The 72089-nt window shown below is 40.8% G+C and overlaps 1 protein-coding gene and 1 non-coding gene across 6 annotated transcripts; both read left to right on the top strand.

Moving 5' to 3' along the window:
* Positions 1-20234: 20234 nt before the first annotated feature.
* On the top strand, positions 20235-64082 carry LOC131258128 (uncharacterized). 5 transcript variants are annotated; one of them, XM_058259228.1, is made up of 4 exons: positions 20235-22560; positions 62971-63134; positions 63257-63369; positions 63452-63835. In XM_058259228.1, the coding sequence occupies exon 1, from the start codon at positions 20387-20389 to the stop codon at positions 22406-22408; it is 2022 nt and encodes a 673-aa protein (XP_058115211.1). In that variant the 5' UTR covers positions 20235-20386; the 3' UTR covers positions 22409-22560; positions 62971-63134; positions 63257-63369; positions 63452-63835. The 5 variants fall into 5 exon arrangements, with proteins under 5 accessions (XP_058115211.1, XP_058115212.1, XP_058115209.1 ...); XM_058259229.1 differs by having other exon boundaries at positions 63227-63369; XM_058259226.1 differs by lacking the exons at positions 62971-63134; positions 63257-63369 and adding an exon at positions 63837-64082 and having other exon boundaries at positions 63452-63704.
* Positions 64083-69921: 5839 nt separating this feature from the next.
* Positions 69922-69995, top strand: TRNAV-UAC (transfer RNA valine (anticodon UAC)). The gene has a single exon. It is a non-coding gene; the product is annotated as a tRNA-Val (tRNA).
* Positions 69996-72089: the final 2094 nt, after the last annotated feature.

Below are 72089 nucleotides of genomic sequence, written 5' to 3'. Positions count from 1 at the left end.
TCAGTACGACGGAAGCAGAATATGTTGCGGCTACAGAAGCGTGCAAGGAGATGGTATGGATGCAAGGTTTCATGGAAGAGTTGGGTAAGAAGCAAGCAGATTGCAAGCTGTACAGTGACAGTCAGAGTGCAATACACTTGGCTAAGAATTCAACCTTTCATTCAAGGACCAAGCATATTGCCATCAGATATCACTTCATACGTTCGTTACTGGAAGATGGATCGATTGCTCTGGAGAAGATCCATACAAGTGAGAATCCTACGGATATACTGACCAAGGCGGTCACACGGGAGAAGTTGAAGCTCTGTTTAGCTTTTATTAGTCTTCAGGCTTAAAGACGGGGAAGTGGTACACGTTGGATGTAGAAGACAAAGGTTTATGGTGATGTGCCTCCAAGTGGGAGATTGTTGAGATGTGGAGCCACAACAGGGCGCTGCTCGACTAGTCGAGTGCCTTGCCGATCGGTTGAGTGGCCCACTCGACCGATCGTGGGAGCTCGACTCAAAGTCCAGCAAGCATCGGTTTTTGGGTTCGAGATGCTCGGCCGGTCGAGGCCCATGCTCGACGAGTCGAGTGTGGACAAAGGGTTTTCTCTGTACTTCCAAGGGAGAGGTTAGTATATTGCCTTGAAATCTTCATTTTTCTTCATAGTGGAAGTTTGTATCGTGGTTTTTACCCTTGTTGGGGTTTTTCACGTATATCTTGTCTTGTGATTTATTTGGAATGCTTTGTTAGTTCTTTTTTAGTTTATATTTCTTTCTGTTTATTGTTTGTGGGTGAGACCGGAGATTGGATATCGATTCAACTGCGTTGTTGGCGTCTTCTGCGCAAGATCCAACGACGCCGAAACACCAAGTTTAGTGAAGCCCTAGAGAGATTTATTATGCCTCGTGTTTGGACAAGATCGAGACATACTTTTGTGGGTTGAGGCGGAACTTGCTACATGTGATGTCTTTGATTTGCTTTTTTGGATATTCTCTTGTTGTTGTTCTTCTTCTATAAACATAAGTTCCCTTGGATATCACTTTTTGGTATTATTTGGACATTTAATAAGTTTCACATTTTCTAATATCTTTTATCTTTGTAGTGACCAGAGAGAACTTGGCCGTTAAAAATAATCCTTGCAACCCGAGGCGGTTCATGTTATTATTGTAGCCGATGCGGCTCAATCTTCGTAAGAGAAGGCCAATGCCTCAAACTCCGAGAAGACCATGAGTGATGCCCCCTTGTCCGATCTTCAAACTCAAGAGGAGATGGAGACCATGCAGCCGGTAGCATCTCTCCTTACCGATGTCAAAACCAAAGTGTCGAGTCATTGCTCGGATGAGGGTGAAGAGAGCTTCTTGTGGTGACACCATAAGGATCTCGTAAAGTTGTACTTCCCCGCCCGACATTGGGTTCGATCGGTCATGTTGCACCACCATCGAACTATCTAAACAAACAATTATGGCTCGACCGGTAGACATCGGGTACTTATTATGGAATAAGAAGAAGAAACCCCTAGGCTAGTTGAGCAACAACGGTGAAGTCCCAGTGGCCGAGGAAGCGATAATGCTACCATGCCGGTTGATACACCAACAACTTTTTCTTTCAACTCAGGAAATGCTTGTCATTGAAGATTTACTTTTCTCCATCGGTCGAGTCCTAACCAATGATATTTTAGTGACCGAGTCTCCAGACATTTGATGAACTTCAACAATTCCAAGAAGAATTATGCGCACTAATTCATTTCGGGCTTCGAGATCATTTTTAAGTTTGGTCGATAGTGTAACACCCCGAATTTTTGCCAACCTGGAAATAGATGTCCTTAGGCAATGGATCGGTCATAACACCTTATTAACTTTCCAGAACTCAATCCCAAAGCGTAAAGTCCCTTTTTAACCATTTTCCTTCGAGATCTCACCTTTCACCATCCTATCTTTTAAAGTTTTCTAAGCACATTCATAATACACACCAATGCTAGGGTATAAATGATGAAGAACAATACCAAAACTAAAACTTACCATAAATAATAACTGGATAAAATGGGTTTTGACCCTTAACCTTTTGGAATCTAACAAAATAAATAGGTTAGTTGGATAGATTAGTGTCTCCTACCCCAAAATCATATATTACACATCAAATAAACTCATTCCGGTTTGCAAATTGGACCTGAAAACGCCATACACGGACTCGGGGGCCCAAACAATACTATTCGGGAGGACTCGAGGTGGGTCCCGCATGTATCTGGCACCCCCTGGGAGGGAGGGCATCGCCCCTGGGGTGACCCATCGCCCCAGAGTCCAGTGACCGGCGAGGGGCTCCCCGGTTTGGCGAGGCCTCGCCGCCGAGCGAGCCTGGCAAGGCCGCAGCGGGCCGACAACCCGTTTTTGATAGAAAAATTCTGCAATGTACGTCCAACTTTAAAAAATTATATCTCTCTCGTTATAACTCCAATTTAGGTGATTAAAAATCCATATTGAAGCTTGATAAGTATAGTTTCATATAAAAATAATTTAAAAATATAATAAAATACTTAATATAGTTAAATATAGGTCGTTGTGACAACTATCCGAAAATCATTAGTTTGGACAGCTGCTGCTTCTGGAATTTTTACAATTTTTCTACAATAGGAAATTTAATGAAATTTGGTAGGAATGAAGTGAACTTGATGATGAACTATTAAAAAAATAATTAAAATAATATACCAACTAAAAGTGCCAGAAAAGGGCGTAGAACTGGCCTAAGACCTTATTCTATCGTAATTAGGGTACGATTTAGTTAAGTGCTAAACTAAACAATCAATAGAATTAGCTCAAACTACTTTAAATATGAAATACAAGACTCAAAATGTATAGAATCATTAACTCTACATTATCTTGAAACTTGGGATCCATCTCAAAACCCAGTTGCTCTCGGGAGCACCTTGAAACTTCGTATCGGACCTGGACCGAACGTCGAAAGTCCGATTACCCCGAAACTATACGGATAGGACCATATTAATGGACTTGACAACCCCCTTGGAAATCAAGTCTTGATTGTGTCTACAAATGCACAACTTGAGCCTCGAGCAAAGTGCGTGAGAAACGTGAAAATATTTAGAAATAAAATCTGAATTTAAGTAATCTGAGTCATGTCACTTGCGGGCCAAATATAAGGATTCAGACCGTCAGAATCTGACCCAAATATACCCTCGGATCAGGAGAAATGTCCTACACATGTCGGTGTACTTGTGACCCTGATCGAGTGCCCGTGCCCGTTGAACTGAAACTGGTCCGCCACAGTTGATCTGTAAACCCGATCTGAACGAAAACTTAGCCTGACCTAGATCCATGGTCAGGGAGCTTAAGTCCGACCGCACGTGAAAAAGGGGCCACCAGAAGTGCTCCGTTGGACCGAAACAACCCATATTTGGATATAACCTAAGTATACCTTGGCCCTGGATCCATTCCTATCAAACCTGGGCCTATATAAGGACTTTAAACACTCCCTCTCATATGCCATACGAATTTTGCAAACCCTAAGGGAAAGAAGAGAGAAAAGAGAAGAAGAAAGTGAGGAAGAGAGAGAGAGAGAGTGAGAGATAGATGTTGGGATCTTTCCCTAACGCTCCACGTGCTTAGCCACCACTCCTGTGTCGCTATACGGGCGATACCAATCCCGTTCTTAGGTAAGAAAACCTAACCCTAATCTGTTTTAGGGTTTCAGATAGTGTAAGTTATGAAATAGCTAACCTAATTTATGCTATAGGTTGTCAATCTGCCGTAGACAAAGACTTAGCTTTAAAACTGAGTTCGTTACGAGTCTACCGGCGAAAGGTGCGGACTATAAACGTATAGGTTATGGTTTTCAAAGCTTTCAATGTTGGTTAATGATTTATAACTGACGTGGGTGCTATTTTACATGCAAAATGCGTCGTCTGTTTCGTTTTACAAGTATATATGAACTATGTGACATATAGTGTATTCTATGTATATGTTGTGATATTTGAATACGTATGGAATTTGGAATTGTGCCTAACATGATTATTTGTTGTGGATATAAGCTTGTTATATATGCGACAACTCCTTAGCAAAAGGACTTGCCCTAAATCACGCCATGGCTAATATATGTTATATATGTTAAAGTGTGTAGCCCAAGTGTTTGTGAAAATAATTAAATGAATATGGAACCCGGATTCATGCATGCCATGATTATCCGCCGTGGGTATATGCGTGTGGTATACGGGGCAACTCCCTAGTGTAAGGATTTGCCCTAATACGTGCTATCACCAACATACGTCATGTATGTTGGAATATGTAGTCTAAGTGTTTGTAGAAATGTCTGAATGAACAAGTGTGTAATAAATTGTACTTTATATGGGTATTGAGAAGAAATTCTCAACTACCTTAACGATGTGTATGATTTTCTCCATGTAACTTATCTTCTTTATCTGTTTTACTTAGACACTGCTTATGTGTGAATTCATGGTTAAGTTGAAATCCATCAAATGCTCACATGCTTGTATGATTGGAATTGTTGATCCATTCTTGTTTTGATTAGTTTGTATAATTATCTGTTATATTCGAATGTGTTTGGGACTATGGTATAGTCCATGCAATCGGTAATAGGCCCTGTTTTGGTGGCTAAGGTTGTTTCGCCACGCAGGACATGTTCGATGAGTCCGAGCCGTACTTCGGTTGTCGAAGTGGTTTGGCCACACGAAGTGCTTGTGCACTTCATGTCGATCAATTTGAGGTGCGCTCGTACCAATCGAGCTCGTCAAGTAACCTGATTGACCCGATGTATGTTCACCATATATGGACGCTACTGCTTGAATCTAAGGTACCAAACTCACCAGTGGAAACCCCTTTAACCTTTGTACTTCGATCCACTAAGATTCATGAGCCGGGCATGGTGGTATGGGACACCGTAGTCGAGCTGTTGGCCTACGCTGGGATGACGAGCCTTCCCGTAGTGTCCAGTGAGCAACACAGCCTCGTGAGCCGAATACAGTAGTATGAGACACCGTATTCGAGCTGTCGGCCTGCACTGATAAAGTGACGAGCCCTTTGTAGTGACCTTGAGCATGCTCTAAGACCGCGTAAAGGCGACGGGCCTTTACGTAGCAATAAGAGTATATACTAGGCCTGCACTGATAAGGTGACGATCCCTTTGCAGTGACCTAGAACCGCAACATCGTATGAGAATTACTAGGACTGACGACCTTAGAATGAATCACTGTTTGGAAATTGATATAAGGGAGGTACCTTAACTTCCCAATCTTACTGTATGAAAAGGACTGATAAGAACTTGGTAATCACGCTCATGCACCGCATTACGTGTGCATTTGGCATAGCAGGTCAAGCACTGAGGAAGTGTTTTATGCCTGATCGTGAGATGAAGTCGCTAAGGAAGCGCAGGCGAGGGCATGCATCATTATTTCATATCATTCTTGCATTAATAAGAGTATTTATGGATGTCTGATTGTGCTGCTTTATCATTACTGCTTGATTGATTTGATAACATCTTAACCTTTGCTTTATTGTTCCACTAAATTGATCACTTACTCCCACGTTACGGGACGGTATTGTACACACCAACCAGACCTTGTTGTAGGTTCAAATGATGGCGTAGCCTGCAAGGTGAGCCGGACTTTGAGGATGATGAGGAGACATCCTCATATATGCAGTATTCAGGCGGGTTCTATAGACTATTTTGATCGACGGGGCTTATAGAGATGCTGACTAGATATCATTACACTTGTTATGATTGTATTTTAGAGTACACATGTATATTCATTTTATACATTTTAGGAGTATATATGTACATGTTTAACCTAGTAACCTGATCATACGTCGGAGACTTACTACAGTTCATATATCTTATACATCTAATACAGTCTTCCGCTTGCAAAATTCACTTGTCTCTGGAGTATGATATGTTATTTTGGTATAATCCCTACTATGTTTAAGGCACTAATACGGACAATATTTAATCATCATTACGAGTTCTCATTCACTCTGGGGCTTCTAACATCATTTCTTTGGGATCAATCGAGAGACTCGATCTTCTTATATGTTGCTACCAAACTCTCTCTCGGTCTAATGAATCTCTATCGGCGAAGATACATGTATGAATTTTTTAATCTAATTCATGATTACTAGGATATAGTCATGGCAGTCGACAAACTTCAATCCGAGCATACAGCTGTGTCCCTCAAAATGACCAAGGTCACAACCACTATGGAATGACTTTTCACCATCTATGGAAAACTGAAGGAGTCGGATTTGACTCTAACTAACCTGAAGGTTCAAATCTCAACGATGGAGGATAAAAGATACATCATATGCATCACTGTGCAATCAAAAATTAACATTAGTTCATTAATTGTCTTCATTCGTGACAACACATTGTGTGTCGACCAGTGCTAGAAGTGTAACCTCGAAGATTCGAGGCAATTCTCGGTCGATAAGCGATAAAAAGGCAATGATACGGGAGCGGTGAACATCTTTTCTTCCTTTGAATTTGGAATCATCTTCTTGACCTATAATTGATTTGTATTATAGTTGTTCATCTAATGGAATCGGCTGAGTGCCCTTTTCTTCCATTCTTTTTGCCTCAATCACTTCTCGTACTTAACCTTTTTGTGCGTTTGTGTAGAAATAATAATTGCCCCATCTATGTGACAATAGAAATGAAGAGTCACTCACCACTCTTGGCAAGTGCTCGTTTCCTATTCGAGGAAACGCCCACTATTACTAGGCACTCTAATTGTCACAACACATCGGATGTGGCAATGATTTAATGCTTGAGTATCTATATAAATAATATCCGGTTTCCATTTCTTCTTAAATCCAAGCTCTTTGTCTTGATCATTTAACTCCCTTCCCCTTTCACAACCATGTCTTCATCTGCAACTCTTACTCCTGTTTTTCAAGTAAATGAATTTAAAAATAAAAAATAAAAAATCTTGGCCAAACTCGCTTCTTTCGATTAATCGATGCTCTTGTTTGACAGGTTGTTTTTTCTATCAACGAGCAATGTTGCCCAGATGATGAATCCCTAAAAGAATTTTAGAGGTTCGAAGGAATTCCATAGTCTCAAGGAGTCTTTTTCAAGGTAAAGTGAATATCGAACACCAAGCTGCAAACTTAAACAAGTGATCGTTGTCCAATAGGACATAAAGATGCTCTATTCGATTTTGATGTTGCTTGGTTTGAATGACTTATGGACTTGAATTCATCAATTTAATAAGATGATGTTGGATGTGTTTTAAGCCCAATTCAAAGACTTAGAAAGCGACATCAAGGAACTTGAACGAGACTATAGTAGCCCCAACCGTTCACATCCTCAATAACTTTTGATTTTCATTAAGTCCAAAATTGTTATCTTTCAAGATTGGTTGCATGACAACAACGCTAGGAAAAGAGAGGCAAAGTTCAAAGTCAAAGCTCTAGGGCGTTGTATAGATGAAGCTTTGTATGTCCTCAAACGTGCTATGATAGATAGCTTGTCTTAGAAAAATAAGAGATGTCAACATGAAAATATCATGTTGCGTGCAATCAAGAAATTTGAAGAGAAATAATAGTGAAATATTGAGCCACCACACCTGGCCTCTTTTTCTTTTCTTTCTCTTTCTCTTTATCTATATATGTAAATGGCCAAGGGCACGATCTATGCTTCCCTTTATGCTTTATATTTGTTTAAACTTGGCGATTTTGGCCGACTCTTAATAATCTCTCTGAAATTATTACTAGGGTTAACTTCTCAATATCTCCCACATGCTAGGATGATTAAGTCTTTAAGAATTAGCCACTAATAAGATTTTCCCAACTCTTCCTTATATGCGGAGAATATAGGAACCTACTTAGAGAACTTTCACTACTATAAATGGCACATCCCGGTGGGTGACCATTTGTGGAAAATAGAATATTTGGATTTCAAATGTATTTTATTTTCTCCCATATCTCATTCTCCAAAAGTTTTACCTTTTACCCTTTTGTTATAGGCTTGGGTGACTTTAACCTTGTTAGCCATTATGGAATCCAGAGCCCTTAATTGCACCTCATCTAATCCTTCCAGATTGACCAGCATAACTTCTGTAAATTTGGCCGTTGTCAAGCCAGTTTGGCATACAACATTTAAGGATGGCATAATAACCTTTAAAGGTAATACTGCATTATGTCCATAAATGCGTGCAAATGGACTCATCCTAGTACTAGTTCGAGGTGAATTCCTGTAAGCCCAAAGAGCTTTTGACAGTCTAGTATGCCATTTCTCGAGGATTGTTGTTGATTATCTTCCTTAAAATATTTTTGATAACTTTGTTACTAGCCTTAGCCTAGCCATTAGCTTATGCGTGTAAGGTGTTGAATGTAACAACTTGATTTTATATTGCTTGGCCATGTATTTTACTTCCTTGGATGAGAATGTTGCACCTCAGTCTAAGGTAATCGATTTAGGTATTCCAAATCGATGGATAATATATGTTTTAATAAATTCAATTATTTCATTGTGGCCAGTTCCCCTCATGGGTCATGCTTTTATCTACTTAGTGAAATAATCAATGGTCACGATAATAAAACTATCCATTTTTATGTAGGTGGATTAAGTTATCCTATTAGATCAATGGCTCATCCTTAAAAAGGCCAAGGTTCGACAATAGGATGCAACTCAGTTATGGGCACGTGTTGTATCAGCATATATTTTTTACATCTTCGGCCAAAAATATCCATAACACATAAATGTAAGCCTCATTTGTTTCCAACTTGGCATGCTCCACATATTCCTTCATGCACTTCGCGCCATAGCTAACATGGCTTCTTTTTAACTTAGGCACCATAATAATAAACTATCAGCTCCTCTTCGATATAATTCGTTCTCAACCATAACGTAATTTATGGCCGATCTTCTAATATCTCGGCTGGTCTTAACTCAATATTATTTAAGATAGTTTATAATTGGGACCCTCCAGTCATCTTCATCTGTTTCGACATAAGCGATTTTAGAGTCGTTCTCTAAAAGACCGAAGGTAGAGATTTCTTTTGAATACCTATCGTTTTTTCGATCGTTCCCTAGACGATTTGAAGTCTAGCTGCCAATTGTGCCATTTCGTTGGCTTCACATTGTTTTCTTCGGTCACATGCCTTAATTCAACCTCGTCGAAACTATCCATCGGCTGAATTGCTAAGGCATAATACAATAGTAACGCAATACTAGTACATTTAAATTGCGAATCACATGTTACCACTATGTTTCGTATGCCCAATTCTAGTAACATTTCTAAACTGATTATCAACGCTTCATACTCGGCCTAATTATTAGTGCATTCAAATTCAAACTGAAATGCATACTCTTGCCTTTTTCCATCTGGGTTAATTAGCATAATTCATGCACTTGACAATTTGTCGATCCTAGAACTGTCAAAGATCAACTTTTATGGAGTTCAATATATTGTGTACAAATCCATCACTTATAGAGGAAATTGGTTTGCAAGATCGGAGGGATGATCAGCCAAGAAATTTGCTATGGCCTACCCTTTAACCGCTCTCTAAGGTACATACTTGAGATCGAATTTGGATAATGCTAAATCCATTCACCAATTCGGCCAATTCAACATAATTTTTATTAGACCAATAAAATGTCTTAACATAGTTACTGTAAAATACATTGATAAGCACAAATTTTTTTATTGTAAAATATCGTCTTTCATAATCTAGCAGTATCTGATTGAGGTAGTATACTGCACGCTCTTTTCAATCATTATCATCTTGGCCAGTAGGGCTTCAATTGACTCTGCAGAATCTTATAGATTAAGCAGTCGATCTTTGACTGGCGGCATCAATATCGGTGACTTCATCAAGTATTCTTCGATTTTATTGAAAGCCAGCTGATATTCTACTTTTCATCTAAACTCATCTCCTTATTTCAACTTCACCAATGGAGAAAACACATTAGCTATTTCTGCACAATTATAAATGAATATGTGCATAAAGTTAACCAAGAAAATGTTGCAACTCTATTTTGTTCCTTGGTGGTTGAGCATCTATAATCGCTCATATCTTGTTTTGATTTATCTCGATCCATCGCTAATGCATAAGGAATCCTAAGAAATTATTGGCTGAATCCCTAAAGGCACATTTAAAGGACTTCAACTTCAGTTTGTAAATCCTCACTCACTCAAATTACTTTCGCAAATGAGAGAAATGTCTTAAATTTAGTGGCCGATTTGACTACTACATCATCGATGTATACTTCCATGAAATGACTGAGCATATCGTGGAAGATTGCATTCATGGACCTATGATAAGTAGCACATGCATTTTTTAGTTCAAAAGACATCACCACCCAACAGAAAGTCCTTAAAGGTCCAAGACATCTAAAAGTTGTCTTTGGCACATCCTCAAGTGCAATACTTATTTGGTTATATCCTGAATGACCTTCCATAAATGATATCATCTTATGCTCTGCTACTCAGTCAGTTAGTTAATCAGCCATGAGCATTGGGTATTAATCCTTAGGTGTGGCTTGATTTAAATTCCTGAAGTCCATATAGACTTGAGTTTACCATTTTTCTTAATGACTAAAACCATATTGGAAATCCATTCGACTTATTTGATAGGCTTGATGAATCCAACTTTTAATAGCAGTTCGATCTCGTCTTTGAATTTTTGAGTAACTTCGGCCATCATCAGCCTTGGCGGTTGTTTGTAAGTTTAGATGACTCAATCTACGGATGCATGTTACCACTAATGGTCGAGTTTAGGTTAGATCGAAAGTGAATGTCTAGATGAGTCGGCTTTGTTTTTGTACTAAACTTGATTCTCATGGTAACACCCAAGTACTTAAAAGTACGGGATGTTACTCTCTGACCTGAAGCTTTTTTGAACAAAAGGATTTTGAACTTGGGCTCGAGAATCATCTAACTTTTCTGGTACCTGTTTTAAATATTTTAACTCTATACCATCTTTGGCTACCTCATTGGCCAGTATTACAATGTCAACCATATCGACTAGGCATCTATGACCATATTCTTTTAAGATTTCCTTGAGCTTCCTTATTCTTGCTGTGAACTCGGCTGTTCTTCTCTTGACTAATGATCGACTCATCATGGGACTTCTTCTATAGTACAGTGTGGAGCTGCCCGATAAGGCACTATAGCCTTTGATAGATTGTTGTTAAGTTGTAACATAGTAGCAATATCTTGTACTATGCTCTTTGGATTAACTTTGGCATTTATACTAGTTGGACGTCCATATTTATCCCTTTTAATAAAATATATCGGCCCAAGCTTGTCTCCATAAAAATAGGCATCAGCCGCATTGAGGGTAACTAAAATGTCTTATTAGCCGCCAACATCGATTCGAATTCATCTTAATTCAAGAAGATTATAAATTGGGGTAAGGATGACGAGATATATGAGAAATAATGTATCTAATCTCTCCTTAATAAGGCATTATAACTTGATGAAGTATCGACCACAGAAAAGACTACCAACACTTTCTTGGTTTGATTATGATAAGATAGAGATTGAACTTTGGATTGTTGGAGTTTGATCATCTAAGTAATCTACCACCTACGTTCTTGTGCGTAATTATTTTAGAGGTAGTTTGACTATCATTTTAATCTATATCACAGGACACATTCAATTTGTCTTCTGTAAGACTTGCTAGAAGTTTTGATTGTTAGTATGTGAATCATTGATAGATGGTGAGAATCGAGTCAGGAGAATCTTATCCACCTTAAAAGAAGAAAAGAACTAGTTAAAAAATAGGAGATCGAAAAAGAGGTCATGAAAAAGAATGAAAAGAATGCATAGAAGAATTAAGTTGTTCCACATCTCCCTCCATCTTGTTTGACCTAAAAACATAATGGTAGGGCGAGTACCATGTTGCCGTCTAGTATAATTGGTGGCAATCCCAAATTGAATTATTGAATTTGGAAATTGCTTCCTAGGCGTTTCCGAATTCGGTTGTTGTTCATTGTTTTCAGCCACAATATGTCCATGTGAAGTATCATTTATCTGAACATCTAGGTTGGATGAAGTTTCTCCCAACGCATTTGCTTTTTCGATGAGTTCTTCAATTAACAAATTGTCCCCTGAAAAGCATTCGTCACTACGATATTTGGTCGAGCCACTTAACCATATTGTGCGAATCATCTTTCATGGTTAAATCCACCATATTCAGTATTATTTTTTTATTTTCCATCCATGAAATCATTGACATCGATCGTGGTTGTATTGTCATCGTACAAGGTTTCTCATTTATGACTACTAATTAATCCTTTCATCTGGTGGCTCGTTGCCTTTGCCAACAACGTTTTTGGGTACTAGTCATCCCTTCCGGTATAGTTAGGAACTTAGAGTTCTTAAGCTTTCTCCATATTCCTTCCTGAGTCAGGGGAGGTTTAACCGTCTTTTTTTCTAGCATTAAATCTTGTCGACTGTTGTTCATAGGATGCCATTTTTTGGTTGTTGCTGAGAATACTCTTCTTCCTTCACTTGTATCATAAGCTAAGAATACTTTTCTTCCTTCACCTTTACTTCAACCGAAGTAACTACGTGATCAACCGAAGTGGCCTTGCACATTGATCATATAAGTTTGGTGATGCTATTTTTCGGTCTTAATTCCATAGCTGCTTGCCATGTCAGCCTCACACCCCTCGCGTCGTTTTCGTCCTTAGGTTGATTCATCTGAACTTTAAGATCGATCTTTGGTCGTGGCAAAACCAGCTTTTAAAGATTAATGGTGGTCATATTAATCTCTATATTGCACGAAAACGGATCAGTATCGATCAGTATTTCTTCTTTTTATAATTTCAGGGAATTCAGCAATCTTTGATTGATATTATCCTAAATAACATTCCTCAAAATAACACATTTTTTAGTGGAATATGACCGAGTTCCATATCATTTACAGTAATTAATTTTCTTCAATTCTTTGACTGTTGGAATCTTATGACTAACCAAAATTTTAATAAATTTACTAGCTACCATAATATCAAATATTTCATCATTTTGAGAAATACCAAAGGTGTATGATTATTGAACTTTCTGATTAGAGGATGTCATTGTCTCTATTTTAAATAAGGTTAAACATGCGAATGGCTGTTTAACTACTATTTCAGCCACTGCAACATCATAATTAGGGTCATAATAATGTCTCTGCCGATGAATTCTCTTGTCTTATTAACTCTTGAAGTAGGGTCTCATATCGAGACACCTTCTTGCTCAAATCATAAATATTTGTAAATTCCATTCCGATAAACTTCTTTCAAAACTTGATTTCAAATCTATCTTAAGTCAACTGGATAAATTATGCCTTGGTTGTGACTACCTTACATAAACTTTTTACTCTCTTGAATCGGGCAATATAATTTTCGATCGATTCACTAAGAAACTGATTGAATCGCGCAAGATCAGCCATAGAAGTTTTCTTGTCATTGTAGAAGAATTGGACATGGAATTTCTCTTTCATATCTTTCCAGGTTTGGATATAATTTGGCAATAGGTTATAATACCGAGTAAAAGCCATTGCAATTAAGGAATGACTAAATAATTGTAACTTATGATAGTCATTGTTGGCTAATTTGGCACATTGCATGGTAAATCGACCTATATGCCGTCATTGAAAAGTGGTTTGTTTGGAATGCTTTGATTCTTTTTTTAGTTTATATTTTTTTCTGTTTATCGTTTGTGGGCTTCACTAAACATGAGTAGTTGTTCGACCAATAACTTTGCCTGCTATTTCTTAGACCATGTGGAGAATTTGGTCACAGTCGTCTTGATGAGGTTCAAATATGGGAGGTGACTTAAGACCTACCTGGTATGTTCCCCATTGTAAGTTTGGTTTTTAAGGAAACGCGACCCCACAGGTATTCCATGATTCCTAACCTGTGGAATGAAATTCCTATTTTCCCACTCATATCGCTTAACTTCGGCAGGGGAGAAACCATTTGCACTTCCTGAGTAGGAGGCATATGACATCGTGTAATGGGTATTGCAAGTGTTGGTTGTGATGGTGCCAAGTTTTCGATAAAACTTGTCTTGGCAATAAGCAAAGACATTATTTATTAAGGCACAACAGGGTGAGGCATAGTATGTTGAGGGACAACAGGTTGTAGCATAGTTTACTGAGGAACAACGAGCATTCTTTCAATAAGGATAGTCATTATCCTATTCATGCTCTAAGCTTAACTAACCATCCATTTGTTGAAAGTTTCGTCTTAATTTCACGATTGCTCAACCTGACCTCGTAACTAATCTGCAAGGTGTTGAATCCCAATATGCATATCCCACAACATGACTGATATTATCTTAAGAGGATTCATTTAAGATGTAGATGCCTTATTTAGGTTGGAAGAACTACGTGCTGGGTTTAGCAAGAACTCGAGTGTTGGTTGTGCTTACAATTCATCCTCAATCAATGGAGGTTCACGAGTGCTATAAGTATTGTGACCACCTCTTTAACTCATATGTTTACAACACAATGAATATATTCCCGACAACCAAGTAGTTTGGTGTCCCACTGGGCATGCCAAAATCTGTTCGATACTTTTTTGGTTTGGGTTTTTGTGGTCATGTGTGGTGCATCTGGCAATGCCAAAACTGACTGTGCGGATCGATTCTATCTGAACAACTTAACCCTATGTACCATATAGGCAGATACGATGACTGTGACCGTATATATTCGATATCTAAGTAGATTGGCCGCCTATTCAGCTACTTGTAAATTGTTTAAGAGAACGATCATGTGATAGTTGGAGGGTAAAGTTTTTCCTCCGAAAATAGGTTCACTTTTGCCTTCCGTACAAAATGACTTTTCTGATATACGATAGTTGTCAAACAAAAAGGAAATACTTATAATCGATCATGGCACGACTGTAGAAAGCCTTCCTAAATAAAGAAGAACTGTTTATATTGAGAACAGATAAAGCCCAGCATGTGCACATAGACTTGGATTATAACTAGGCTATGATACGGAAATGTAGTGATAGTTTGATTGGTTGGTTGGATTGGTATGAGATAATTTGTTTTGTTAAACTTCTTGCTATTTTATAAATCTTTGTCACAGCTTCTTTTCATATGTTTTTATTCTTTACTTCAATGGTTACGATGACTGAATCGTTGTAACGTCAGCCTTCTAGATTCTTCTGTCTCTTTATATTCCTCCGACTGTTCTCTTCCCTTAACATGGGCTTATAGGCCGCACCTCGTCATCAAATGACGTGTATTGCTAACTCAATGTCAACCGTACTTTCATAAAAAGTGCTTCAAATGTCTTTGAAGATATTTCCGCATGCTATATTTTATGTGTAATAATACATGTAATTATTTGATTGATTATTCCAAAAATAACCATAAATAATGTACGATAATGCATATTTTTTATAACACCATGAATTTTTAATGATGGGGGTTCAATCCCCGATATTTCCTTATATTGTTCACTTGACTTTTAGATCAACCTCATTTCTCAAGTCCTATTATGATTAGACAAAACTGATGGAGGGGTGAATATTTCACAAATATTGTGGTGGGCCCACATAGTCTCTTACTATAGTAGCTTCTTAGGTCGTGTGCCCAGGCAATCTACGTCCATGTGGCTAATAGGTGTCACTCCCCGAAATTTGAGTACAAAGTGTGCACCCTCAGACTCGAGTTTCGAGTTGTAAATCACACACAAAGTGTACTAACTTCATTTTATTATATGATTATTTAGAGTCAAAAGTAATATTCATTTTTACATTCCAACCAGGTCCATTTACGAGCATTCACACAAAATGATTTAAGCATTAACATTTGTCTATTCTCAATATCCATAAACATTCAATCACATAAATTAAGCATCATTCATCAGTCACTAGAACTTATAAATGAATTTTTGCTACAGACATATAACCATTCAATTAAATAAAATCGATCAAAAGTTTAAAATCATACAACTAATCAGATCATCCTAACAAATAAAACTTTAATTAAATAATTAGGAATGATCTAAATGTGGTCTGTTCCTCTTCTGATAAGTACGACCACGTCTCATATGTGTTGTCCACAAGTTCAACTACAACTCCTTGTTCCTGCGCCAACTCATTAGCTAATTGCTCATCTGTACAGTTTTTTCACCAATATAAATGTAAACTGGTCAGGCTTAGTAAGAAAACCCAGCATGATTCAAGCTTATTGAAATTAAAATATAATAGAAAATGAGTATGTACAATGATATAGATGCAATGATGCATCTATGCATCAGATGGGATGATTATACATCTGCTTTGGTTGGAAATCGTCAACCCGCATCCACTCATTGGGCAGGCTTCCACCTTTTGGTAGGCTTGGGCATAGCCCACATTTAGTAACGCTCAACCAGGATCAACATTTCTTCCAGGGAGGGCCCCTATGATCGACCATGTATTTTGCAAAAGCAATGAATGATGAATGATGTATGAATGTATCATTTTCTTAACTGTCATATATATTTGTCTTAATAAGTGAATTCAATGTACAATTATTATAATTTATGTAATTCGGCACAAATTAGCATGTGATTTATCATTATATACATTCACAGTAGTTAAAATCAACAACATTATAACAAAACACTCAAATCAATACATCAATCAATCAAACCATCACAAATAATTTATTTTAATTCCAATGAATCATGAGACATGTTATGTTACTCACTTGAGTCTGGTAGTATAGAATCTACGAGGTAATTATGTCGGTTTTAATTTAGAGATCCTATCAATTATATCAATGATATTGTTATTCATCTAGTTTTATTACGTGGTGGGGCCACCTTTGATTAAAATCTTAGATGGCTAAACCCTAAATAATTAAATAATTAAAATTTCATATATAATATGTTCATTAAATTTATTTATCAAATTTTAGATTTTTTTTTTAAGATCCTGAAATTGAGTGGCAAATGATTGATTGAGATGGCCTAGTGGATGATTGGGTCATCTATATTCTTGAGATCTTGACATATTTTACTTTTACACATGGGATGAATATTGTGAATCTAATCACACATACACCGATGACCCATTTTGACATTCTACGCCAAGTGATACCAATACAAAAATCTGAGCTTTCATTATTTAACATTTTGAAATATGATCAGTGTGGCCCATTTGATGGTCAAATTGATTTGAAAGTTAGGGCCCATGTGTATTTTGGCCTTAGGGATTGTATGATCCATACATATGTAATCTAATTTGACCAGATGTACACTAATCAATATCTACAATGAGAAGCTTCGCATTAATTTTAGACTTTCATCATCTTTATATCAGATATATCCACAGATCAATGCAATGAACGTATGACCGATTCGCACCGTTCATTGCATAAATCAAGTCAAATTATATTAAATACATAAAAAAAGTAATGAAAGAAAATACTATGAATTTACTGGATCTAAGCTCTCTAAAATCATTTTCTTTCTCCATTTCTCAATTGTTGTAGGGTACATTTTTGTTAATATCTGAGTTGGAGTAAAAATCCTCTTACAATACACTCCGTAAAAGGAAAACTTATTTGAGAGATTGTGACTTGAGAGATACTAGGAGGGTTAATGGTATATATAAGGGAGAATAGTTAGGGATATAGATAAGATAATGACAAGATAAAGATAAGATAAAAATAAGATAGAAATAAGATATGAATAAGATCAGATTAAAAAAATCTATTATTATTATTATTATTATTTCATCATTATTAAATTTTAAATTTTCACGAGCACAACAATAGGTGATCCTTAAGTTATGGCCAATCGAGCTGTTCATCCATTATTCCATTCATTTAAGGGTTGAACAAAAAAATGAGATAGTTCTAAATCTCTGATAGACCAGGCTATACAAAAACATGAGTGACTGAATGTACCCCATTAAAAGCCTCTTTTAAGGCCCCTTGTTTTTGACATCCAACCTGATAAAACACATGCATCATGGGGGGGTCTACATTTCGGGACTAGCCACTAGCCCGTTAACTAGTAGTCGGTGCTCTGCTGGCCTCACTGTGAAGTATGTCTTTTATCTATGCTGTTCATCCATTTTTGCCGATCACTTTAGGGCTTGATCGCAAAAATGAGAGGGATATAAATCTCAGGTGGACCACACCATAGGAAATTAATAGTGATTGGATATCCACCATTAAAATCTTCCTAAGGCCCACTGTGCTGTTTATTTGACACCCAATTCTTTGATTAGGCCATATAGATCTAAATGAAGGGAAAAAAAAAAACAAATATCAGCTTGATCCAAAACTTTTATGGCCCCTGAAAAGTTTTTAATAGTCGACATTCAATTAACACTATTTCCTGTAATGTGGTACACTTAAGATTAGGATATATCTCATTTTTTGGCTCATACCATAAAATGATCTAGAAAAATAGACAAACGATGTGGATGAAACACATACATCATAGTGGGGTCCACGGAGCGCCAATCACTAGTCACTGGCCAGTGGGAAGGGGAGTAGCCAATCCGTTCTCCTTGCCATTGGCCAGTGGCATGGTGACTAGCCAATCGAGTTCCACATCAGATGGGCTCGAGACTCTTCGTAATTATAGCAATAATGCGAGGGTAGGTGGGTATAATTGTCACATGACTGGGACGAGACTGGTGGTGCAAATAACTCGGGCGGGGAACGGGTACTGCACCCACCGGCCACCGGGACAGGACTTAGCTAGAAACGGACGGTCTTATTAAGGGTTTTGTGGGGCCCATTGTGATGCATGTGTTATATCCACTCTGTTCATCATTTTGAAAAATTATCTTACGTGATTATCCAAAAAAACAATGCAGATGGAATGTTCAAGTGGACCACTCCAGAAGTAACAATGAAAATTGAATGCCTACCACCAAAACTCTCTATGGGGCCACAGAAGTTCTAGATCGAGCTGATAATTATGTTTCCCTTCATCCATGCCTATGTGACCTTGTGAACAGGTCGGATGGGAAATAAACATCACGGTAGGTCCTAAGATGGTTTCAACACTGAGGGTCATTGTCACCACTTTTTTCAATGATGTGGTCCAAACTAGCCTTATATCTATTTCTTTTTTGCGTTCATACCTTAAAATGATATTTCAAAATGGATGGACGGCTAGGATAAAACAAAAATATCACGATGGCCCGTAGCGCTCCAGATAGGACCGTCCGTCTCCAGCTGTCCTGACGGGGGCATCATCCAATCCGCGCCCATTAACCCAGGAAACGGATTGGCTACTCCCCCTGCCACTAGCCCGGTGGCTGGTAGTAGGTGCTCTGTGGGCCTCACCATGACATATGTGTTTCATCCATGCCGATCATCCATTTTTACAGATCATTTTAGGGCTTTATGTAAAAACTGAGAGGGATGTACGTCTCAGTTGGATCACACAAAAGGAAAACAATAATGATTGGATATCCACCATTAAAATCCTCCCAAGGCCCACTGTGCTTTTTATTTGACATCCATTCTGTTGATTAGGTCATAAATACATAGATGAAGGGAAAAAAAAACAAATATCAGGTTGATCCAAAACTTTTATAGGCCAAAAAGTTTTTAACGGTTGACACTCATTTAACAGCTTTTCCTATAATGTGGTCCAATTGAGATTTTTATATACCTCATTTTTGGTCTCATAAGCTAGAATGATCTAAAAAAAATACATGGACGGCATGGATGAAACACACACTTCATGGTGGAGCCCACGGAGCACCGACCACTAGCCATTGGCTGGTGGCAGTGGAAGTAGGTATTTGTCCTGCACGCTGCAGCGCAGTTTAGATAGACCCGGACGATCTGTGCACCTGTTTTACACAGCGCGTTAAACACCCAACCGCTGTGGGGCTACCACGTTGAATATGTAAAATCTACTCCGTCCATCAGGTTCTACGTCGATTCTTATATCATTTAGAAAAAACCAAATCATCAGATACCCACTAGTGTGGGCCACACCACGGGGAACAGTCGATATGGTATGCCAACCGTAGGTTTTCCGGTAGGTCCGCCATGGTCCGTATCTTTCATCAAAACCCGTCAATGTAGTGTAACTCATCAGGATTCTTATGTGTGGGATCTTTCAAACGTAGGGTTAAAATAAGGTTTCTGACTGGATGGACGGAATGGATTTACATATAAAACATGGTGGGCCCCACAAAGGTAACCCGTTTTAGGCAGCTGCGTAAAGGTGGTGTACGCCAGTACAGGATTCCGGTCCGTTTAGAAATTCCGTCTCCCCTCATCCGAAAAACAAAACAAACGAAGAGATCGTCTTCTCCAGATTTCCAGATTAGGGCTCTCTCTCTCTCTCTCCGGTAAGACTTTCGGACGTCCTCTCTCTATAAAAGCCTTTCCATCAGAGTCCAGACGCCCTTTCTATAAAATCCTCTCATCCACTGTCTCTCCAAACCCTAAAGCAAGTAAAAGGGCATGGAAGACGGGGACGGCAATTTCGACAGCGGAGATCGGAACGATCAGTTCCACCGGAACGAGGCGATCTCAGCCGTTGCTGACGACGGGTTTTTGGGGGAAGAAGAAGAAGACGACTACGAAGATCTCTACAACGATGTGAATGTAGGCGACGGATTCCTCCAGACTTTGAAACGAGAGGATGAGACTGACGAGATCAAGCCGAAGATTGAACCGTCTGCTTCGATCCCAGGCGTTGGCGGTGGCAGCGGCATTGGCAGTGGCAGCGGCATTGGGAAGACTATTAAAAAAGAAGTTATAGAGGAAGAATTGAAAGCTCCTCCGGAGTTGGGTTTCAGAGGCAAGACTATTAAAAAGGAAGTTGTAGAGGAGGAATTGAAGGGGCCGCCGGAGTTGGGTTTCAGAGGGAATGAATTGGGCATGAGAGGTCCCAGAGTGAAAGTTGAAATGGGTGAGCCCTTGGGTAAATTTGGTGAAATCCAAGGGCAATTTGGTAATAGCAATCCTCAACATGGAGTAGGAGTTGGGAATGCTTTTGTTAATGCCAATGTTAATATTGCTAATGTTAATGGTGGAGGTGGACCAGCCGTTGGAGGTGGGGTCACTGTTGGAGCTGGGCCTGCCCCCGCAGCCGGAGGTGTGCCTGGAGCCAGCAACATGGGTGGGACGGTCCTGTATGTTGGGGAACTGCATTGGTGGACGACGGATGCCCAACTCGAGAGTGAACTTTCGAAGTATGGCCCGGTGAAGGAGTTGAAGTTCTATGATGAGAAGGCCAGTGGGAAGTCGAAGGGGTACTGCCAGGTGGAGTTCTACGATGCTGCTGCTGCAGCTGCCTGCAAAGAAGGGATGAACGGCCACATTTTCAACGGGCGTCCATGCGTTGTTGCATTCGCGTCGCCATATAGCGTGCGTAGGATGGGCGAGGCCATGGTGAACAAGAACCAGGCGATGGGGGCTGCACAGACGGGCCCTATTCAGGGGCGGAGAGGGCCGGCTGATGTCGGAGGTAGAGGTGGTGGAATTGGGTCAGGCACTAATTATCAAAATTTTGGGAGGGGCGGGTGGGGAAGGGGTGGGGGAGGGATGGCAAATAGAGGGCCGATTGGGCCGATGAGGAACAGGGTTGGGATGGGGGGGAGGGGTATAATTGGAAACAATGGTAATGGGTTTGGGCAAGGGCTCGCAGCAGCGCCACCGCCATTGTTGCAACCTCAGGCGATGATGGGTCAGGGGTTTGATCCAACGTATGGAGCGACAATGGGGAGAATGGGTGGTGGTTATGGTGGTTTCCCTGCAGCCCCCATGCCCCCTTTCTCGGGGGTATTATCGTCTTTCCCAGCAATGGGTGGTGTGGGTTTGCCTGGTGTGGCTCCACATGTGAATCCAGCATTTTTTGGAAGAGGGATGCCGGCAAATGGAATGGGTATGATGCCTGCAACAGGTGTTGAGAATGTGGGAATGTGGTCGGATCCGAGCATGGGTGGATGGGCAGGTGAAGACCAGGGTGGGAGAGCGGGAGAGTCAAGTTATGGGGAGGATGCTGTGTCGGACCATCAGTATGGAGAGACAGGTGGCCATGAGAAAGGGGGATGGTCAAATGCTACGAGGGAGAAAGATAGGGCCCCAGAGCGGGACTTATCTGGGGGTGCTCCTGATAGACGGTATCGTGACGATAGGGAACCGGGGTGGGATCGGGATGCGCCGAGGGAGAGAGATACTGGTCGTGATCAGGAGTGGTCAGAGAGAAGGCATCGTGACGATAGAGAAGCAGGATGGGACCGTGACCGGGACCGTGACCGGGACCGCGACCGCGACAGGGATCGTTATAGGGAGGATAGAGAGAGATATTCGGATCACCCTAGATACAGGGACCGTGAACCAGAGCATGATGACGAGTGGGATAGGGGACGGTCGTCGAGGTCTCATCACGGCAAGTCACGGCTGCCACATGAAGAAGAGCAGCGCCAAAGGTTGAGGGATGTTGAACACGGGAAGCGGAGGCGGTTACCATCAGAGTAACTGAATCCTTTGAAACTATAGTACTTATATATTTTCTCAGGCTCTTGCTTTTCATGGTCCCTTGTCTTCACCATGGGCTATGATTCGATGCCTCAAAAATCTCTTGTGGAGACTGCTTGCAGGAGTGTCGTGTCATTCACATGATGAAGAATGTAAGTTTGTACATGTTTCTATACATTCAGTTGCATTTACAATTTTGTCCTCCATTATAAGTTCATAACTTTGTACATTATATTCTTATAGGTATACATGTGCTCATATTTGGTCATTTGATTCAATCAAGCTTGGTATTTTATTTTCTTGTAATTTCAAACGCCATGGGATTGTGAGGGTCGTCATGATTCTTGTGTTCAGTATGATCCAAGAAGTAAAAAATGTTGCTTATTTTTTTCTCGGGGGGAACCAAAATTTTATTAGAACACAGAAAATAATTACAAAGAGGATGATTGGGCACCATCCCAGATATAACAAAGGAGAAGAAACCCCCAAAGATTCCCAAAACAAATCTAAAGGCCTGTCAGCAAAGTGTTCTAGCGCAACCAATATCTAGTTATTTAGACTTCAAAAAGACCTGTCCTGTCGAGCCAGACTTATCTTGGAAAATTCTGCTGTTGCGTTCAAGCCAAATAGACCACAGACAAGTAAGAAGAACAAGCTGCCATAATGAATACCTCCTTTTACTCTCCTCGACTCTTTGCCATGCTTGAAAAAAATCCCCTGGCATGACCCAAACCACCCTAAAAGTTGGAAGAAGTTCCACCAAATCTCCAGTGTGAAGGGACAATGCAAGAATAAATGGTCCACTGTTTTTCTTCCCCCATAAAACATGCATCAATTTGGGATGATCATCTTCCTGCTCCTCAGGTCATCAATTGTAAGGCCGTTATGGGCAATTATTTCCATTACAACCACTATAACCTTATAACGTGTAACGGTCGCCACCTTTACCTTTACATAATGGCCTTTAAGATCTCGTAACAGCACCATGTTTGCAACATTTCCACAATGCCTAAAAAGTCAACAATTTCCTCATCTCTCGTGGCTCTACGAGGCTTCTAAACCTCGTTGACACCCACCATCATGGTTTTGAATATTTGTCTCACATTGGCTGATAGGGCTTGTATCGGCTTGTTACGTACGTGATACAGGCAGGGCCATAGGGTTCCACCAAAACAAGGGGCCATATCAACTGATACGGGGTGTATTGGCACCGATAATGTCCGATACAGTGTTTTAAATAGCCGTAGCATGTTGTGTAGCGTTCAACTCGTTGATAAGGTCATACAAACATGGGGCCCACGACAGCTTTTATTTATTTATTTATTTATTTATTTATATATATATATATATATATATATATATATATATATATATATATATATATATATATATATATATGTATGATAAATATTAAATAGCACAATAAAAAACAATGCACACATACACACACCACAGTGGGCCCACCATAGAAAACAATGCAAATCCACCCCTTCACGCACCTTAGTGGGCCCCATGTGGGCGACACCATAGAAAACAATGCACATCCACACATACGCACACCACAGTAGGCCCCACGTGGGCCACAACGTAGAAAACAACCGGCATTTTTAAAAGGAAAAAATAAGAAAAACTCAAAATACCAAGTTATTCTCATTGTACATCGAAAGAAATTCAAAAAAAAAGAGGAGCATGCGTACCTATTTTTGTCTCAAGATGAGATTGAATTAATGAAATATGTGAAAGTTCAAGCTCCATAGCCAATCGCAACCGGAATAGGGGAAATCCGATTTCTCAGTCATTTTTTCTCCATTGTTGATGAAACTGCACCAAATGGAGCTCCTTGTAGTCTCCAACAATCGGCCAAAGAAGCCCCTTCGAAGGACCTTTCGATTGCAAGATTGAAGAGGGGGAGAGGAAGCAGCGTCGGGCGTCCGGTTAGGCCCGGCTGTCAAATACTATTCGAATAGTGTTTTTTTTAATAAAAAACTTAAGTTACTGTTGTGGTGTGAGTTCACCACCATTTACGGCAGTGTAAAAACAAAAAAAAAAAAACCAAAACAAGTAGTGCACGCTACTTGCGGTACACGCTACGCTTCCGTAGCATACACTACGACCCTTGTAGCGTGTGCTACAGGGGATATACGCTATTGTACACGCTACGTAGCATTTTTGGAGCGCTACGCTACTGAAAACACTGGTCCGATATGACCATAAAGGGCCAATTTGAATTTTTCTCCCAAATTTCTCTTGTTTTTCCTCTTCCTTTTTCAAATTTGAATAGATTAAGAAAACTCGGCCATGCACCCCATGTGAACTCCCCAGTGAATGATTAGATGGTCCACCGATTTTGCATTTTGATGACAGAATGTAGACATTGAGATGACCATTTGTTTATTTCTCAAATGATCAATGGTTAGCTTGTTTATCTTTTTGCACCAACCAATCAAAGCGACCCACCCATATGAGCCAAATTCCTATTTGCAGAGCCCTTTCTCCTTGATTGTACTCTTCCCTGATAAAGTAGAGTAAATAGGTTTCACTGAAAACACTCAATCATTCAAATTCCAACAACACTTGTGCCACTCTACAGTCGAAGGTTTCCACCATTGCAGAATGCAGATACTCCACCAGGCTCACTTGGTCTTCAATTTTGTCTTTGCTCAAGTCCCTAGGGAATGTTGGTGACCATTCTACTTCTCCACCATAAGTTAAATGTAGAAATCATCACCTATTTCATGGGCCACCTTAGCCAACCTAGTTTATAATCCGCTAAGAAGCCAATCACCACACATTCATCCTCCCAAAAGTGAGTCGGAAGGTATCAATGATTTCCTTTCTGAAGAGGCTTTCCATTGTAAATACTACTTCCCACACTCCTGATGCTTTGTATTGAGACAACCTCAATGAGCAAGCCATCAGCATTGCCATATTAGGCGTCCAAGGGCTGTTGTCCTCCATGCTAAATTTCCAAAACCATTTCCCCCAATCACACTGTATTTGTTATTTTAAAGATTTGATCCCAACCTCGTCGTTGCGTTTTCGGCATGCCAAGTTCTCTTGCTCTATTGAGTTGAGTTTTTGCTTTTCCTCCCCACTTCTTCATAGGAAATCCCTTTGGGATTTTTTTCTAGCCAATTGAGAACATTAGATGAGCATTGAGATAGAGGCATAACATAGACTAGCATATTTGACATTGCTGCCTTAATCAATGTAATTTGACCACGAAATGAAAGATACATGGTCCAACTAGACGATCTCTTTCCTCAATAGCTTCCCAAAGATGTTTAGATGGCTTCACAATACACAGAGTAAGGCGCAAGTAAGATGGCGGAAGCTTGCTGGCTGCCTTCAAAGATCACTGCAAGATTTGAGATTCCGTTTGTCCATTTTGACACCCCCCCCCAAGCGCACTTTTCAAGAGTTTGATCTTTTGTCTTGAGATCTCTTAGAAACACTATAGAATCTCTCTCAAATTATCAACTTTAGCTTTATTTGTATGACAAAATATGAGAGATTTGGAAGTTCATGGTTTGCACTTTAAAGGCACATATTAAACCTTCCTCCTATCTTCGTCCAACAATTTGCTAAGAGCATTAAAGGCATTTTTTTTTTTTGTTTTGTTTTTTTGTTTTTGTTTTTGAGAAGAAATGATATTTTATTAGGTAAATGCCAGAAGGCGAAGAACAAGCTACAAAGACCTTAACCCAACTCAAGACGGAAAAAAACAATCCATAGAGATTTTTAAGGTGGAAAGCCCAATACGAAATCTTGCACTGATTGTCTCTTTCCCCCAAAGAGCCCAGTGGCTATCCATCATAATACCTTGCTTTCTGATGGCTGCCTCCATGCTATACTAAGAACAAGCTATCAATGGACCCCAGTATCACTCAAATTACCTTGAAGAGGCCAAAGAACCTCTCCCACATTGATCTTGCGAATGGACAGTGGATAAGCTAGTGGTTTACTGACACGGTGTCATGCAAACACATGGAGCACATGTTAGGAATGGCCATCAACCTCTTTTGGAGATTGTCAATAGTGGGCACCTTGTTTCTACCCGCCAACCAAGTAAAGGCTGCTATCTGTAGTGCCACAGGAAAGCCATGAAAATTGGATGTGAATTCGATGATGATTGGGCGAGCAATCCATAGAAGGACCGAACAGAAAACTGGCGCTTTTTTCCCAACCTCCACACCATGGCATCCTTCTCTCCATATGAGGGGCGAAATCCGTGAAGCCAAGTTGAGATCTAAATGAACTCGTCCAGCTCCTTTTGTCAAATTCTTCCTATAAGAGGGGGTTGCCATCCATAGCTATCCTTGTTAACCTTGGGATCTCAGCTTGTAGAGGCCCCTCACCTAGCCACACATCTTCCCAAAAGCGGATTCTCTCTACATCCCCAACTGAGAAGTTAACACCCTCCTTAAACTTGTTAGCTACACATTCTATCACCTTCCAAATCCCAGAAGCCCTACATAAAGATGAATCCCTAACCCACCAACCCTCCTCTTTAATTTCATATTTGGTAGGCCCCATGTTCCTCCACAGGCTCCCTTCATCCATCCTAAGTCTCCATAGCCATTTCTCTAACAAGGCTAGATTCACCATCTCAAACCTCCTAACACCTACACCCCCCTCTCCATAAAGCAGGCCTACCTCTTCCCATCTCAATAGGTGGAGCTTCTGACAATCTGCGGTTCCTTGTCACAAGAAATCATGCCTCAATTTTTCTGACCGGGCCAACACCCAATTTGGGCATCTAAACAGAGACATGAAATAAAATGGCATATTAGACATGTCTGCTTTAGTGAGAGTTAATCCCACTCTTCCATCTGGATAGTTTCCTTTCAACTTTTTCAATGGCCTTGTCCCATGGGTGGTGAGTGGGGCCCAATGTCTACTAGAGTTTTGGGTTTGTAAAGATTTGAAAAATCTATGTTAATTTGAAAAAGACTACCCAACTTCTCCACCTCCTCCCTAGATGTGTGTATTCCCAGTAATTCACTCTTTAAAAATGTTAACTTTCAAGCCCGAAACAACTTCAAAGTATTTATCTTTCTCAAATTATCAACCATACCCTTACCCCAATTCCCCATTCCCCACCTCAAATCCCTTAATGAGCCCTGCAGCTTGCCCTAACTCATCATTTTGCTAAATGCTTTTGTGACTACCACAGACAAAAAATGGGACAATGGGTCCCCATGATGGAAACCCCTCGAGGCCTTAAAGAAACCTTTGGGGGATCCGTTTATTAGGACAAAGAACTTAGCTGACCGAATGTATGCTTGGACCCACCCTCCACCTTTCCCCGCACCCCAACCGACCCGGAATATAATCTGGAAAATCCCAGTCCAATGATAATACACTTTTTTTATGTCTAACTTGCAGACAACACTCTTTTCATCAGCCTTGTGATGCAAATCAATACATTCGTGCACAATAAGTGCATTATCCAAGATCTGTCTCCCCGCAATGTAAGTGCTTTGAACATTAGAGATAACACTCGAGAGAACCGTGTGGAACCTGGACACCAATATTTTAGCTAGGATCTTTTATGGGTTTTCAATAAGACTGATCGGCCTAAAATCCCTCAAGCACTCACCTTCTTCCTTCTTCAAAATAACAACAATGAAGGAATTATCGCCCTTTGATGCTAACCGACTGCGTTCAAAGGGCTCAACTTTAAAATTGGTCACGTCCCCTTGAACCATCCCTCAAAACTTTTGGAAATACAACAAAAGGGAAACCATCCGGGCTTGGAATTTTATCCCTTCCTAGTGCTGCTACTGCAGCTTTAACTTCTCCCTACGAAACCAGCCTTTCTGAGGATTTTGCTTCTGCTATGGTTAAGCAATTAAATGGAAAGTTGTCAAGACATGGCTGCAACCACCCGTAGTTGTTCAGCAAATCTTTATAAAACTTGACTATAACCTCGCAGTTGAATCCATCTTCCCCATTTCACATTAAGTCCGAACCTTAACATGTAATCTATGTAATGTAGGATTCTTTTGCATCCTGCCTGGCTGTCCCTCCCCTGTTTCTGGAATGGATCCAATTCATGAGTGGTAAGGGCCCCATTCAGAATCTGTCTACCAAAGACAAACCTCCCTTGGGATTTGAATATTACACCACCTAAGCATCGCGAAATCTTGTAGCCAAAATCTTCACCAAAATTTTGTGAGGTCCCACTATCAAACTTATAGGTCTAAATCCTCTAAACATTTGACCCCCTCTTTCTTTGGGATCAATGTGATGAATGAAGCTCTGGGTTCTTTTGACAAATTTCCCTGGTCGTAAAACTCTGATATGAAGGCAATAAGACCTCCATTCACATCCTCCCAGAAGAATTGATAGAGTGTGATTATTGATTGGAAGTAGTCCAGATCCAGAGCCTTTTCTCGTTCTAAGTTATTTACTGCTTCACTGCTTCATCTATTGGCCTTTCAACTAATTAGCTTCTTCTTTGCACACTTTCTCGAAAGATAGATTATCGTAGATTTTGCCACCCCCAATCCTTCCTAGTGATAGGTTAGAGTAGAAGTTTACTATTAACTTGCATAATCCTCCTTATCTTCAAATTTTTTTTTTCCCATCAACCATTATGCTTTGGATAATACGATGTCATATCTGCTTTACATTTGCTTGTCCATGGAAAAAAAGTGTGTTTTGGTCCCCTTCTTTTGGTTCTACCACTCTAAATATTCGCCCCCACTTAATCTCCTTTATGTTTGCTTTCTTTCGACTTTCTGTAGCCACTCATTAATTGGTTCTGCTTTTCAAGTGGGGCTTACTAATATTTTATCTTGGTTTGAAGTTACCCTTAAAATTATATGTTTTATAATTTCATTATTACGCGTTGACAGTTGGAGTGTGTTTGTTTCTATATCCAAATCTTTGGTCCCAAACTTTTCAAGTGAAACTGTATTATACCCAAACAAATCTGTGTCTGAGGTTTTGAGGTTTCCATATTTTGTAGTTGAATTTTTAACCATATTTTTCAGTGTCTACACTGAATAATGCTCGAACTTTTGCCGTATCGAATTTTTACCATACACCGAATTGCTAACTATCATTAGCACTTACGAGATCTTGGGAAAAGTTTAAGTTTTGTTTTTAAGAGGTCTATTTACACGTGGCAAACAATGCTGGAGATTTAAGTCATTTGTCAAGTTGGCATGGACTGGCCTTAATTTTAGGTCATACAACTGTAACCGCTGATAATTGGCTAAAAAAGTTGTCACTCCTAATTGAGATCATATTGAAAATGTTTGATCATCGATCTAGATTTCCCATTATGTGTCTCATCTTTGATTGGCCATATCTCTCTAAAAGCACTTTGATCAGATGATTCTAAACCATTTGAAAACTATTGTTAGGAAGATGGATGGTTCATATTGGTTATATTAGAGAAAGTGCAATCATTGATCTAGACTTTCTATCATGTGGGGCTACCTTTGATTGCATATACATCTTCAAAAGCGACTTTAAAAAAAAATGATCATAACCAACCCACCAGTGGCTATGAAAATAAATGGTCTATATTTATTATGCTAGAGGCATGATCATTGATCTAGACAATCCGTCATGGTTGGGCACCTTCGATTGCCCTTCCCTCCCAGGAATTTACTTTAATTGTATTATGCTAACCATTTGATCCACGCTTAGGAAATGGATGATCCAATTTTATACCATGGAAGGTTCGATCATTGTATACCATGGAAGGTATGCCTTCCAAGATTCAATCTCATATGATGATGCTATGTATAAATTGATGGAAATGAAAGGTCCACCCACCTTTGTTGTATTAGAAACGGTCTAATAATTGATCTAGGCCATCCATCATTTGGGTGTCACCTTTGATTGGACAATCCGTACTATTATATACTAAAAAAGGCCTAACCATTGTACACCATGTGGGACCAACCTTTCATCGCTTGTCCCTCCCAAAAATCACGATGATCTAATGATGGAAAATGAAGAATCCAAAATTTATCAAGTACATTAGAAAAGGTCTATTCAATTACTTAGATTCTAGACTGCCTATCATGTGGGTTCTACCTCAAAGGTGAAACTCGACAGGTTGGGTCAGGTTGAGGGTCAACCTAAGCCTGACCAACCTCCCCAACCTGCAACCTGACCCAATCTGAATTCCAACATGAGGTGCCCAACCCGCAACCTGACCCAATCTGAATTCTAACACGAGGTGCCCAACCCGCAACCTGACCTAATTTGAATTCCACCACGAGGTGCCCAACCCGCAACCTGACCTAATCCGAATTCCAACCCGACCCAAATACATGTGATTTTTCCCAACCCGACCTAACTTGACCCAAATTTGCTCAACTTGAACCCCAACCCGATTGCAAATCAGGTTGGTGTTTTTGAACCCAGACCTAACCTGAGGACCTTGACAACCCGACTGAACCCGAACCAAACTTTGGTTGGGTCAATCAGGTTTGGGTTGTTCCAAACCCAAGTTGCATCCCTAGTGCACTTTTGAGCTTGGGGAAGAGAAGAGGATACAATTGTGCTAGAGTGGTGTGAGGGAGGCGTAGAGAGAAGGGGTGCAGAGAGAAGGATGGGGTGCTATTGTTTTATGAAATTTCCTAGTTTTTCCTTGGAAAATTTCCCTAGCTTTTAGTCAGGGAAATAATTCCCAGGAAAAGCTGCAAAAATTGGGCCTTTGGGAAATTAAAAAGCAAGAAAGGACGTTGCCAAACACATTTTCTTTGGAGGGAATTTTGTTTATGAAAAGACAAAAAGAGACCAAGCATGCCCTCAAGTATTAGTATCTCCTTGCGGATCAGTGTAGTAAAATGCACTAGGCATGTCCTAGGTGCAACTGCCCCTTGAATGCTTGAAACGCTTAGGCATGCCTAAGCGTGTGCCTGGAGATTCTAGGCACATTAAATTTATTATTATTATTATTTATGTTACATACCGTTACATATTGATTTTATTTAATAGTTTTAGCTCTAAAACTAATTTTAGCACAATAAAATAAAACTGTCTGTAAAGTTATTATGTATTATAAAGAGAAGATGCTTAGTCACCACTTGCAAAAACTTACACAGACTAAAAGATTCCAATGAATCCACAAAACCCTAGAATTTCAAATTTCCTCAATTTCCCATACCTAGAAAACCCTAGTTTCATAAAATCCTATATTCCTCTTAGCTCAAAATCACATATCCCCATTTTTTCTTAAATTCCCACAATTCTAAATCATAATGTTCTAGTTTTCCTAAATCCTAATCCTAAATTTCCTAATTTCCTCAACTCCCTGAAATTCCCGAATCCAAAATCCTAGTTTTGCTGAAATCCCTACAATTTTTAAATATTAAAATTCCAAAAAACATTTCCAAATCCTCTAATCTAAATCTTCCAATTCCCCTGAAGTCCCAAATTTATCTTCTATCGCTTATATGGCACAAATGGAAACTCCATGGGGTTTTAGAAGTCCAATATAGTGCTTAAAACACTAATAGAAGAAAGAAGTCAAGAAGATCCATGAGTTTATAAAAAATCTAAGAAATTTGGGGCGCGATATTTTTTGTAAATCAAAGCTTCGATCTAAAAGAAATTGGAAAAAAAGTGCTCAAAAGGGGGTTTATATGACGTCTTCCATCCTTACTTTTTAATTTTTCTTATTAAAATGCCCATTGAGAGGTGAGAATGAAATAAAACCTGACTCTACAACTCAAGAAAAAAGGAGAGATTAGCAGACTTTGATGCATTTACATAAGATACCTAACCAAAACAAAAGCCTTTTCTAATAATCTCTTCTACTGTAGACCTTTCATTCTGAAAGCAGCGTCCATTCCAATCCCTCTAAATAGATCAAAAGATTACCATAATAAGAAGTCACCTCATTGCTTTCCTAGATTTACCTACCCCAGCCCCATGCCAAGCCCATGGGAGGCCCTCAACAGACTTCAACATAACAGACTTCAACATCACCCAATTGGTATTGAAAAAGTCAAGGAAGTGTTCCCACGTCTTGGAGCAAAAGGGAAATCTTTTGGTGCACGAATGCAAAGATGACTGATCACCCTTTCATTCCATCCTTAATGGGTTCCAACATTACCAAAAATACTATTTTTTGTGGTATCCGAAGGGTTATATCACAATATTATGTAGATGGCACCTGGGTGCACCTAGGCGTCAGGCACTAGGCGCACGCCTGTGGATAGTGCCTCACCTGGGGCCCATGTAGGTGTCCAAAACACGTAGGCATGGGTCTAGAATGCCTTTGACTACATTGTTGTGAATATGTGGGGCTGAGCTCTAATGCAGGAAGGGGTAACTTTGGGAGGGAATTTATGCTTTAATTATCAGAAATTGTTGACAATCTAGGGAAAAGGGATAACAAGCATAGTTATTTGATACTCTGGCAGAGCTTGATGGTTTGATACAAATGCACTCGTGAATTGTACATGTGGCATAAATTGCTCAAATGAAACCAGATTTGGAGACCAGCTGTAGATATGGCCTTAGCCAAGTCCCTGTTCAGACTAGACTGTTTCACACATGTATGACATTCTCAACTAGCTATGGTTGTGATTTAAACATCTCGTGCTCTGTTTGGTTACAGTGTTGGGAATATGCAGGGCAGGGGTTTAATGTAGGAAGGGTAATTTTGGGAGGGAATTTATGCTTTAATTATTAGAAATTGTTGAAAATTTGGGAAAATATAACAATTGTAGTTATTTGATGTTCTGGCAGTGCTTGATGATTTAGTACGCATGCACTCATGAATTGTAAACATGGCATAAATAGCTCGAACTAAACCAGATTTGTAGAATGTAGACCAGCTGTAGATATGGCCCCATACAAAGTCCTTGTTTGGACTAGACTGATTTGCACTAGTATGACATCCTCAACTAGCAATAGTTGTGATTTAGGCATCTAGTGCACCAAACAATGATGGATGACTCACCAATGATTGAGGCTCATATGCCAGATCGACTTGATATGCCTGTGTGAATCATGCGTGAGGTTCATGTTCTGTCTTGTCAGCCCATGAAAAATTGTTTTCCTATTCTTGTTGTAGATGCATCTGTTGCCCTACTACCAATGGGAAGATGAAGTTGATGGCTCCTATATGCCTGAGGAATGAACTTGTATTACCTTGCAGCACCAACTTATCAAGTCAAGAAAAACAATGAATGTTTCCTTGCATACTGGACTATGCAGACCTCCTTGGGCAGCTACCCTCAGAATGCGTAGAAGGAACCTTCCATTACCCAAAGAAAGAATATTGTTTTTTGTTGTACTCAAACACTTGAAAAATGGGCCTTCCTGTGAACTTCCCTGCTTCATCCTTAGTTGCACAATCCTTCTATCTGGATTGTGCTTTGGATTCACTATCCTGCTCCCTTTTCCTACCCATTTATATATACTTGAAAGCATTTTGAAAGAGGCACTTCCCTGCTCTTGCACAGTTGCACCCCAATCTACTGTTGCTTCGCATTATGCTTCGAGTAACTATAGTCCTTATCCACAGCCATCATGCCTTGTAGGCTGATGGTGAATGGATTTTCACCTCCATAACCATGGTTAGAATGATTGATTGGGTACAGTTCAGGCTGTGTGCCCACATGCCATGAGACCGATATTATATTAAAACTTCATCAGGGTGTCACTATACCAACTATTGTAATCACACTCTCCCTTTTCCCATGCAGACCAAAAGTGGGGCTCATAACCCATCAAACTAATTAGTGGATCCCTGCATCTGTGCGACTAAATAATCCCTACAGTTGGACTAAATTGTCTAAACTGTTGATGGTTTCCACAGTAAGTAGTTTTGTTAGCTTAGTAGCAAATTTCAGTTCAAATTGGAATAATTGGGATTGGCGTTTAGTTTGTTTCTTAATTTTTGTTTTGTTTTTTGAAGATCATTTTCTCATTTTCTACATTAATGACCTGAACCTTCCACCTTGCATAGCCACCCACCACTTGGTAACCGCCACCTCTCAATTCCTTGCTATCTTAAGTCTCTACAGGTACCCACCTCTCTCTATCTTCATCACCCTTAACTGCTCACACATGTGCGTGCACACAGACGCACATATAAATACGGACAATAGAAGTCAGAGAAACAACTCTCTCTCTCTCTCTCTAAGGTGGACATATAGTCAGAAAATCAAAATTGAAATTTGTTGATGCTTGAGATCGCCAATCTCTCTCTCTGTGTTTTGGAAATAGTGACTGTTATAGGTACATGTTATTTGTTACAAGAATTATTAGGTGAGATTATTTGAAGTTATGACTGTTACTTCTTCATTCTTATAGATAATGTTATTTTTTATTTCTCCACTCTATAACCTGTTATGACATTTGTTTGAACCAGTATGGTTATCAAACAATTCATCTGGTGGGTATGCATATGCCACAGCTAGAACAAATTTGAGAATGTATTGGTGGCACTTAATTTCTAGTCCAGGAGTATTTGTGGCAGATGTTCACATTCTATTGGCAAAAGTCAATTTTCTGGTGGTTAGAACACATGATTGATGTGATTTTAATCTGCTTAGGAGATGGTCAGTTCCTATTGATGCTCACAAGCCATTGTTGTTCCTGCCTGTGATAGATTGTCCAGTGGGGCATGCAGCGTGGTTTTAAATATTGTCTGGTATGACTTGGTATCAATTGAATCATGTCGGTCTTGGTCCAACATGAAATATGTTATGATACCAATATGGGGCGAGTCAACCCCCTGGCGAGACGCATTATGAAACCGCTACTCAAATCCATAGCCTGTAGTGATCATACATTGCTCCATAGGGTGGTCCACCCATTAGGTAGCCAATACATGCATGTTTAGTGTATAGTTGTTTAGCCATTTTTCTCTGTCCATATTTCTCTCTCATCTTTTTCCTTCTCTAAGGCATCGGCTGGGACCCCACTTGTTCCAAGTACTTGTAGTTAAACGGTTGTGTTATTAATTCTGTAGCTAGAGCTATACATGAGCAGAATTGAGTCGAGCGTGTCCTGGCTTGGCCAGCAAACTACCCCAGCTCGAATTCAGCTCGGCTTGGTCCTCGAGCCTAGCCAGCTTAGCTCGGCTCGGCTCAGTCAACAGCTCATCTCGGCTTGGCTCCGTCAGCAGCTCAGGCCAGCTCGAGATGAGCTTGAGCTCGATCTTTCGAGCCGAGTTCGAGTTCGAGCCTACGAGCTGAGTTCGAGTTTAGGTTTTAGGGTTTTTAATATAATATAATATATAAATATTTACAAAATATTTATATTAAATGAACTCGATCAGAGTTGAATCGATTCGAACCGAGTCAAGTTCCGAGCTGAATCGAGTCGAGCTCGGACTCGGCTCAAAATTTTTTCGAGCTAAAAAAATTAGCTTAACTCGGCTTGAACTTAGTTTCGAGCCGAGTCGAGTTGAGCGAGTTAATCGAGCTAACTCAGTTTGTGTACAACTCTATCTGTAGCTAATCCCATTGATGGTAGAGGTGAAATTTCAGCTTCTAGATCTTGTTTAAGAGACGGAAGCTAGGTGAATGAATGGGATTAAGCCCTGGGTGACATACGTGCTACAATGGCTGGGACAAAGGGTAGCATGGTTACTAGGATTTCAGTCTCCTTCTTGGACAGGACCCCAAGTACATGTATCTTTACCAATTAACTAACTTCTAGACATTGAGCTTGGAATCCAAATCACAATTTCATTGGAATCAAGGTGATTCTGAATCCTCATTTGTGTTTGGTTGAAATGTACTGGAATGTAAATATTATGTTTGGGAGCTTATATTTGGAGGGCATTGGAATTCTTCAGTATATTCATAGGACTTAGATTAGATTGACTAAATTAGCTTTCATATCCCAAATTAGAATGATTGTAAATGTTATGTATATCCCAAATTAGAATGACTAAATTAGCTTTCGTATCCCAAAATAGAATCTAAATATTATGTATATGTGATATTTGATAGAATGATTGTAATAAGCCCATTAAAATATATGCTTTGGCCAGAAAAGAGGAATTTTTGAGCCTTGGGTGGGCCACAAATGCAAGGATCACAAACAAGCGACTCATTGATGTTTTTAACCATCTATTTAGATGCCCAACATTTGGATGTTTTAGATCATTCTATTGATGTGATTTTAGCATTGCAACTGATAATTGGATTGTTTTGGGGTATCATTAGCGTGCCATGTGTTCAATGGATTAGTAGCCTAGAGACACCTTTGTTATGTGTGCAACTCTCCTGCCCTTAAAAAGAAGACAAAAAAGGCACTTCCTTTGGATTACACTAGAATCTCAACATTTTGCTAAGATTTCAAAACACACCAAAAAGGTAGATTTGAAATACCTCCGATTTCATTTACCTCCAAATCTAAGGCTGCCAAACGCAAAATGCAGCTACTTGGATTTGAAGTACACTCATTTGCTACCAAATCCAAGGTGCCAAACGGGGTATAAAGAGATACAAACTTCCCTAGAGACTCCGGTAGCACAATTGACATGGCTATGGGTTCTCTGCCCCTGTGGGATGGAGCGACATAAGTCTTGAGAATCCTATATAAGGTCACAATGAGATTGTGTTTAACTTTCCTTCTTTTTTTTTTTTTTTTTTGTCCTTTTCTTTTGTAGGCAGCTCTTTCTAAAAGGTGTAAATGCAAATAAAAAACATCTCTTGGAGTTGGATAAGCTTCAAGACCGGGTGGTCTTCTTAATAGAAGAGACATTTGGCGATAAGCTTGTGCTTGATATGGATCAATCTATACTATGTATCTACATATATGCACATGCAAATAGCATTCTTTGAATAACATCTAGTAATATCACTCAAAAGTGTTGTTAAAATACTTCTATGAGTGCTTGCTTATGACAACAAGTACGACTGTGTTTTGCCCTTTTTGATTGAGAATAGTATCTGTGAGGATCGCACCAGAGTGCCTTCTACTTCTAACTGGCCATGAGCTAGATTAGAACCATTCTCAACGAATCCATAAGAAGTGATCCGACTTTTTTCATTGGGTACAAATTTCTACCCGTGCTGCTTTTGGGTACATGAATCCTTTTGTTGAAGGTCATTTGAGCTTTTCCTGGGAGCTTGCTTTAACCGTTAAGAAGGTGGTTCAAATAAGAACACTCTTTTTTAGTTACCTCTCATTTTGTTCTAGGATTCTTTCTATTTGTGGGTCCTCTGTGGCATGCGAGAAGGACCTTGTGTGGCTGCAGCAGGATTTGAAAGAGGAACCACCTATTGTCACTAAGAAACTGAAAGAAAACTTAGAAACGGAAGAAAGGGGGCAGAGTGCGGAAGGGCCTGTAAAGCTCACTAGGATAAGTGGTATTATTGAACTAGGAAAAACAAACATGTGATGAAAACCAAAGACAAAAATGTGAATCCATTGGAAAAAACATAGACGTATGTCTGATGAAATGGTTGTTGCCATCTGCTATGCTTTACGTGATTTCCCCTTATTGACATGACGGTTCTGACTGACTTCACTAAAGCATTCATTCCTCTCATATCATATGTACTTTTTGTTTGGATTTTGCATTCCTCTCATGATGTGGTTAGTATAGTTCCTTTTTAGAAAATAAATAAATAAATTACAACCTTCACTGAAGCCCGTCTTGAACAGGTCTTGAAATGTTTGGGGGTAGCTGATGCTACTGAGGATGCGATGGTGCGTTGAGAGATGACGCTGACTTCGTGGCTTCCCTGTTTCCACTATTTCTATTTTGTTTATTGGGATTAGATGTTGTTCCATCCCTCATCCGAGTGAGTGGAAGCCAAGCCCCCCCAACCCTCCAACAAAACAAACAAACAAGCAAACTTGAGAAAAAAGGAAGAAAAGTTTTAGTTACTAGTAACTTCCAGTTGTTAAGAAAGTCTCACTAGCAGTTAATTGTTTTGTTTACATATGGTTAATTGGAGGTTAGGTGATTCTAAAAGCAAAGGTTTAAGATTTTCCAGTCCTATTTATGTATTTGGCTAAACGTGGATTCTATGGTAAAAATAAAAAATAAAAAAGAAAAAAAATGAAAGTATTATTTTTTAGATAATTGAAACTGTTTTTCTTCTACACCTATCTCCTGCGGTTGGACTTGGAGAGTGTCTCAATTGGTGGGGAGATTCCTCCTTGATGAACTGTTGGGGAGATCCTTGGAGTTCTTCTGACTGAATTATCTTACTATTTATAAATTGATGTGTAATTTCAGTTTCAGATTTTCTACATCGATATGTTCTGATAGGATGCTGAATACTGTTCCACACACATTCAATATCAGATTGCTGAATTTAAAGATTCAATACTAGTTCTGCATTGGTTAGTGAGTTACTATTCGATATGAACTTCATCAGTTTCTGGAAACTCTGCTTCTAATTATCTTGGTAATATGTAATCCTCGTGTTGTGTCAGTTTACTTGGTGTTTTAGTTTTATAGTTGTGTGGTACCATTCTCCACATTTCGAAGACACATCTGTGGCAATTTTTGTTGCTTAGTTCAATATGCATTCTCATGCATCATTTTCTTTATTACACGGGTGGTTGATCCTTGCTTTTCCATCCATTGAATGATGCAAGTGGCTTTTCCCCCCTTGAAAAACCTTTTCTTTCCCAGCAATGTGTAGTTGATTAATCTGTGTAAGTTGGACATTGACGTGTGTCCATGTTGGACATGGTAGGTTTTAGAAGTCAGGTTTCCAACAGGCCGATCAGTTAAAGCTAAATAAAATATTACATTTAACAGGAGTCATTCTCATCATAGCCTGGCAAAAGTTTGTGATGAGATCAAAGCTGCAGTGGACTCTTCAGGTAGGGATAAGGCCCTAGGTCCAGATGGATTTCCGGTGGCTTCTAGGTTTTTTGGGACGTTGTGAAAGGTGATGTGCTTAAATTCTTATTTGATTTCAAGGAGAGGGACAGGATTTTGCTGGATATGGGAGCGTCATTCATAGCTATCATTCTAAAAGTTGAAGGAGCTGAGAGCCTATGAGGTTTTTGGCCAATCAGTCTCATTGGGAGGCCTTATAAAATCCTTCTGAAGATTCTTGTCTCTAGATTTCGGATGGTGCTTAGCAAATATTATCTTTGAAGCTCAAGGTGCATTCATGGTGGTGAGACAAATATTGGATACTGGATAGTGCTTATTGCACACAAATGTGTGTTTGATTGGTGGTTCAAGGGAAAGGAAAAATGCATCGTTTGTAAATTTTGCATCAAAAAAGTGTGTGGCCATGTGAACTGGGACTTCTTGGACTACACATTGGGGAGGTTGGGGTGCAGGCTGAAATGGAGAGAATGGATTTAAGTGTGCATCCATTCAGTGCGGTTTTCTATTCTTGTCAATGGATCTCACAAAGGCTTCTTCCAATCGTCAAGGGGCTTGAGGCAAGGTGATCCATTATCCCCTTTCCTATTCATGGTAGGTGGGAAGGAGGCTAACCTTAACCAAGGTGGCAATGTTCAATCTCTCAATTTATTTCATGTCCTTCTTTAAATGCCCAAGTCGATCATGATTAAATTGGAAAAAAAATTAGGAGGGACTTCCTATGGAGGGGAGTGGAAGAGAAATACTGAGTTCATCTTTTGAAGTGGGTGGATGTGTGTAAGCCGTGGGATCAAGAGGGTGCAGGTTTGAGAAGCTTAGAGGTAGTGAATATGGTGTTGCTAGGAAAATGGGTTAGAGGTTCAAGGTGGAAGAGGGTAACCTATGGAGAGAGGTGGTGGGTAAGAAATATGCAGGAGGATGGTAGGTTCTGTCATCTTCTTTATGTAGATCTTCCTATCTTTATCAATCAATGGCATCAATAAAAGGCGAGGTGTGGGAAGATTAGGTTTTGGGAGGACATTTGGGTGGGGGAGAAGAAATTGTGAGGTTTTTCCTAGCATAGCGAGGCTTTCGACAAAGGCAAGGTGTGGGAAGGGATAGGTTTCTCCTTGGAAATGGTTTGAAGATTAGGTTTTGGGAGGACATCTGGGTGGGGGAGAAGAAATTCTGAGCTTTTTCCTATGCTAGTGAGGCTTTTGACAAAGGCAAATATTTCGGCTGCTAGTTGTTTCAATGTGCAAGGTGGGGAAATTATGTGGGCGTTGCCGTGTAGAAGATATTTAGATGATGCTGAGACCGAGGAGTTGGTTAACCTGCTAAAGTTGCTCTTCGAGGTGTATCCCGTGCTATCAGAGTCTGATTCATTATTGTGGATCCCTGAAATTCTGAGGTTTTTCCTAGGCTAGTGAGGCTTTCGACAAAGGCAAATATTTCTGCTGCTAGTTGTTTCAATGTGCAAGGTGGGGAAATTATGTGGGTGCTACCGTGTAGAAGATATTTAGATGATGCTGAGACTGAGGAGTTGGTTAACCTGCTAAAGTTGCTCTTCGAGGTGTATCTCGTGCTATCAGAGTCTGATTCATTATTGTGGATCCCTGAAAAGTCTAGCATATTTTCATTAAAATCTTTCTTCAAAATGCTCAATGGTGGAGGTTCTAGCAAGGGAGCTTGCTAGACAACTTATGTTTGGAGGTATGGGGCTCCTCCTACAATTGCGGCGCTAGCTTGGTTTGTGGGGTGTAACAAGGTGTTAATGGTTGACAATCTTTGCAAGAGGAAGAATCTTCCTCTTGTTTGTTTAATATGCCATCGGGATGATGAATCGGTAGATCATCTATTTCTCCTTGTTCGTTCATAAGAAGAACGTGGGATTTTTTTTTCTCAATTTGTTCGGAATGGTATGGGTGTGGTCGGGATCCATTGGTCAATTCTTTCTGATGTGGCATGGAGTAGGCTTAGGGAATAAGGAAAAAAAGTATGGTGATAATGCTTAGTAGCGGGGATATGGTTCCTATGGCTAGAGAGGAATAATTGAGTTTCAGGAATCGGGCAGGGCATATATCAGAGGTTTTTAATAGGGCCCAAATGCATGTAATGGAGTGGGCGATTATGTCAAAGGCAATCACTCATTTCTTTGATAGTCGGCTAGAGTCACCCCCCCTCGTTTGGCGTTTTTTTTCTGCCTTCTTTGTAATTCTTTGGTTGCGAACCTTCTGAATAAAATTATATAATGTTCAAAAAATAAAATAAAAATGGTAGTGTTGAGTAAGATGTTGGGAAAAGGCCAATTGATTAGGTTGATTAGTGGATTTGGGGTGATTGTGTGTAAATATGACACTCAGGAAAGAGGATGGTGTTGAAGGATTCAGCGGCCTATAGGGCTTCTAAGATGCGGGAAGCGATATGCAAAGTGAAGAACAACTTCAAGAAAGTGATTTGACTTGCTTGTTGTGATGGGCAGATGATCTGTTTTTGGGGTTGATCTTTGGATTAGGGAGTGGCCTCTCGAGGATGAGTTCTTGAGGCTTGCAAGGTTTGCCTCGGACCGGAACATTAATGTTTATCGTTGTTTTACTGATGGCCCTTTCGATATCTAGTCCCACTCTGGCCCGATTTAGAAACAACCTTGAATTGTAAGCCTCTGCCTGGCCCTCGGGCCTGAAATTCCAGTCCTAGTCTGGCTCGAGGTGGGCCAAGCCCGGAAGCCCGACAGCCAACCTGACCCATTGACATCTATAGGGTCTAGATTGTCATGACTGACCATTTGGACGGGATTCTTAGGTCCTGGTTGGGCCAATTCAATGGTCTGATTGGATTGAAACCCACAAATCCAATCAGATGGCCTTGATTGATGAGATGTTAGACTGTGGGGCCCATTAGTTTGACTATCCAGAATTAGCATTTGTGTATGTATTGACTGTGCCTCATCTTTGGACCGGTACTATCAACATACAAGGAGTTCTAGGTGATTTGAACTCTTTAAGTTTCCTTATTTGATTTTATTTCCTTTTCCTTTCTTTGCCATGCAACGATGTGATTTGATTATTTTAAGAAACCTTAATTGTTGAATATGAAATTAGTAAAGGGATCTTTTAGAGGCTTCTTTCTGGAGAAGTTTCTTGGGAGGGGATGGAAGCTTATAGGTAAGCATATAGGATCATGCACATGAATAATGCTTTCTAATACTTTGGATCTTGATTGAATGGAAGTTGTTTTAGTTTCCTTGGAATTCTAGCCTAGGAGAGTAAATTGGTTGCTTGCAAGAATCCTAGTCTTTAGGTGGTCGAGTCATGCTCATAAAACCTACACTTATGAATCTCCCAACCTATTCTATCTTCCTATTCAATATCCCATCTCAGTAGTGAAAATGCTTAAAAAGATCCGAAGGAGTTTGATTTTAGAAAGTAGGGAGGGGGTGAATTTCATTTAGAGCCTATTTGGTTTTCTAATTTCCGTTGTAATTCAAAGTAAATAAGCCATCGTTATCATTTCAGGGTGTTTATTTAAAAGAGAATTACGACACAAAACACGAGTCAAATACACCTGTAAAGTAAACAGGTAAAGGAAAATTGTAATCATTACATTTTTACAATATAAAATTACCATTTTTATAGGAATTTCCTTCGTAAAACAAACAATGGTAGAATGTGCGTGATGCCGTTGCTGTTGCTAGCGCCATGCTCAGACGCTCGCACGGACTGACACGAGTCTCCAAGGAATGTTGGCAACAACTTCGTCCCCATCGACGCTGAGAGTTCGGCACTTCACAACACTCATGTCTCTTTCGAACCATGGCATCATGTCGTGGGTAGGAAAGGTGAAGGGAAGGAATCGTTTCGTAAACCCAGGTCAAACGCGAGTTGGCCTCCTTTCTATGGCTAGTTGGAGGCAATTGTATCCAGTGTTCGAAATATCGATACTATCGGCCGATATTATCGGTATCGGACCCCAGCGAGACGAAACTCCTCCGATAACCCCCGGAAGATACTAAAAATCCAAAACTTCAGATATTGGCCGATATTATCGTCGATATCGCACCTGGGACGGCGTCATTATCCGAAAAAAATGAAAAAAACAAAAAGAAATAAAAAACTTTCAACGGTAGATTTCGGTACCTGTAAAGAAGATCGCCCTGATCGGAAGCTGTGTTTGATGGGCCATTCGAATAGAAGCCTCTGATTTAGAGAGATTTGGGCGCAAAATCCATCGAAATCCCCGAAATCATCGGCCCTTGGGAGAGATTTTAGGGTTCCGGAACGCGCCGGAACCCTCTCTGCTTCGAAAAAAAGGGCCCCGAGCCCTTATTCAAAGGAGGCGGACGGACGGTGCCTCGCACGTCACCGATTGTGTTGACGTCACCAAGTTATGTGGGTCCCATCATGAGGTATATATTATATCCAAACCGTTCTTCCATTTGGCGAGCTCGTCGTGAGGCTTTATGAGAAAAATAAGACAGATCCAAGGATCAAGTGGACCACACTGGAAAAAAGCAGCTGGATATTGAACGTCCACCATTGAAACCCTTTTGGGGTTGCAAAAGTTTTGGATCGTATGATATTTGTTTTTCCTATTCATCAAGGTCTTTGTGACCTCATGAACAGATTGGATGGAAAGCTAACGTTATGGTGGACCTACGAATGTTACAACGGTGAGAATCATTGTCCTCACTGCTATTTGTGGTGTGGTCCAATTGAGGTTTGGATGTCACTCATTTTTGGGTTCACGATCTAAAATGATCTCTCCAAATGGATGAACGGTGTGGATATGATAAATACATTATTGGTGGGGCCATGTAACTCTGATCTCCCTTCAGCTGTTTGTACGACGTGGACGACGGAAGCGGATTGCGTACTGAGTAACTCAGTACCCTTAGCGTACTGAGTAAACTTGTGGGGTCCATTGTTATTTTTTTATTTTATCCACTCCGCTAATCCATGTTAAAAGATAATTTTATGGCTTGATTCCAAAAATGAGGCAAATTAAAATCTCAACTGGACCACACCACTGGAAACATTTTGATTGAACCTCTACCATTCAAAATTTTGGATCAAGCTGATGTTTGTGGTTTCTCTTCGTCCATGTCTTTATGATCTTATGAACAGGTTGGATGAGAAATAAAAATTACTTTGGACCTTAGGAAGGTTTCAACGGTGGAAATCATTATTCCACACCACACTGTTTCCTGTGTAATGGTCCACTTGAACTTTGGATTTACTTCAATTTTGGTATAAACCCCTAAAATTAGCAGTAAAAATGGATGGACGGTGTGGATAAACCACATACATTCACAGTGGGTCCAACTGAGTTTACTCAATATGATAAAAGCGCACTTAGTAACTCAGTACGCATTCCGATTTCGTGGGACGCTCGTCCGAGCTTCGCATGAAGTTCATGCGCTGGAAACTTAGGTAGGGTCTACCTTGATGTTTGTGAGAAATCCACTCCATCCATCCATATTTTGAACACATTTTAAGACATAGGGCCAAGAATGAGCTGGATCCAAGACTCAAGTAGGCCGAAAACGTGAGGATTGAAGGTCCACAGTTGAAATATCCGAGCGGCCACAGGTTTTGAATCAGTCTAATATTTGGGTTTTCAATTCATCCCAGTAGTGATGACGTAATGAACGGTATGGATGGAATGTAAACATCACTGTCGACCCAGGAAGGTTTCAATGGTAGGAATTTCCCTACCCACCTTTTTCTTTAGTGCGGCCCACTTGAGTCTTGGATCCTGCTCAATTTTTGCCTCAAGTCTTAAAATAATCCCACAAAACTGATGGATGGAGTAGATTTCTCACAAACATCACGGTGTGCCCCACTCCTGCGAAAGGATTTAGTAGGAAATCTGCATCCCATCTTCGCACGACACGTGCTCATACCTCGTGTGGTACACCAGCCAATCCACACCCTCCATCCATTTTCATAAGTAATTTTAAGGCATGAGGCCAAAAAGGAGACAAATGAAAGATCAAGTGTACCACACTACAAGAAATGTGGTGGCAATGATGTCCACCATTGAAGCTTTTTAGGGCCCACCGTAATGTTTATTTGCCATCCAATCTATCCATGAGGTTTGACAAACCTGGATGGGAAAACATAAATATTAGGTTTATCCAAAAAATTTATAGCCCCAAAATAGTTTAATGGTGATCATTCAATGAACACTATTTTGTGTGGTGTGGTCCACCTCAGATTTGGATCTACCTTATTTTTCGGCCCATGCCCTAAAATGATATGTTAAAATGAATTCCAATTGATGTTTGGATGTTCATACATATCTTTATACATTTATAAATGGTATGCATCATATTTAAATATATTTACCTTAGTTTAATCAGATAACACGCATAACTTAGTACCTTATACAAAGGAACTTTATTATGTGCACTTCTTTTTTGATATTTTATGATTTAAAAGTGTGCATTAAGGTTTTTTTAAATAATCCTCAAAGTTTCATAAAAAAATTCAACCATTTTGCTAATGTTTCCCCATGTTTCCCAAAAAGTGCGATAAACTATGCGATACAAACGATATATCCCGTGCGATAACTGATACGTATCTGTATCCCAAGGGTGCGATACATTGTTTGTTAGGGAATTCCTGGCCGGGTGGTACCCCATTAATCTTTCGAGGGTATTTGGTTGGGCAAGTGCGGTTATGGACATTGTCATGCCCAGGGACAGGAAAAATGGCTAGTTCAGAGGTTTTGCGTTGATTAGAATGGGCTCAGAGGAGGAGCTGGCTTCGGCCGTCCAGATGCTACACGGAGAAAGCTTTTGGGGACTTCCATTGTTGGTTCAAAGGGCAAGATTTGGCCCATAACGAAATCCCAAGAACATCGATCATGGCAAGCCTTCGGCCCCTAAGACTACGAGAAGACCGCAATTTATCAACCCAACACCATACAGACTAACGGAGACATATCGTTCAAAGATATGCTGCTCGGTTCGTCTTCCCAGAACACTTAACAGTCAAGAGAACTACATACTGGAGACAAGGAAGGGTATAAGAAATCTTCGATGTTAGACTCTCCTAATGCAGGCCCGGAGTAGATATTGCGGATTAACCATGAATCCTTCGCTTGTGCCAGAAAGGATCTGGAAGATACAGTCGTTATCATAACTAGAGAGGGTGCCTCCATCTCTCAAGTGCGAAGATGGATTGACAAGTGTTGCGGTATCCAGGCATTTGCTTATATCATGAAACCCATCGGTTACAATGAGTTATGGATCAAACTCGGTCCGGGAGTCAGCTCAAACCTCTTGGTTATGGCAGGGGCTTTGCACACAGACGGCCCTGTGCTGAAAGTTCGGAGGTTGGATGAGTTCTCTTATTTCGACATGGAGGAGGTTTGGATCCTTATCTGGTCGATACCTCTAGATCTACGGTACGACGGGTTTTTTTTTTTTCTCAGCAGCATCCATGGTGGGTTCCTTCATTGAACTGGATGCCAAAACAAAAATAGGAGAAGAAATGGCCGTTATCAAAGCTCGCGTCAAAAGAAACAAAGGGGACCAAATGCCATCTCACATTGAAGTTGTTGCGGACAACAGAAAACTATTCCCGCCGGTCCAAAGGGAGGTGATGAACGAGCCGACTCCTAGGTGGGGCGATCCGTGGAGATCGAGGGAACCGGGCCCCTTTCCCTCTGTCTTCGGCACCATTGAAGAAGAGCGCGCGACACCTAGATTTGGGTGCTCCCGGGGAGCACAGAACCACGAGATGTTGACTGCGGCGCCTCATGATGGTACTGTCAGTCTGATGTCAGTCTGTGCGGCACGCAGAACGCCTCACCCAGAGACACGTGTCTCCTATCCCGTCGATAGCCCCATCCTCACGTCTCCAGCCTCCTTCGTCAGACCCCACTCGAGTCATGAGACGTGGCGAGCGCTCCAACTCTGCTTCCTCCATGCGTGTGGCCCACTTGCCATCTAAACCGCTATCGCAGCACACTCAGACCTTGCCACGATCCCACTTTCCGCTCCCATTTTCACTATGGATGACAGCAATGCATCCACCCGTCTGATGCAGCCACATGTCGGGAAGGAAAACCATCTTGGAACAGATGACGATGTCGATGGTTACCAATCGGGTCTGAAATTTGGGTCTAAATCCACATCGGTCCCTAAAGCTTCATTCGGGTCGGGTTCGCAAATCATGCCGAATCGGATATTCAACCTCAATGTTTCCCTAAGCCCTGATCTGGACCGTAGATTAATCTCCTTGCTTCCTTCGCCAAGTGTCAAGTCTTTTGATCTCCCTGATAATATCCCAAAGGTTCGGCCCCATGCTTCGACATTGCAGTTTTCTGTATTGGAAAATCCAACCGTCTCGAGGCCTATCGCTACAAGATATCAGACCGGTCATCTGGCCTTAATCTTCACTTCCTTGAATGCGCTGAAATGGGGGAATTTGAACATCAGTTCTGTAACTCGGAGAATTCGGCTTCCCTCGACTCTCCTCCTCCCTCCCCTGCAGCTTCCTATGGGTCGATATCTAATCAGGCTCTTATAACCCTTTTTCAGGATGACATAGCTGATCGGATTATTGAGGCAGAACCACTCCAGATTCGTATTGGTGCATCTACAGAGCAAGGGATTCTTATGGAAAAGAAGACAATACAGAACGAAAACAAGGCGACTCTCATCAACACCATCAAGAAGAAGAAATGGATCAGAGATGCGATTAGTCACGTTGGTAGGGCCGTTGGGTTATCTTCCGGGGATTGCCCTGAAGATTATATCGCTTTATTCCAATGTGTGGAAGCTCGTGGAAGACCCTTGCTCGTTACGAGATCGCCCAAAAACCGTCTGTCCAAATCATGCAGTAATAGAGAATTGCAACGTACGACTTCTTCTGCGGGATCAACCTTGGATCCTTTTCACGCTGCAGAGCAACAGGGTACTCGGGGCAGTATGGTTCCTCTATAAAGATCATTTCTTGGAATGTAAGAGGGGTGGGGTCTAAGCAGAAGAGGCAACTGATCAAAGACTCCTGCGGTTCTCGATACCCCGATATCATTTGTTTCCAGGAAACAAAAATCCAAAATTTTAACGTTAGGATAATGGGCTCTCTATGGCAGGGTGCATATGTCAAATGGGTCATGTTGGACGCTATCAGAAGTGCAGGTGGCATTTTGATTGCTTGGAATTCCTCTGAATGGTGGTTGGTAAACTCTTGGTTGGGATTTTTTCGGTCTCGGTCGTTCTAATAGATATCTCTTCTAATCAAGAATTTTTGATTTCTTCTGTCTATGGCCCTATCCTTGATGCCAAAAGGGCTGAACTCTAGGAGGAACTGAGTGATTCCAGGCTGAAATTCTCAGGTCCATGCTACTTTGTTGGAGATTTTAACATCACCCGATATGCTGAAGAAAAATCTCATGGCAGAAATGTGTCTCCAACGATGCGCCATTTCTCTAGCTAGATCGATGACCAAGAACCTGTCAACCTTCCTCTTCTCGGCTCCAAATTCACTTGGACTAACGGTAGAATGAACCGATCCCACTCTAGATTAGACAAATTCTTCTTCTCTCGGGATTGGTTGGAAGGGTTTCCTTTCCTCTCTCAGACCATTCTTCCGAGAACAACTTTAGATTACAACCCAATTATGTTATCGTCCGACGATTATAATTGGGGTCCAAAACCTTTCAGATTTGAATCCTCCTGGTTAAATATTAATGGCTTTTTTCAGTTAGTTTCGGATTGGTGGGCTGGTTTTCATGTTGCAGGATTTGTAGGTTACAGGCTTTGTAACAAACTCAGAATGCTCAAGGACAAGTTAAGACAGTGGAAGCAGGAAGTTTTATCCAAAAGGGACTCAGATGTGGAATCGATAAAGGCAGATTTATAGGCGATCGATGTCGGAGCTGAAGATGGCCTGATGTCGACTGAGATTTTATCCAAGAGAATTCAGCTCATTCAGTCTCTGTCCGCCAAGGTGCTTGATAATGAAATCGCTTGGAAGCAAAAGATCTCGTGTCAAGTGGCTTAAGGAGGGGGATAAAAACACTAAATATTTTCATAGTATAGCCAGCATGCATGCCAGGAAAAACAGAATCAACAGCATTATTGTCAACGACCATCGAATCGAATACAAAGATGAAATCGCTGAGGAAGCGATAACGCACTTCAGTTCCTTGCTTAGCGAAGACTGTTGGGTTAGACTGCAATTGGATCACCTTCGGATGGACTGCCTTCTTAGTAAGGATGCTGATGCATTAGAAGCCCCCTTTTTTGTAGAAGAAGTGAAGCTTGCCGTGGATTCATTAGGAAGTGATAAGGCTCCAGGCCCTGATGGTTATCCTATCTGCTTTTATAACTTCTTCTGGGAGGTGATCAAAGAAGATGTTATGCTTTTCCTCAACGAATTTCATGATAGGGAAAGATTATCCAAAGGTTTGGGGTCCTCCTTCATCACGCTAATCCCTAAAGTCTCGGGTGCTAGCTCTTTTAAAGACTTCAAGCCTATATGTCTGTTAGGGGGCCCTTATAAAATTTTGGCGAAAGTTATGGCCTGCCGCTTGAAGAAGGTCATAGGGAAGATTATATCTGGTCACCAGAGTGCGTTTATTTCTGGGAGACAGATCATCAACTGTGCTCTTATTGCTAATGAATGTTTGGATTCCTGTCATAAAGATGGTTCGAAGGCTATCTTCTGTAAATTGGACATTGAAAAGGCCTGTGACCACGTGGACTGGAAGTTTCTCCAATACATGATGAGGCGTATGGGCTTTGGTGAGAAATGGCGTGGATGGATTGGGGAGTGCTTAAGGTCGGCCCACTTCTCTATCATCCTCAATGGGACCCCAAAAGGCTTTTTCAGGAGCTCCAGAGGTATCCGTCAGGGGGACCCGCTCTCCCCCTTCCTATTTCTCATAGTGGAAGAAGCTCTCTCCAGAATGATTCAGTCAGGTCAAGAGGCGGGCATCCTTTGCGGCATTAGAATGAGAGGTACGTCCTCTCCTATCTGTCATATCCAGTATGCAGACGATACTCTGATTTTTAGCAAAGCTGACCCTGTCAAGGTTGGCAATTTCTGCATCACGATCCGTTGTTTCGAAGCAATGTCGGGCCTGAGGATCAATTTGGCTAAGTCTAAGATGTTTGGGGTTAATTTGAAGGATGAGGAGGTTAGAGCGTTTGTTGATTCTTTTGGGTGTTCTTCGACTCTGCTTCCGGCCTCCTTTGTTGGCTTTCCATTATGTCTAGGCTCGCCCCCTAAATTTCTTTGGTACAAGGTCCTTAACAGATTTGAAAGCTACCTGGCTAGATGGAAATGCAGATATCTCTCTTTGGGAGGCCGCCTCACTCTTATTAAGGCAGCCCTCTCAAACCTGCCATTATACTCCATGTCCCTTTTCAGATGCCTAACTTCAATTCTGGCCAAGCTTGAAAGATTAAGACGCGGTTTCCTTTGGCACGGCAAGGAAGAAAAAAAGAATTTTCATCTTGTCCAATGACATCAAGTTTGCAAGCACTTTAACGAAGGTGGAGTAGGGATAAAAGATCTCAAAAGGATGAATAGGGCCCTCCTAGGGAAATGGATTTGGAGACTTGGGACCGAAGACGACAGTCTTTGGAACAAGATTATCAAAGGAAAATACGGCAAGTCTATCGGTGGATGGTGGACCAAGGACTCTTCTCGCTATAGGGCCTCATCCCTTTGGAAAGGGATTCTATCTTTGCAAAAGGACGTGCTCAAAGGTATCGGCTTCATCCTGGGCAATGGTGTCAATATTCAGTTTTGGGAAGATATTTGGGTAGGTGATACGTTTTTGAAAGATGACTTCCTAAACATGTTCAGTCTCGCCTCCAACCCCGCCATCCACGTTGCTAACTGTTTCTCTATCTCGGCCGACAAAACGGAATGGTCTGTGGCCTGTAGGAGAAACCTTCAGGATTGAGAGGTTGAAGAATATGTGAGCCTTCTTGAGCGCATTTACAAGGGTCTTCCAGACATCCATAGCCCAGACAAGATATTCTGGAAGGTGGATAAATCTGGTATTTTCTCAGTTAAATCGCTCTACTCTTTGCTGGACCGAGAGTCGGTCTCTGATGATGACCGTCCTCCCTTCCAATTTTGGAAATACTCGGTCCCCCCTAAACATGCAGCCTTTGCTTGGTTGGTGGGGATTAAAAAGATCCTCACAGTGGATAATATGAGATAAAGGGGAGTGCCCATCATCAACATTTGTCTTTGCTGCATGAAGAATGAAGAATCTATTGATCACCTGCTGCTTTTTTGCCCTTTCATCTCTCGAATTTGGATAGAATTCCTCATCTGCTTCAACAGTAAGTGGTGTTTTCGTAGTTCGGTGTCCTCTCTCCTTAAAGTTTGGCATGGGGTTAGTTTGGGCAAGCAGAAGACGCAGCTATGGAGAATGGCAATTATCACGATTTGGTGGTCGGTTTGGGAAGAAAGAAACGATAGATGTTTCACGGATACTTCTAGCTCGGAAGCGGTTATTGCCAGTAAGGTTAAGCGTCTCATGATTGAATGGGCAGTTCACATTGTGGATCTTAAGGACTGTGATTTTGTTTTTCTTGGAGTTTAGTTGTGATTGCTTCCTCGGCGATCTCTCTTCTCCCCCATGTTTTGTTTCCCTCTTTTCCTCTCTTTTATATATATAGTGACTTTTCAGAATAAAAATAAAAATGGTAGAATGTATTGATTGCAGTCAAATTTAAGTGACATAACCAGACAATTACAGGGGTAAGTAATCATTACCCATATACAGGATCATGCACACGAATGATGCTTTTTAATACCTTAAATATTCATTGAATGGAAGTTATTTTAGCTTCCTTGTAATTCTAGCCTAGGAGAGTAAATTAGTTGCTTGCAAGAGTCCTAGTCTTTAGGTGGTTGAGTCATGCTCATAAAACCTACCCTCAGGAATCTCCCAACCTGTTCTATCTTCCTATTCAATATTCCCATCTCATAAAACCTACCCACATGAATCTCCCAACCTATTCTATCTTCCTATTCAATATTCTCATCTCAACGGTGAAAATGCTTTGAAAGATCCAAAGGGACTTTATTTGAGAAAGGAGGGGATGAATTTCATTTAGGGCCTATTTGGTTTTCCAATTTCCGATGTAATTCAAAGTAAATGAGCCATCATTATCATTTCAGGATGTTTGTTTAGGAGAGAATTACGGCACAAAATACAATAGTCAAATACACTTGTAAAGTAGACATGTGAAGGAAATTGTAATCATTACATTTTTCAATATAAAATTACGATTTTTATAGGAATTTCCTCTGTAAAACAAACAATAGCAGAATGTATTCATTGCAGTCAAATTTAAGTGATATCACTAGACAATTATGGAGGTAAGTAATCATTACCCATTTACAGCCAATTACCGTTATAATTGGAAACCAACACCCCCTTAATGAAATGAGACGAGGTGCAAAGATCAAAAGCTGAAGGGGGAATCACTATCAGTATTGGAATAATTAGAGAAAAGAATTGGGCTCTTCTTGCCAAGTACCATTGGCGTTTTGCATTTGAGCAAGGGGCGTCATGGAGAAAAGTTACTGTAGCTAATTCAGTGCAAGGAAGGGATGGAATCTGGGTATTGTCATCGGAGGAAGAGGTTCGTGTATTTGGAGGGCATTTCTAGATTTGGTGATGCCTCCATAGGTGGCAGTAAGGTTATCCAAGATGGGAATTCGGTTTCTCGTGGGAAATGAGTTGGATTTTGGGAGGACAGTTGGGTGGTGGATGCCTCACTTGAGCAAAGATTTCTTGTGTTATACTTGCCTCTAAATTCATGAATGCCAAAGAGTGCTATGAAGTATGGGGTGACAAGGTTGTCTGGAACTTGAGGTTCACATGGAGTTTGAGGGAACACGAGGTTCAGATGATTGAATAAATTCTTGAAGCTCTTGCTTGCATGTTTCTATCTCTGAATGAGCCTTAACAGATGTATATGGGACCCCTCATCATATGTTCTTTAGGGTGTTGTGCCCAAAGGTTCTGCTTATGTCGGGACGTGCCTAGGCGTGGGAATCCCTTGCTTCGGCTCCGAGTAGAATAATTCTGCTGCATGGCCTTGGGAAACAAAATTCTACTCCAGATAGTTTTAAGAAGAGATAATTGGCCACCTTTTCCTCCTATTTAAGATGGTCCGATACATTTGATAAACTTTCTTTAATCTCTTTGGAATATATCTTGGATGATGCCAAAGTATGTGGAGGATCTCTTCATCGCCTGATGTGTGGAAGTGCTCTCCCGGTGCTATCTTATTCTTATGGGCCATATGGAATGAAAGAAACAAAAGAACTTTAGATGGCAAGTCATTCCCTCCAAATAAGCTGTTGAGAAAATCAAAATCTCTCATATCAAGTGGGCTGGAAAGTAAAAGAATTTAATGGAGTGCCCATGATGGATATGATAAAAGTTGGAACCATGGTCAGGGATTATCACAGGTGGGTTAAGCTTGCTTTCTTTGGTATGATCTGTGTTGGGTAACTCAAATGAAGTGGAGTTAGCCAGTTAGGAGCAATAAAGACTGGTCTGAAGCTTATCAAGGATCATTGTCGAGGGCGACTCCAAAAGTACTATAGTATGTATTTCAGCCAGCTTCTTGGAAGATGAATTTTGTTTAAAATGGAAGCACCAATGTCCTTGAATTTCATTTCTTTTAATCTTATCCTAGAGAAGCTAATTCCATGGCCTTCATTTATTTGAGTAGCCTTGGAGTCTTTGTTTGTTGATGATACTTATAAATTGTCTAATGCCCCATCTTCTTTTTTTGCCAATGAAATTTGTCCCTTTTGCCTTTTTTTTTCTGTTGCGAGAAGAGGGGTCATCAATTTGTAGCAACAATTGGAGGATTGGGTGCATCTGCCCACAACCTAAATGGCTATAAAACCCTCTTTTGCTTATGATTTTGTCTTGGTTTTTACGTCGTTCTTCATTTCAATCTTAGAAGAAGCCTAGATAGACTTAAAAAAAAATAAAAAAAAAAATAAAATCAAATCTAGACCTATGTTTGAGAGCAAAACCCAGGGTTCGACGCAATTTGACACATTAAAGTGGAATAGACATTTTTGGAAAATCTAAAGTAAACCATCACTTTATATATATATATATATATATAGCTGGGCATTTCAGATCCGATCCGGTGGATCCGACCCAATTCGAACCGAACCTTCGGTTTGGATCGGTGCGGATCGGGTAGCCCCATCCAGATCCGAAATCTCTTCGGGTCGAGTTCGGATTGGACCTAATCCGACCCGATCCGTTCTGGAATCTGATCCGATTGGATCCGATTCGGACCGATCCAATCCGATTCGGAATCTTTAGGCTTTTGAAATGGGTTACAGCTGTTTACCGAGTTCTGACCAAAAAAGAAGAGTGAAGGGTTTGATGAGATCTCACCTAATGGAAAGCTTGGATCTCACACTGTGACCCACCTGATGGAAAGCTTGGATCTCACCCATGCATCTGATGTTAGCATGCGTGCTTGCATGTGGATGGACAGGGCTCCATAGGCGTGTGGGCTTAGGAAACATGTCCATGCATGGCTTAATGATTAAGTTGGTGAATGGGCATCCATCCCATCCCCATGCGATGTTGAAGGCATTGCATGATCACTTCAGTCCCACATTTGCCTTCAATATGGGGGTATTTCTTGCATCTATTTCATCTATTAAGTTTTTATAAAAATCGAAAATATTAAATACTGATTTAACATATGGCTTGCAAACCGGTTTTCAGTGGTACATTGAAGCTTTCACCACTAACACCCAGTCGTATCACCTGGTGCCACTCTTGTATTGAATCTGCATGATTTGATAAAGATCTCTTTGCATCCTTTTTCATCTCTGCCACCACCGCTTTCTATTCTTTTCTTCCTAAATTATACTCTCTCCTTCTTAAATGTGCCCTCCTTGGGACGCTCATCCCACATGCCTAGACATCTTGCCAGTGCCCACATGGCATTGCCTGTTCCGGATCCGGACTTTATCCATGAACTAGCCGCTTCACCATCAAGCGAAGGTCGAACTTGGGCCGTTCGTTGTTATTTTCATCACCCGCGGGAAGAAGATGAGATGAAATTGGAAAGAGGAGTTGTATGATACTCCTGCTCCGTATGACACTTGATACACATGCACTCCAATATTGTATAAGCGACATATATCAACTCACATCTGGACCGATCCGAACTATGCCCAATCCGATCTGACTCGGTTTTCCTGACCGAGTCGGACTCGGATCGGATCAGGCAATCCACATTTCAGATCGGTCCGAGTCAGGTGACCCGGACTCGGTCCCGGATCGGAGCGAGTTCGGGTCAGACCATTGAGATTTCAGATCGGATCGAGTTGGATCCAATCCGATCCGATCCGGACCGATGCCCAGCTCTCTCTCTCTCTCTCCCTATATATATATGTTTTTTCCTTCATCTTTTTTTGTATTTCTATGTAGTGTGCCCTAACCCACCTAATAATCATCCTTGATTTCTGTTTAATTAGATGTATTTTGTTGATTCTCTCAAAATTTCACACTTTCACTGTTTTTTTTTTCTTGAAAAATTGAAGTTGTGCATAATAAACAAATAAATTATGATTTGGTAAAATAGCATACTGCTCATGTGAGTGGTCTACCAAACCCAATGGGAGAGAATGATGGAGAGTAGATTAAGATGGTTCGGTTATGTGCAGCAAAGATTGGAGATGGCTTTGGTTAGGAGGGTAACTGACGTAGGGATGAACGTGATGAGGTCGATCACCGTCTTCCTCAAGGATAACTACTCCGAATCCACGGAGATTCTTTGGACTCCTCACAGAGACTTCTCGAATCCACGAGGAAAAAAGCAAGAAAATTAGAAATAAATTCTATAAAATTCGTAATTTGATTGATTGATGAAATAAACAAGTTCACAATCCTTTAAATAGGGATACCAAGCAATGAGAGAAATTTCAGAATCATGTTACAACTGAAACTCCTAGAATTCGCAACTTACTATAAATAGTAAACTTACAATTTATATATGGTCGTGATGTCTACTAGTGCGTAAGGTTTTCGGCCAAAAATAGTAAGTGTCCTTTTTGGCTTCACCATGTTATTCTCCTAATTATTCTAAGTGCTTTTCACGTTGGCGCAACTCCTAAAGCCCAACAGATGAAGAGTTATAATCAAGCTATAACTTATTATTTATAATAAAAAAATTAAAATTGGGAAACGACCGTCGTTCTGATTGTATTTCGCAAAGCTGGCTTCGCAACTTGGCATAGTGGGGTTGGGTGGCTAAAGTAGCTCGTTTTACCCCAAAATCATATATTTTACGTCCGATAACTCATTCCGGATTGCGAGATATGCCCGATTTAAGGTCTGACGGTCCGGATCACTTCTATCATTGACTGGGCCTTTTCTGATCCATCTTGGCCATGAAACTGTCTGCGACCCGCTCTACATCAGTTCCCTCCACTTCAAAAGAACTGGTCCTCGAGTTCTCGTCCCACTTTGTTTCATGATACTCGGTCAGGTCCGCGACATTGAAAGTTCGTGAGATTGCCATGTCATCTGGAAGATCAAAAACGTAAGCGTTGTCATTAATCTTTCAAATGATTGGTACCGGTCCAATCTTCTTATTCGTCAACTTGTTATATGTCTCGGTGGGAAATCTTTTTTTGCGTAGATGGACCATAACGTGGTCACCCACCTCGAATACTTTTTTTCGCGATGCTTGTCCGCTTGCTCCTTGTACTTCTCATTCGAAGCATGTAGCTTGGTCTGCACCTCTATATGAATGCCCATGATCCTGTCTGCCATATGTTCTGCTACAATGATCATGCCTGGAGCTTAGGCAGAGGGACCAAGTCAAGTGTGTGTGGCGAGGCACTCGTCTGTAAATAATCTGGAATGGGATTTCCCTGTCGAGTGGTTCATCGTGTTGTTGAATGCAAACTTCGCTTGAGACAGAGCCAAAACCCACTGCTTCGGTTTTTCTTCTGAAATACATCGTAGGTTTCCTAACGTGCGATTCACAACCTCTGTCTGCCCATCAGTCTGTGGGTGGTAGGCGCTGCTGAACTGAAGTCATGTATCGAATCGAGTCCATAAAGTTCGCTAAAAGTGGCTAATGAATTTTGTGTCACAGTTAGAAGTAAGTCTTGGGAATCCCGTGTACCCGCACAACCTCTCTAAAGAATAGATTCGCCACATATGTTGCAACGAGAGTTTTCTTGCAGGGGATAAAGTACTCCATCTTAGAGAAACGATCTACCACCACGAATACTGAATCCATGCCGCGTTGTGTTCGTGGAAGACCAAGCACAAAGTCCATACATAAATCCTCCCAAGGACCGTTAGGCACAGGTAACGGGGTGTAAAAGCCGGTATTATGAGATTGCCCCTTGGAGGTCTGACAAACATAACAATGTTGAACTACTTTTCTCACATCACATACCAATTGCGACCAATAATACCGCTCTTCCACAAGAGCTCACGTCTTGTCTTGCTTAAGGTGTATACCAAGGTCATCTCTATATAGCTCCTGAATAATTTGCTCTCTCAGAGAACTTTGGGAGATACACAATCGAATCCCTTTGAAGAGGAAACTGTCCTGTATATGTAAGTCATTGGGATGACCTTCTTGACACTTCATCCAAGAATCTTTGAAGTCCTCATCCTCGGCATATATCTCTTTGAGACACTCGAAGTTGACCACTTCATTGCTCATTGTAACAAGTAGTGATGCACGACGGCTAAGTGCGTTAGCCACACCTTGTTCTGCTGTCCTGACTTGTGCTTCTGAACGAAAGTGAATTAAAACGCAACCCATCTAGCATGCAACACGATTGACGTTAGTCCGACTATTAATAAATTTTAATGCTTGATGGTTAGTGTACAGAACAAACTCTCTTTGAATCAGATAATGCTGCCAATGTCGCAACGCCTGAACAACTGCATACAATTCAAGCTTATACGTCGACCACTTCTTTCGAGCTTCGCTGATCTTCTCGCTGTAGAAGGTTACTAGCCTGCCTTCTTGTGATAATACTCCTCCAAATCCGACGTATGAAGAGTCACACTCAACTTCAAACAGCTTATCGAAATTAGGAAGAACCAATACCGGTGTTGTGGACAAGCGATGCTTGATTTTATGAAAGCTCTTGTTAGCCTCATAGGTCCATTAAACGGTCATTTTTTCCTGCAATTTGTAATAGGTGCGATTATCGTGCTAAAATTTCGCACGAATCGACGATAGAAGGTCGCCAATCGGTGGAAACTCCTCACTTCATGAATGTTTGTCGGGATCGGTCATTCCCTAATGGCTCACACCTTTTCATCGTCCACACGGATGCCCGTGGACGTCACAACAAAGCCTAGGAACAAGAGGTTGTCCGTTAAAAAACTACATTTTTTCAAGTTGAGGTACAACTTGTTAACTAGTAGGACCTGCAACACCTGCCTGAGATGTTCCTTGTTCTCTGTCTCATCTTCGCTATATATCAGGATGTCATCAAAATATATTACCATAAATCAGACTATGAACGGTTTTAGCACTTGATTCATCAAATGCATAAAAGTGCTTGGTGCGTTTGATAGACCGAAAGGCATGACTAGCCACTCATACAACCCTTCCTTGGTCTTGAATACCATCTTTTACTCGTCACCGGGTCGGATACGAATCTGATGGTACCCGCTCAAGTCTAGCTTAGAGAACACCTTGGCCCCTTCTAGCATATCGAGCATGTCGTCCAATCGCGGTATTGGGAACCGATATTTGATGGTAATTTTGTTGATTGCTCGACTGTCGAGACACATGTGCCGACTCCCATCTTTTTTTAGTGTTAATAACGCTGGTACGACACAGGCTCATGCTCTCTCTCAAAAGACCCTTACGAATCAATTCCTCTACTTGCCCTTAAAGTATCTCACACTCATTCGGACTCATTTGATATTGAGGGCGGTTGGGCAGGCTAGCCCCAGGGGCGAGGTCCATGTGATGTTGAATGTCTCTTATAGGGGGCAATTCATCGGGTAAATCTTCAGTCCAGACTTTTTTTAATTTGTTTAACAATAGTTTTAAACTTGGAGGAATGTTTGAGGGCTCCGATTCCTCGCCCTTAACCACTACGGCGTATACCTTGCCTATTTCCTTGGATTTCTCTATGAAATCCCGAATGGGCAAGAGGGAACTCCTCTCCACTTTAGAGGCTTCAAAGTGGTTCTTTGGTGCCATAAGGGCAAGTATTATTTTTTGACTATCCTTGACGAAGACGTAAACATTGTCTCGTCCCCTGTGAGTCGCATCACGGTCTGATTGCCATGGTTGACCAAGTAACATATGACATGCTTCCATATTGACCACATCACAAAGTATTTGATCCTTATAATTTTTCCCAATTGAAAACGAGAAAGTGCATTGTTCAATTATGTTGGTCTCGTTCACCTTTTTTATCCAGCCAATTGAGTACGGGGAAGGATGTTTTGTCATTGGTAGCTGCAACTTGTCCACCATCACTCTTGAGATGATGTTCTCGCTACTGCCACTGTTTATGATTATATCACAGACTTGGCCGTTGACAGTGCACCGCATACGGAATATATTGTGTTGTTGTGTGTAATTCCTTCCATGGGGTGTACAGTAATCACCTCGCAACTAGAGATTCGCTTCGATCATCGCCTGTCCATTCATCGCCATTTGCTCCTTCCTCAGTGGCTTATTCATGTCCATTAAAGCTAGGGTCTTTTTCTGCAGTCTCACCTTCAATGCTTCCTTCGTTTATAGTCAAGTACGTTGCGAGACGTTGAGGACGTGTTTGATAAGTGTCCCGGTTGGCCACAACGGGAAGAATTGTTTGACCTTGGCTGGACATAAGGATTTAGAATACTCAGGCCCGCTATTGTGGGTACTACACGTTGAGGCCTAGATGAGCCGCTCCTCGTATCACGGTTTGCGGTTGCAGGAGGTTAAGGACGTTCTCATACTGGTTCTTTTCCTCGTGCCAGCACTGGATTCTGCGTGGGACCCGTCATGGGGGGTCGAGTTGAAGGATAGGGCCAAGCATTAACTCTTGCAAGTTGTGTTTCTACCCTACCTGCCAATTGAACTGCTTCATCCACGGTCTCGACTGGGTGCATCTGAACTCGATCCTGAATCATCAGTCGTAACCCACCTATAAATCGTGCTACCTTCTAAGATTTGGTTTTTGACAGGTCGTTTCGCATTTCCAACCACTGGAATTCTTCGGTGTAGTCAGTAACGGTTTAATTCCCCTATCAGCAGTTTTGGTATTACTGGAATAGTACCTGCTCATAATCACTAGGAAGGAATTGTGATCAAAGAAGGCACCTCATCCGTGGCCATGATGATATGAACGCCTTATTCTGTCGGGCACGTGAGAGTTGTAATTGCTCCCATCATGCAAAAGCACCAGATTTTAATTTAAACGCTACTAATTTCACATTTTTATGTTCTAGCATGTTCATGTAATCAAAATATTGTTTTACTTCAGCTAGCCAATCGAGGAAATCTTTTATGCGTAATAGACCGTTAAAACTAGGAAGTTTAGCCTTACCTCGATAGTCTCTTTTGGCATGATCTTAGATGATCGCCCCCATGGATTGGTCGTCGGGCAAAGCCTTCATTGTCGTTAGAACTTGAATCATCTGGTGTAGCTCTACGATTTACCGCTGGTAGTCCTTTACGAAAATCGGGGTTGTGCCGTACAACGATCATAGACGGTGGAGCATCGCCTAAGGCTCGGGGCGGAAGTAGCTCATCCGCAAGACGGTCGGGGGTTGCTTGCAGCCCTTGCATGGTCAACTGACTCTCCTGGTGGAAAGCTTCTATTCTTTTCAAAAGATAGCGAATCCCTGGATTATCGTCCACAGGATTTTGGCTCATACCTTTGTTGTTTGCCATCGGCCCGAGGGGAGTCCTCGCTCTGATACCAATTGACGCAGGGATGAACGTGATGAGGTCGATCACTGTCTTCCTCAAGGATAACTACTCCGAATCCACGGAGCTTTTCTAGACTCCTCACAGAGACTTCTCGAATCCATGAGGAAAAAAGCAAGAAAAATAGAAATAAATTTTATAAAATTCGTAATTTGATTGATTGATGAAATAAATGAGTTCACAACCCTTTAAACAGGGATACCAAACAATGAGAGAAATTTAAGAATCATACTACAACTAAAACTCCTAGAATTCGCAACTTACTATTTATAGACGGTCGTGATGTCTACTAGTGCACAAGGTTTTCGGCCAAAAATAGTAAGTGTCCTATTTGGCTTCACCAAGTTGTTCTCCTAATTATTCTAAGCACTTTTCATGTTGGGCGCAACTCCTAAAGCCCAACGGATGAAGAGTTATAATCAAACTAAAACTTATTATTTATAGTAAAAACGGAATTAAAATAGGGAAACGACTGTCGATCTGATGGTATTTCACAAATCCGGCTCGCGCAACCCGGAATAGTGGGGTTGGGTGGCTAAAGTAGCTCGTTCTACCCCAAAATCATATATTTTACGTCCGATAACTCATTCCGGATTGCGAGATATGTCCGATTTAAGGTCTGATGGTCTGGATTGCTTCTGTCGTCGACTGGGCCTTTTCCGATCCATCTCAGCCATGAAACTGTCCGCAACCCGCTCTATATCAGTAACATTGGTTAGAGTTGAAGGTTTTGAAAAGAGGACGAGAAGGAAAACTAAAGGGACTCGGAACAAGGTGGTGAGTAGAGACATGGGGTCTTGTTCACTTACTGAGCATGGGGCCTTAGGCAGCAATGATCGGTAGAACATGATTCATAAAGTGGTCTCTAAGTGGTTGGGCTATGATATGATGATGGATGATGATGATCGCATCTAATTTTCATCAAATTCCTGGGGAAGCCAATGGTATGGCCAATTCTCCTCCCTTATGCATATTGGATTCCTATCCATAGCCTTTATGGATCTGTTCATTTTCTTGCATGTTGGCCCTTTCACTATGATAACAGAAGTAGAAACAACATCAAAAACATAAAATTGGTTTTTACGTGAGTTGTGTTGTGGAGTGTTTGACACATGGATACAGACACATTGACACAGGATGATTTCAAAATGGTGGTGCGGTGTCCTTATTACATACCGCATCCATGTTTATTTGGTTGTGTTACTTTTTTTTTTTCCCTTGGCTTTCTAATACTTGCAGTCTTAGGGGCAATGTGCACTTGTGAGCTTTTCCCAACTTTTTGTTCTTTGAACTTGTAGTTTTGCACCCAGACTATTAATCTACTTAATTTGATCACAGAACCTTGTTGATTATCTTGATGTCTGTTTATCATCTTTTCTTTCTTTCATTGGCGATGGCAAACCACTTGAAAACAACAGTGACAAACTGTAGCTGCATATTGCTAGTCAAAGTTTCTGCTTAGCAGTTAACCATCTATTAACAGGGGAATTAAAGGAAGATAAATTTTGAGAATCAAATTCAAAACCCTAATTCTTTGACTGCCTGGTTTTTTGTTCTGCTATGTGAAGCACATTCTCCTCAGCACCATTCTTTCATGCTTCAATTGTAATCCTGCATGTTCTTCTTAGCTTCACCAAAAGTCCTTGTATTTTCCAGTTTGTTGCAACTTCTTTGTATGTTTGATTCTTCATCATCATCTTCTAAGCCTTAACCCAACTAATTCAAGTCAACATTTATGTGTATTTGATTATGGAAGAAAAAAAGAAAAAAAAAAAGATCCAATTCATGATTGGCAAGAACTTTTTTTTTTTTTTTTATAAATGTTATCAGGGACATTCATTGCTTGGCCAAGCAAAACAGCATTTTTTGCAGGGCACAGAGACTAGCAAGTACCGCGGGTGATATAGACGCTATCATCTGGTTGCCCCCATAATTGATGGGTCATGTTCAGAGTCTCCCTCAATTGAGGACCCTAAGTCTCTAACTGTGCCAAGGTTGGCTTTTTCCCATTAAATGTGGACTCTTGGTGGTTTTCTTTTCTTTCTTTTTTAAAATGTCCATTTGCAAGCCACCATTTGATGCTTAGGATCTTCTGATGTGGGAGACTTTATGTCAGAGCTCAAACCATGATGGGCCCACCAGATGAACAGTCCAGATCACTGAAAGGTGGGCCTCATTCTCACGATTGCTCGGCAGAGCCAAAAATGCCAATTGCATGGCCAAGCATTGGTCAGTATGCTTTTACTTTAGCTCTTTAATAGAATGTTTTAATACTTAGCTCATTGTTATTAACTGCTACCTATATGTGCAGTTCAAGGGCACTTGGGAGACTGCAAGAGGACAGATCTGCACGTTCTCGCTTACAAGCTGATGTAGGGCTTTCTCAGAGACATGGCTTTCCACCATTAATTGAGAACCTCTTTCTTACCTTTATTTTAGCCTTCTAAATTTAAACTGATTTTAAGTGTTCTTGGGTGTTGTCATTACTCTCCAACCTAGACTAGAACAGCAGGAAAATGCAAGTGGATGTGGTAGCTTTGTAGCAGATACTGTTTGAATGACGTGTAAGAGATTTAGGATATGGTTTTCATTTTTCTTTTCCTTTTTGTGTTTTTTGTACCTTAGGTTGCTAGTGTTTAGCCATGAAATTGATGGAAAGATTAATTGCTAACCCCCTTATGATTTTGTTGATACAGTTTCAGTGTTTGGTCCTCTCGGGTTTTTTCTGTTGATGTTTGAGTACACGGTAAATTCCAAGCTGGATTTTCAATATACGAAAGGGCTGACGGACTGAAGATCGCATTAATTTTTTTGTACTGTGTTTGTTCAGTTGAGTACTGTGAACTTTGGCATACATTGCCATTAATCATTATCGTCATTGTTGTCATCATCATAATATCATATCAGCCGTTTGGGGTAAATTCAATTTCTCATTCACATGATTCTAACCATATCATCCACTTCCCCTTAGGTTCCTTCTAAAGGCAGGAGGCATTTCGAGAACCCAACTGTCTATTGATATTGTCAAATTTGGTAGCTGTACTCGTATTTAACCTGTATAAAGCATCAGAGGAGATACTCAGCGGACAATCCCCACACCACTAGTCTCCCCAGATTCAAGCCATTGTTCCATTTCAGTCCCTCGAAAGCAATGCCTTGCTCAAATATATTTTCCTGAAATGGATTTCCAAAGCCCTGATCCACCTAGGAGTGTGGGATGGTATTCTATTGAGGGTCTTTTTCTCAGGTGGCATAGTGGCGGTTATGGGAAAGAGGTAGGTCGAGGCAGCAGCTGGCCTTGCTTGCTGGTCTTTGGATCCTTTGGAGTGAGCGGAATAAAATCGCTGCATTCACATCGTAGTGGCTCTCGTTCAGATGTTCTTAGGAGGGAAAAATGTATATTTGGTAGTGGGCACCCTGATTCTCCTTGTATTTTTTCTTGCTGCGGCTTGCTTCTTGTTTAGCTTTGGCCTCCGGCCTGTTTTAATAAATCTTATTGTTTCTCAAAAAAGGAAAAAAAAAAAGAAAAAAAAGAAGAAGAAAAGAGCAGCAGCAGCAGCCCTGGTCCGCCTTGATGACCCAGGAGTATCCAACTGTCTTCTTGCATGTCATAGACCTTGCAGTTACCCTTAAGGAGTACCATCTTCTTCTCTACACCAACATGCCAGCCTGGTCTGGAATGGTTCATGACTCTCCATGGCATAATGCCTGCTTTACATGGTTTCACACCTCTTTCCATTCTAGAAGATGACTTTTACTGTTTTAGTTTTTTTTTTACCCATTCCATCCGCAAAAGGTCCCTTGGCAGCTGCTCCAATTACACTTGTGATGACATTGAAATAGAAAATATATTGGCATTGCTGAAACCACTGTGCTAGTGTAACACAACCTCCAAAGGAATAGCTGTCCTCTCTTCCTAGTGGACAGCTTCCCTTTACACACTTTGAACCATCAAATCTGAAAGACTTTCAGCGGCCTTCCCCACACATAACAGAGGAAGTTCTAGATGGAGGGGACCCCAGCTGTCATTTCAGAACTTCTGCCAGATTTTTCCCCCATCTCTCCTATCTTCTCCAACATCTTGTTTTTAAACAAATTCACTTTCAATCTTGACACTTCAGTATCATAAGATACATCTCAGATTCAAAAGATGTTCACTAATCATGAGATTGAAAACTGCGAGTTGTCTGTAAATTGCAAATGAGAAACCTGCAAAATAAGTTTGGTCCACCCAAATGCCTTCAGACAAACCATTTCTCCTTTGCCCTTTCCAACATTTTACTTAGATCCGCCGCAACGACTACTACAAGTAAAAGAGACGAAGGGCTCCTTGTGGTAGCTCCTCAAATGGGTGACCAGCAACCAGCGTGCCAAATCATCGGCATGACTAGCTCCGTCATCCAATTTCAATTCTATGGAAAACTCTGTGATTAAACGATCATGCTACACATACTTGTAATCACGAATAATTCACTGACATGACGAGTTCGTCCAGTTATCCCTGGCATGCATTCTCTCCAGCTCTCAAAACCTGGCCAAGTCACACATACGAGGGAGTTCTTACTGAATCAACTCGAAATCTCGCTGAGTTGAATCAGTGAAACACATCTTGGGAAAAGGAGACGACCGGGTCTGCAAAAACCTTTCCTAGGATTTTTTTGCAGGGTTCCATTCACACTAATGAGAATGTAGTCTATCAGAATCCTACCCTCTTTCTTCAAAATTAGTGCAGTCAAGGACACTCCCACATCTTTACCAAGTTCCCTAATCTCATGAATCTTCACCGCAGTTCAGAACATCCCCTTTCATCTCAAAGCAACTGGAAGATGTAATAGGATAACCATTCGGACCGGGGGCTTGATCATTCTCCAATGGTTTCCCCACCTCTACGCTGGTGGACCTTTGAGGGACTTGACTTTTTCCTCTGTAATTCGACTAGTAAAACTGAACAATACCATCACAAATATCCGGTGGCAGAGGCTTCTTCACCACCTCAGTCACCTCAAGGCTTTCGATGCAACCTTTGCATCCCTTTTCCTTTAGATCCTTTGAATATCATTAGGAATTCTCATTGTAACTTATTTTATCCTTCTACAAATGATTTTATTTCATTCATTGATTTTTGAATTAAGCAATTTAACTCTTTAAGGCATGTGTGGGATGCAAGCATGATCAAGATCCATGAGTTTATTGAATGTGTGTGTGTTTGAACTTATTTTACCTTTTTGTTTGCTTACCTGTTAGTTGTTAAACAGATTAAGACTTTAAAATTGGTTGGAGATTTCGATTAGAGTAATGTAGAAACTTTTCATTTTATTAAAAGTTAATGAATTTAATGATAAATGCATTATGTAATTTTGAAGGAGTTAATGAAATAATTTGGTGTTTTTCCTGCCTTTAAAATGTCTTCGGTATTTTTAGTAGAGGCGTACATGAACCAAGCTAGCTCAGTTAGCTTGCTCGACTCGACTCGACTCGTCATACTCTAACAGTTCGAGCTTTTAGAGCAAGTGGTTAATTGTCCTTCATCAAATTGGTATCTGAGTGGGAGGTCTCGTGTTCGAGACTCCTCATCGAGGGTGATGAGCTGCTCAGTTCAGTCGTCTGACGAGACATTGCAATGGCCCGAACCAATCACATGACTATTCCACCTAAGAAGAGCTTTAGGGTTCTTTTGTATTTTGTACAAAGCCTTCCTTTTCCAATCAACTCAGCCTTACAGTGGCTGAGCAATGTAGGTAGTGAAAATAGACAGACTCATTTTCTCCCTCTGTTTGTCACACTTCATCTCCCATTTTACAACTCTCCACACACACACTCACCAAAAAGAGGAGAGGGGAAACAACGCTTTGGTAGTCTTTTAGTATTCGAATACATGTTTAATTCAAAATTCCCTCAGATCGTGCTCGGCTCTGCTCCGCCTTCGAGGTCGAAACAGTAGCTCGTGCTCGACTCGTCCAAGTTCGAGCAAAGAGGGAGGAAGAGAGGGAGGAAGACGGGCAATGCGTTGATGCGGCCGTGCCGGTAAGGAAGGATGAGGGAGAGTAAAGGAGAGAGGGGAATTCGGTGTTTGGAAGACATCATCAGGAACTTACGGACGGTCATGATGCGGGATTGCTAGAGCACATCCATGATTGAATTCTCTTCCTGGAGAAGATCTTCCATTAAGTCAGTGAAATCGAGCCAGATCTTGCCATCGGTATGGCGGTAGAGCTGGAGGAGGGAGGGATGTTGTTCGATGGAGCGGGCCACCTTACGGCCGCGGGGGAAGCCGAGCTCACGATGGAGCTTTCCGGCTTCATCGAGAAGGAGAATGTGGTTGGGCTGGTTGAAGAGGAAGGATTTCATCCTGGTGATGAACCGGAAGAGTGTGTCGCGCTGAACGATCCTCTCAAAGGCTTGGATGTGTTGGGATTCGTGCTAGACGAGCTTAGTGCACGGAGAGTCCTTTTTGAAAAGGTGGGGTATGGTTTTTTTTTGAAGGTATATATACCCTGTACCGAGTCGAGCCGAGTTCGAGCATTATTCGAGTCGAGCTGAGTCGAGCTGGGGCAAGATCGAACTCGGCTTGAACTCATTTTGAGCTCCAAAAATGAGCAATGTAGGTAGTGAAAATAGACAGACTCATTTTCTCCCTCTGTTTGTCACACTTCATCTCCCATTTTACAACTCTCCACACACACACTCACCAAAAAGAGAAGAGGGGAAACAACGCTTTGGTAGTCTTTTAGTATTCAAATACATGTTTAATTCAAAATTCCCTCATTTAATTTGTCAGTTTCCTAATACATCACCCATCAAAGGACATACCTTTATCTTAACAGAATTTAAGACCATTTTAAATAATTTTCATAAACATCCACAAAAGGTTAGTCCCCTCCCCAACCTGGTTTGGTCACAGACAAGGATTGAACTTGGAGCATTACTCACATCTTTCATGATCAATACTCAAATACATGTTTGATAGACATGCAAAAATGACCTCATCTTAATTATGTATTAAAGATCAAGATATCCAATCGATGATTACGATTAATTAAAATGAGATGAACTAATTTTTAGACGTCGATCATATGGGCCTTAATAAATGTTCCGCCCACCAAATATTTGATAAATGGCGACGGCAATGCAATGCATATCCGTTTCAGATTATACTATAAACATAGGTCACATTGGGTAGCCTGAAAAGGGCACTATTCCATGGTTAAAAGACTCTTTTAAGTATTCGAATTGACTCGTTCGAACCTGAGTCAAGTCAGGGCTGAATCGGCCAGAGTAGCAGTCGAGTCAATATGAGTCGACTTAGAAGAGTTGTATTGGACTGGTCCGAGTCTCAAATTCATTCACCATACTCGAACATATGAGTCTATCTGAACCAATCAAATGGAAATTGGCAAGTAACATTATCATACATCTTTTGTAGGCCGGCTCCTGGCTCTCTCTGTCTATCTCTAATTAATAATATTTAATGGTCCGGATTGGTCAATGGGCTTTGAGGCTATTAGGCTAGGCATGGACCAACCTGACTCTTAGATCATAGCATCCGAATAGTGGTATCCCTCTGATGAATGGATTGGATTCCTTATGTATGTGCCACGTTGGCAAATGTGTGGCCTGTTCATGAGCTGCCTTCTACACGCTTTTGGGCTTAACAAAGCTCTACTGTCCAGTTGGCACGTGTGCAATCATTCACCTCTTCAATCTCTCCTCGTTTATAAACCTCTGTCACCCAAAATCCTCATTTGCTATTGTACCAGTGGCAACTCACCTATGATAGACGTGGCATCATCCAGGCCGTTGAAACATGGAAAATCACAAGCATCAAGTGTTCCTAACATTTGACTGTTGAATTTAAATTCAACCTTTTCCTTTTCAACCATCATTTGATGGGCCACATGTTTGGGAACCACGGAAGCACAAAGAGAAGAATCAAGTAAAGTATTACCAATTGTACAATTAGGTACAAACACTTACAATCTGAATTTTACGTGGCCGTGAAAAAATACCTTGGTACAAAGTGATGAGTAATGCAAAATAGAAATATAAGAGATAGATGGTTACTAATTCGAATAAGCCTCAAATCCATTTAACAAGCCCGAGTTATGCCCATAAAAACCTTAAGAATGAATTAGAAAGTCCTAAAACTCTTCTCATCCTACATATATAGTATCACAATAGGAATAGGAAAAAATCCTGCACAATTTTTCCAATGCCATTGAGCATTTGTCAATAGCATAGACCTTTACTCGAAGACATCGAGTGGTCTTTAGATGGCAGACCCTATTACTTACTTACATATTTAAGACATTAACAACACAACCATGAATGTGCCATGCAGGACAATCCCTAAATCTTTCGATCCATCAGTTAAATACTTGGTATTCTTTTAATTGAATGTGGATGTTGCTCTATTTTTTCTTAACCATCTGTTGTGGACCACCAATCAGAAGGTTAGACTTGTTCCGATCTAGTAGATTTATTTTTTGGTGCAGAGGACTGTCCACAGCCGTTCACCTGGGTCACTGAACCATAACCCATCTTTTACAACCTTTAGAACCCGATTGAAGTGAAGATCAGATCAATTCACTTATTAGGTGGGGGTATATCCATACATTGAGTCAAACCATAACCCACCTCTTTTCATCCTGGTTCTCTCATTAGGTGATCTCTATGAGTCGACCTACATCTTGATCGGCTCGGATGTTCTATTGCAGAAGTGAATAGGTTGGCGGAAAATAAAGTATATAATGTATATATAAATGTGGAAATACTAAACAAGAAGTTGCTGTGGTGTAGTCGGTCATCACGTTAGTCTTACACACTAAAGGTCCCCAGTTCGAACCTGGGCAGCAACAATAGGTTTTTTTTTTTTTTTGTGCGTCTTTGGGCCTTTTCAAGGGTTGATCCGGTGGGCCCCACTAGTACACGCCGTAGCCAAAGATTAGCTAGAACTGGTGGCCCATTTTTTCGATGATGATCGTCGCCACTCTGACATATGTTAATTGTCTAGCATTGATCTGGTGGGGCCCACTAGAATAAGCCATTAGCCAAAGATTGGTGGGCCCAAATGATTACTTGGAGTGTTTCCCAACCGTAGATCTGCCCATGGGACGAGCAGTGGTATACACGCAGTGAGCAGTCCATACAGGTTCGATGAGAAATAGATAACATGGTGGCCCTGGGAAGGTTTCAACGGTGAGTAGGGGTGTACATGGAGTCGAACCAGCTCGAGCCGAGTTCGTCATCGAGGCATTTCCACAAACACCTGAACTGCAACTTTACAATTCCACTGTTTTAGCAATGGTTAACCAAAAAAAATACAAAGAAAAAAAGTATTTATTTAATGTACCTATCTTGCTTGCCACAGGCCAAACCTTCCTTGCCACCAGCCACATTTGGTTGAGTCATTTTATCAAACAGTTGGTGAGCAACATCAATGGCAAAGTAACCGAGTCACTAAATTGGTTCAATTCGAGCTGGATTCGATCCGAGTCGAGTTGAGCCCGGCCTGCTCAAACTCATTTTCGAGTTTTTATAAAAAAAAAATAAAAATCAGCTTGACTCGGTTCGAACTCAGTTTCGAACCGAGTCACATCGAGCGAGCTAACCGACCTAGCTCGGTGAGTGTCATTGTTCCTGTTGGATTCTATGGTGCAGTCGGTCTACATGAGCTTTAGATCTGCCTCATTTTTGGGCCAATTCCCTAAAATGATCTCTCAAAATGGATGGACGGTGTGGATATAACACATACTTTATGATGGCCCCACAGATCTTGGTGACGTCAACACACCACGTTTCCATACGGGGGATGACGTATTCATGTTATCCTTTGACGTGGTCCGTACAGTGGAGAAGTTTCTGATGATCATGATTAAAAGCTTGGTCGGATCCGTGCAATGGGTGGGCCATTAGGAAGCATCCACAACAATGAGATCCATAAAGATTAGAAAATGAGATCTGGACCATCAACTCCACAGCTGATCAGATCGCGTAGCTTATATAATACATCTGACTATGTCACATGCTACAGCTAAGAAGCCCACATGCGGGGAAACGGATTGGCTACTCCCCCTGCTACTAGCTCCGTGGCTGGTGGTCGGTGCTCTGTGGGCCCCACCATGATGTATGTGTTTCATCCATTCCGTTCATCCATTTTTTCGGATCATTTTATGTTTTAAACCCAAAAATGTGAGGGATATAAATCTCAGGTGGACCACACCACATGAAAACAATAGTGATTGGATATCCACCATTAAAATCTTCCTAAGGCCCACTATACTGTTGATTTGACATCCAATCTGTTGATTAGGTCATACAGGCCCAGATGAAGAGAAAAAAAAAATATCAGCTTGATCCAAAACTTTTATGGCCCCCAAAATGTTTTTAATGGTCGAGCCTCATTCAACACTGTTTCCTATAATGTGGTCCACTTGAGATTTGGATATACCTCATTTTTGGACTCATATTGTTAAATGATCTGTAAAAATATATGGATGGCATGGATGAAACACATACATCATGGTGGGGCCCACATAGCACCCACCATCAGCCATTGGCTGGTGTCAGGAGGAGTAGCCAATCCGTTTCCCACGTGGTGGCAGCACTACTGTTCGGCAGATCATAATAAGATCCCTACGGCTTAAGTCAACGTTGGGAGGAGATTAAAGCACGAGGAAGCCTCTCATAAAAAAACACCGTGTCACATAAATACTATCACATCGACATATAAACGGTAAAGTAAGAGAGGCCATAAGTCCTATAATAACCTTGAAAAAGCCATTCACAGTTGCTTTTTTTTTTTTTTTTAATAGTTGTTAAAGATTATTTATTATTTTTATGATGCATGGTGTAAGATAAGTGGTTACTTATACACTAAGTTATAAGCAAATGCTCTAAAATATACAATTAGTTAAGGCCGTGATCAGTGGTGACGCATAACAGAACGTAAC

The sequence above is a fragment of the Magnolia sinica genome, chromosome 10 (genome assembly GCF_029962835.1).
Source record: "Magnolia sinica isolate HGM2019 chromosome 10, MsV1, whole genome shotgun sequence".
Lineage (NCBI taxonomy): Eukaryota > Viridiplantae > Streptophyta > Magnoliopsida > Magnoliales > Magnoliaceae > Magnolia > Magnolia sinica.
This window is presented reverse-complemented; position numbering and strand designations above follow the sequence as displayed.

Coding starts and splice junctions, on each gene's coding strand:
- LOC131258128 (XM_058259226.1), top strand. CDS start 20,387: ATGGAAGACGGGGACGGCAATTTCGACAGCGGAGATCGGAACGATCAG.